A 60,948-nucleotide genomic window follows, 5' to 3' on the forward strand; every position below is an offset into this window, starting at 1 on the left:
CCTCCAGTGGTATCGCCAGCGCGACGAACAGCTTCAAGAAGAACACGTTTATCACTTTCAACTCGATTCTTCCTTCGCGCGAATCGATAATTTCTTATTGTCCACTGCTACTCTGACACTCACACCTGCGGTACTTTCTTCCGGGAACGTGAGGGACCGGATGGGTCGATGAAGTATCTCCGCCAACTCCGAATTTAGGAGTCTCGAGCCAGTCGGATGGAATATCACCAGCAGATTGAGCATCAAGAGGCTATAAAAGAAGATTTTGCTTCAGACTGGTAAACCGTGCACGTTGCTCGTAAAACAATTTTCACGATATATCAAAATGGCTGCGGGATACGACAGATAGAGATCGAAAGAAGTACGGAAAACTTTCTCGACCGATTTCTAACGTCCCTACGTTGTACCGCGACTATCGCGAATCGGACGAGACCTGATTAACATTACAAATGAACAGGCGCTGAGCGAAATTGAAGCTGCTTTCATCGGCCGGATGAAAATTCAACGGGCGAAGTCGGAAGACGGTGGAGATCGTTTAATTCTCTTTAAGGAGTTCTAATGCGCGAACTCGCCTGGATGGATCCGTTAACGAACGATAATCGGTTTAATTATTGAACGTACAGAAGTTCTTGCCGATGGGTCGACATTTTCGAGGACACTTAACCGTAGGCTCGCAGAGAAGACTCAAGTCTGACGTTCTGCAACTTCCTCTCGGTTCATTTTCTCCGCGCAAACCGGTTCCTTTGTTAACGATATTCGCGATTATTAACGATAATTACATGCGAACGCGCGAAGATGGAACTGCTGGACGAATGTAGGAGGGGAAACAGTAGTTTGATCTGTAACAGTCGATATTTCGAATAAACTGTCATTGAATCGTATAGACTCAAGAGCGTCGTTGTGTTTGAAGCTTCATTAGCATCAGTTTCCACTAAATTTCACGATGGAATTTCGTTCTTGTCGACTCATCGCCAGCGATATTTTCCACTGTTGTTCCGGTGTCAAGCTTTCCAAAGTCAGCCAAAAAGTTTTTACGCGTTGCCGGCCACGTTAGCGGACGGTAGCACGGTTTTCAAATGCGATTACAATTCTCCACGCGCGGCACCTCAGATATCGTGGCGGCCTGGGGTGGCGGTGATTAAAAAACTTCACCGATTTTAGCGTTGGCATGGCTGGTGAAAAAAAGCAAGAGAACGAGAGGGCTACGGCAGCTGGAAATGCTGCTGTGCTTTAACCATGCATACGTAAATGAGCCCACTTTTCTGGGACTATTTCCTGTTCTTAATTCTTCTTCTCGTTTACATCAATACACACGCATCGCACCGGCAACGAGCCGTTCTCCACCTAAGAGTATACGTCCGTTTAGCCATCAAGATGCGATAATAAACACGCGACAAATATTTTCTTTTTATTATTTATATTGAGATATGTATAATTTTGTGTCCTAGACTAGATTGGCCGCGTGGTAGTGACACACGTATGTGAATATGAGTGTATGGAAGTGTGTGCACAGCGTTTCGAAAAACAGATAAATGCAACTGTTCCGTTGGCAACGTGGTATAGAAGATGGTAAGACAAAGAGAGTGTTGAGACGCGTGCAAATGTATATCGATGAAGATCCTGCAAATCGTTTATTAAATAAATCTAAAACTATTTTAATATAAATTCTAAATGTAATCTTAGTGTTCCTTTACTATTATTTCGGCGATTAAGATCCACAATTCTCAACAATTTAATTTGTACTTTACAATTTGTCCAGCTGGACATTTGGTAAATTTTTCTAACTTAATTGCTAAATAACATGTGGATGGCTACCCCCAGCGGGATACCATCTTCGAGTTTGACTATTTTATTTCTTTAGCAAGGTCAGTGGGGTGTTTTCTGTTTAGTCTTCTTTTTATGAGAGTTTTTTCTGCTTCAGCAGCCAGCTGGTTTGGATGTGTTGTCGTTCTTTCCTTGTATGTTTCTGCGTGCCTGTCGATTTCTTCTTTGACCGTTGGTGTTTTTAAGTCTTTGCGTATATCCTCGCTTCTGACATATCATGGGGCGTTCGCTATTATTCTCAGTATCTTCGATTGTAGCGACGCTGGTTTATTTATGTGGCTCATTGCTGCTGTCCCCCATAGCGGTATTCCGTACGTCCAGATTGGTTTTATTATCGTTTTGCAGATTTTTAGTTTATTTTCTATGCTGAGTTTAGAGTTTCGGCTAGTTAGCCAGTACATATGTCTTCTTTTTATCCGTATTTTGTCTGTAATTGATATAGTATGTTGTTTCCATGTAAGTTGTGTGTCTAAGTGAGCGACAAACGTGAATGCGTCTCAAAGGAAAGGCTCTAGCGAGTTTAACCACAAACGAGGACGTCGAAACCGTGACCGATGAAGAAAATCAAATAACTTCCGACTTGATTACCTATAGGGTTAATCAAGTTCCTTCGTTTATTTATCTATTTACTTCGCCTTTATTCATCGCGGGATATGCATACGGTGATTTGAACGTACGAAATTAGAATATTTGCAAACTTACGAAAGTAGGCGCAAAAGCGATGCTTGGTGTATTGCCAACTAGTATATATAATAGTAAAAATTATAGTATAATAACACCGTTGCTCAAAAGAACGCGGACACTTGCTTACTTTCGGCAGAATATAATTTAATCAGGAAATTACGAAGAGAAATGTGCGCAGGGCGATTTTCCTCTTCATCGAGGCTATCGTAGAATATTAAGAATATTAATTATAAGATGAAAAGTACTTTTAAAAGTTAATATGGAATAAAATAGTTGGCGTTTATAAGCGTCGAACGTTATGTTTTATTTCAAGTTACAACATCATGTTAAATTACAGAACCGTAGAATTATTTGGCAACAAAGTGATTACCAACCGAATATATGGCTGAATTTTCGTTGAAAATGCACGGAACAATGCAACACATCAATATATACAACTACTCGTTTTGTACAATGTACTGTACGTTTATTCCGAAAGCACTTGCAGTCGCTAGGGTTCTGAAAGTTAGATTCGAAGAAATTCTACAAAGTTCATAATTATTAATTCAGTGTCGTACGTAGTATCCTCCGCCACGGTTCCAAGTTTGAATATCTCGCGATTGTTAGCGACGAAAAAACGTAGGCGCCTGAATATCTCTCCTGCCACCTTGCGACCCTTTTGTATTTCCTTCTCGTTGTTTTGCTCCAGAAACGTTTATTCCTCGTGCATCGACCGCTCGTGCATGACATATAGCGACACTTTTCCGTTTTCACAAACAGGTCAGAGACGATTGTTTCTCCTCAGGACGAAGTGCCTATTCACTGCAGATGCGTCTGTTACCTTTTTACGGGGACGGAGCGCCGCCGTGTCGATGTTCTCCTTTTTTCCACCACCGACTACCATCGTTCAGTAAACTGTTTCACCATTTCCGTTCTATCTACTATACGCCACAGTAGCCATCCAACGTTGCTGCAAACTTCCCTTTATAGATCCTGTCACGTGTTTCTTGAAATTAATAATAAGTTTACTACCGAGACAAATCGACGAGATTTCCTGCTCGTAATAGGCCACGATTAAAGTCGGATTTCTTCGAGTATGGTCCTTGAAACGAATGGCACGATTGCCGAAAAGATTTGCCATTTCCTTGGCGCCTTGAGACGCAGCTCGAGGAATACGAAATTTAGATTGGATCGTGGAAAAACGATGTCCTGGAAATCGGTAGAAACACGAGGCTCGGAGATCTCACCTTTACCCCTTCACTTTTTAAATCCCATGTCATTCCGTAGACCATTTTGTTAGCACCGCGAACATATGAATAATGGATCGCCATAGCAGTAAAAATAATCGGTTTCCGATCTGTAAGTATAATTATAAGTTGTAATTTCCGAATGGAATTTGCATCGGTTCCTGTGGGAAAATTGTTCGCTCTTCTTTTCAGCGTTCTTCTTCTCGCTCAGTTTTTATTCTAGCCATTTTTGATTTCATTTTATCGATATTTATCGAATTCCATAAAGCATTATTCGTTACGCTTTTCACATTTTTCTCGCCATCTCTTTCGTCGGTTTAGAGAGAAAACTTAGGTTTCAATTCCGATAGGAAATATCGAATATCTAAACGAGTGCGAAACTATTATTTGCTAATTCGATGCACAATAATCGAAGCTATTTTATAAATTTCATGGCAGCTCGTCGAGCGCCTCGCATCATTCAGCGAGTTTTAAAGATGCCAGATATCCAAACGAGCGATAAAATTCGATTTACATAATCCATGTAAAAAGCTTCCATGAATTAATATCCTCTTTTTCTCTTCTTCTGCCGGGAATAATTGAATTCGATGCTTCTTGCGTGTCGATGAATTTCAACGGCGATTTATTAGATCGTCGTATCGCCGGGACACTAAACGTGAGAAATTTCTACACCTCGAACGTATTAATATTATTTGTCATGTGTCTTGGATATGCATATTTGATATATCATTCGCGAAGAATTTTCGATAGAAAGCGCTTCGTTTCGCAGAAAAATGCAGCCGTTTCATGGAATATTCTGCGGAAGGGTTCGCAAAGGATGATTTCACGAAATTTCAATCCGTTTCTTTCGTTGCTCCATCGATTGTTCTTCTATCGGTTTCCAGATTTTTACCAGACGAGAACAGATAGCCGCAAATCGTACGATCACCGTGAAAATTTCATTTTATTCGTTCGATTTGGAGAAAATGAAGGAAGAAGAAAGAAATAGAGAAAAAGGAAGGCTTTAAAGTAGCGAATGTGACTGAGAAAAATTTTCGGCGAATCCAACGGGTCTGTGTTTCGCGTCCGGGCAGGTCGTTAGATTTTCGTCGGGCATTCGCCCGCTACGAAGTTCCGACGGTCTGTAATTTCCTCTGAGCGTCGACTATTCTAATTTTAATGATAGAGATGTAACGTGCCCTCGGCCGGCTCTCAGAGACCGCGGGAAATCTGTTCAAAGGCGCGTCGAAATTACGATTCGCACACACGTTTTAAACAGAGATTCACAATAAACCAACTGCGCGGCTCTGTCCTGACCGATCCTTTCTCATCTCGGATAATAAACGAATAGCTGGAAATTCGCCGTTGTTGAGCAGCTTCGATACGCGAAATTCTGAATGGTCGAATTAAAACTACTTCGCTTCTGGTAGTTATTCGAACGCTCAAGTGAATTCATTACCCTGCTTGGTACTTACTGAAGCTATATTTTCTCGGCGAATGAAAATAACGAAAGCCATGATAATCGCATTAGCATATGCGTATTTCGAAAAAGGATTTCGGTATATGAGAACTTGGAATCAATGATCCAATTTGATCGATGAATTCAAGGATGTTCTAGGTCTATAGGAAATATAGGTCGATGAAACGAGTAACAGAGGTCAATGAAAGAACGTTTTATCGTCTAATTAACATAGTTCCTACTAATTTTTAATTATAATTGAAAGATATGCCTCATCTGCCACTTGTCCACCTAAACTTTCCTCATCGTCTGGATGTCCAGTATTAATACTACAATCAGTGCTCGATATTTATTAAGAAATATCCTCTATTATCAATTACGAAATAAATAATATTTTTTAAAGGCTCTATGATGCAAGTCGCTTAGTTGCCAACCCAATGTTGCAGGGATAGAAATAACCGGATAGCTTTGGAACATTGTACAGACAGTTCCTTTCGTACAACTACGATGATTAACATCAAGCACTTAGACCTGTTACATATACTTAAGAGAAGAATCGTGGGCTATAATTGAGATAAGTCAGTATACAGCATGCGATAACTATTCGAGCAAATTTATCGTTTCAATTCTAGCGGTTTAAGTTCGTTCATGGATCGGCGGAACAAAGAATTTCGCACCTACATCGTTACCGAATTCAACGGAGAATAACTATTTCCTGAGACAGAGAAGAAGCGAGAAATCAGTGGATGAAGTGTGTCGCTATTTTTCCGGCTTCCTACCCAAATGCGAATAAATTGTCGCCGAAATAAACCAGCCTCGCAGACGTGAAAGCATTCATTGGCCTGTGGGAAGACGAATGAACCGCAGTTACCGGTCGACGAAATATGTTCAACCTCTTGAAAACGATTTCTCGATGTTTTCATCCATCGATGGAAACGAAATTCGATAATTCCATCTAGCAACGTGGTCCGATTCTCAAACAAGCAGTTTTCATCTTTCTTATAGCAAATGATTGCTGTCAGATATTCGCAGACGGTCTTCGTAACAAGTAGAACGAGCCATCGGACCATCTGATCCGCAAAATCCGATTCTTTCTTCCTAGCACGTATTTCCTCTTTGCCCTCGCAGCTCTCACGGCTATCAGCCGATATTTGCGAGCCGCTCGGAATCAACCGGCCTCCTATTCAAAGAGGAAATAAGCGTCGAGGAGAGAGAGAGAGAGAGAGAGAGTGAGAGGGAGGGAGGGAGAGTCTGTAAGAGAGAAAGAGGAGTCGATCTTTTCTTCTATTCTCTGTATAATCACTTTTCATAGTATAATCGTTTTTCTCCACTCATTAGCCAGCTAGTTTTCATGCACCGAGGCCACCGTTTATATTCGCGGCAATTCTCGGCGGCTGGTTGGAATCAATCCCCAGGGTGCTTTGCTTCGAGGAGGATATATTCTTTTCGCTGGCGTCTCTACGGCCCGTTGTTAAGAAGATTTATCGTCGCGCCGGAGAGTCCGGCGTGTGTGAGACCGCCCATAATACGAAAATAATGCAAATGTCGTGTGAACGTGACGATACAATTGAGGCAAGATGGCCGAAAGGAGATATTCGCGAGTTAATGCGAATCGAAGATAACCCTGGATTTCCGCGCATTTAAATCCACTTAAACCAGGCTTTCGTATCTTATCTTAACGATCTTCGGCAAGAAATAACGTTTGAATTCGTTTCGCTCGATCATTAATAACGCTCCATTGCAGTTTTCCGATGGACCAGTAGCTCGTACGGTTTTCTTATGGTTCGCGATGAATATCATTTAATCTGTCGTGTTTGGAAGGGTTTGCGCGTGCGTGCTGACTAACGTTTTCTTCGAACAACCACTTTTGAAGACGGAAAAGGAAAAATAGATTGCATTGTTAACGCGTTATATATCATTTAACTCGGTTTGATGGAAATAGTCGAGGTTTAACAATTTAAAATTCCAACTTGAAATTTACACAGAATAATAAAACTTGCTGTACTTGTATGTACCAAGAAATTAGTATACAGTATGATCAGTGATCTGAAACATATAATTAGTAGGAAAGATCATCTCACCGAATATTGTGACATATTAACCTAAGTCCAACAATGCGTCAATGTAACGTTTTATTTGGAATTTTTTTCAATCGATCTACACAAATGACTTATTTTTTTTTTACTTTACGGGTATAAGAAGGAATTTCAAGGATTTGTTTAATACCTTTTCAGCCATTTTTTCTTACACCGATATTATGATATACTGTATTATGAAATTTCAAAAATGTACCTAAGTATCTATATAGCATTATGACGAATTCTTTTGTAGATCCTAAATGAAAATCTTTTATGTTTTTTATCTGCATAATAGACTTCGAAGAAATACATTTACAAATATATTTTGAACTTGATAAGACAATATGTAAATTACGTTTTCCAATATGATCCTATTTACACAACTCTCATTATTTCGTTTTATTGTTTAATACGTCAATATAATAAAGAATTGACTGTTCGAAATCTTCGCTATTCTCTTCGAAGTATATAATCGCAATAAATATTTTCTAACTTCTATACATGTATATGTATTTTCAAATTGGTTTACTTTATCAATACAATCAGGAATATATTTACGATGCTCGTGTTTCATTACGATATTAATGAAATTTCGAAACGTTTTGTACATATGCTACATATTGGGTTGGCAGCTAAGTGATTGCGGATTATGTCATTAAGTGGTAATGACAAAATCCGAAATCACTTAGTTGCCAACCCAATACATTTATCGTAAATCCACTAGTCCTTTTTCAATCATCTTCTCAATGCAAATAATTAGACACACGTGCAGGTTCTTCCAAACTTCCGATCTGCACAGATAAAACGAACGATATCGCACGCTGTAATTCTTTTTCAGTCCATTAACGACGTTGCATCCGTGTCAATCGCAGTTACGCTCCGAAGATTCGGAATCCAGTGAACATGAGAGTCGTGAATCCATCGATGGAAATTGATAGTCGCATTAATTTTACTAGGAGCAATGTGCAACCGGCGCAGTTTCAGTTTCAAGCTGTCCATTCAGTTGACTGCGGTCGCTTACCACGATCGAGGCGGTTCATTATTTGCCTAACTCGCGATAACGAACTAATTGTACCTATTAACGAGCTCTCGCCACCTGGCTCTTCGATTATACACCTCTCAAAAGTTCCATGGACATTCACTACGATCTTCTCGAACGGTCACCATGCGGTGTTTCTTGCTCATTTCGCTTCTGTCTACGTGTTACCATTTTGGATCGAGTTTCGTACGAGATAAGAGATATTTGGTGTTCCCGCCGCCGACCAACGTAGCGCCGACCAAAGTGCAGGTAATATATCATTATATATATATATATATATAGTTGCATCGATATTGGAATCGTCACTGCAGTCAAACCTATACGTTTAATTGCGCTCGTGATTCTAATTGGATATCGATTGCTAATTGTTTAAGCGATACACATAGGGCGCGTGGAACAGTGAAAGTGTGGCCGGTGGAGGGAGAGAATATGGAGACAGAGTCTCGTACGTTTCTAAAGACACAACGGTATCCCTCTTGTGACAGCTCGATAGACGCTTCGTACAGGCAATCGCGATACAATTATCTGTAATTGCACGGTGCACATCACGATCAGTGGCGATTCAATCGCGGAATTGGATATTCGATCGACGATCGTAACTGCATGGGAATCGCAATGGCTGGAACACGTGAAACACGTGGCCTCAGAAATGGCAGAAAACATCGACGTTCTAGCTATGGACAGGATTTCGCAGAAATTAACGTCGAGAGAGAACGATCGTGCGCGAGTAATTTTGGCGAGCGCATCGTCAAAAATATTGCAACCGTTCGGACAAACTGGCGCAGGCTCGAAATTCGTGTAATATTTCTCCCATCTAATTTTGTTGCCTGGAATGTCACGAGCTAGCTAACTAGGAAAACGAGAACGGGCCTGCCAATTGAGATTCGATTGGCGGTTATTATAAACGATCGATGACACCTTCGTGTATTTGAAAATCGTTCCAGTTAATCCTCGGCCTCGGTTTACCTATGGAAGTCGACGTCAGCATGATTATCGGATATGTGATGAAATTTAATTACGTGCTGCCCTATAACGCCTCCTACTTGACGGATTCATACGTTCGCTATGACAGATCGATCAGCCCTGGTGTCGAGGTCGACGGCAATGACGCTCCAACGTCGGATCACCAAGGTACACGCACCTCACATCTTTCCGCTTCGATGCGCTTCCGGCATTTTTTCATCGGCCAAGCACCAGCTTCTTTCATCGTCTAATACTCTTTGCAATCTCGATTTCTCTCTTTCGAGTGTTAAACGCAGATAAGATGGTCGGAGATCTTAAGCTGATTTAGAATTGCTGCTTTTTATATAGGCGATATTTATAACAATCAATCAGAATTAACTAAATAGCCTTAAAAAAATGTCAAAGTCGATACGAAAGAACCACACTTATGTTAATAATTAATCTCACCCGTAGAGTAACACCACTGCTAACGATAAGATGAACACGCTTTTCTCTCAGTTTAGTCAGAAGCTTTGGCGCTCGCGTCTGAAACTTTAATTTGTTCTCCGTCCTTTAGATTCGTGCGTTTACTCCAATGCGATACCCTCTCTCATCGACTCCATTAATACTCCATTATTTCTTCTGTTGTTCCCGTGTTCAATGAATAATTTCTGCCGATAGGAGTGGCACGCGTCATCAACAGATGGGAAATTTACGAAATCCTGGAATCGGTTCTCGGCGATTCGCGATCGGGCAAGGCTTGCCTTTTAAGGGCGATCTGCGAGGCCTCAGCGGCGCCTTTCAACCGAGTTCACGGTCTCAGCTCTCAGCTCGTTCATCTTCTGCTCACGTGAGTATCGATTTCAAAGGGACGTTGGAACGGGGAACGTATCGTGGTTGATTGTGTTCTCGCAGTAGAACTGCCTTCTTGGATTATCTCATATCTCCCGCATTTCGTTGGACATTAATTTACACCAGAAATGATCTAGGTTGTGCCACTAGCATAGTGTTAAGACATAGATCTATGTGAAAATCGAGGTCTAACTTATTTGTGTAAGATACGATTGTAATTTATTATCAAGTTAGCGTATCGGCTAGACGTGAGTCGATTAAGTCTGGGAAACCGCAAAACTTAATTTTCCATATTCTTAACTATCAATCCCTGTTCAAAGATATTGATCATTTTCATCACTTTTTATCGCTACTTCTGTATCAAACGAAATACGGTAGGTCGTCGATTAACCGGCTTAATTGGAAGCCAGACAGCCTTGATAAATCGAGATCCAATTGATAATCGAGACCCCAGGGAAATAGCTAAAACTTTCGCAAGATATATTGCCTTTTATAATCGTACTTAAATATATATTTACTTAAAGTTTATTTATTTTGTTCGGTTTTCATTACGCCAACTTTTGACCAATATTATTTTTATACAAACGTATAAATGAAATAAATGTATAAAATAAACGTAACAGTTTCATATGGAAACGTTGCGAACGATCTAACAAAATTTCTGTGAAAAGCATTTAATCAAGTTTGGAAAACACGCGTTAATAATCATCACGCAATGGAATATTCGTTATTCGTAAAAGTTAAAAGTGGCATAACTTTAAAATCAAACGACGAAAGCTAATGGCCAACTTCGCTTTCGATGAAACTCGTGCCCATGAATTGCTTCCACTGTTTGTGAGAGCAACGTCACGGAGGGTGCGTTAGGGCTCCTCGAACTTCCCATTACTTGGCCACTATTAACCTGAATTTAAATGCCTCACGGCGATCGGTTAATTTTGTTCGCGTTTCAGGCCGTCGACCACCTCGGAGCCTTTCAGGACTGACTTTGATCGAGTGTATCACGCTGCTGAAATTATGGGCCGACAAGGAGTCAGCCCTTGCGATAATTTATTCGCGGAATGTACGGAGAGCCCTCTGGATTACTTTACAGAGGTTTACGAATGATCGTCTGCCTAACATCGCCTGCAATATGTTGACTTAATTGATAGAAGAATAAACTTGACACCGCTTCACCTAGCCTTTATTCTCTAAAATTGATCATCAACGAGATCGCGTCTCGTGCTGCAATTTTTTCTACACACAGCAAAGTACGCGAACTAAGCATCGATAAGAGGCAGAATATACGTTGGCTAAGCAGAAACAACGTCCCCGGAACCTCGTCAGATTATTTCAAATGACTTGAAATCTCTTTATTTATTGAAATATTCTGCCAAATTTCTAGTCTCTTTTTCGCTAATTGAGTTTTACTTGACTTTGCGCAATTTGGAACAATTTATTAATCCATATTACATATTTTACTTAATCCGAATTTGTACCTTCAAGCTTCTGACAAAGTCGAGGTTATTTTAACTATCATTTAATTTAAAAGATTGCAGCAATTACCGAGTTATGTAACGTTATTTCTAGTTTCTGAAATGTATTACTCTTATCATGATTCATAATTAAAATCCACGTCATAATTTTAATAAAAGGTACACGCACCACTACCAATCCCTTCGTTTCCCACTAAATATCTACTCGAAACCAGGTTAGTTCAACTGAAACGATTTGAAGAAACTAGACAACGTTAAGGTCTCCGCTATACTATGATCCTGCGAAGAGTCCTAGTTGATCCTTTCCACCTTTTTATGTAACGATAAGACGGTCTCTGATATTTCACCTGATTGACGCAATTGTCTATGACGTACAGGTCTCACGTTACTATCGACCCATCAGAGTTGAAAATATTTTATAAATTGCTGAAAAATTCGCTTTGTACTCGGTCAACCTACAACTACGCACCTGAATCTATCGTTGAAGAAGCAAACAGTGCGCTGGAAAAAGAATCGGACGAAAGTGGCGCGGGAGGGTTGCGGCTGAAACGAAACACTATATCGAAAGGCGGCGATAATTTATGTGGGTCGATGTCGTGCGATATTAGAAATATCAAGGGAAGAAAAGGACGCGCGAATGGCGGGGCTGTGTAGCGAAGGAAAAAGGATCAGGGAAAAGGAGGATGGAGAAGTGGCGAGGCTGAGGCCCGCGAAAGGGGTTGCGCGCACGGGGGTTCGCGGCGGAACGTGACGCAGTTATCCGACGTTATTGGCAGTTCTCTCGTTCAATAACAGGTACACGTAAAGAGAAAATACTCCGGTTGAAATTTATAGAGGGTGTAGAGCGAGCGGAGCAGGGGAAAAAATGGCCCGTGACGCCGGTGACCGAGAGAAACGGGGAGAGAGGAACAGGGTAGGCGCGTGGGAAAGGGAGAGGATGCTTTTTCCAGGGCAAAGCCATTCGTGGTAATTAACACGGGCCGATAATATACGATTTTACTTGCGCGTCGTTACAACGCCACCGAAGCCGAAACCTTTGAGCTTTTGCAGCGCCACTCTATGTTCCCTTCCCTCTTCCCTCTTTCTCTTTCTGCCTAGTGTTTTTATTTGTTTGTTTTCCTCTTTTCAGACAGCTGCGTTCCATTCGCCTAACAGACTAGCCGATTAATTGTCGATAATTCGCGATGCGTGGAATCGACCAGCTCGATGCATTGGACAGATTAACGAACGCATTGTTGCTCGTGACGCGTGTCCCTCGGATTTCGTTGAGAATTTTCCTACCGATCATTGGTCTGATTGTGCTTTGCGCACCTTCAGAGATTCGATTCTGTGTTTTGTTCCCGCTCAAAGGCAACAATTAGGAAGATTAATCAGCAGTCTTGTTCCGATGCTTATTGTTCCTGGGCTTTCCAATGAAATTAATTTCCCCGCTTTTCGAAACTGGTTGGAATACAAGCGGCAGGGAAACGCCGAAGATAATACAAGCTGGCTAGAACGGTTACAGCGGAACGCAATAAACCGTGTCAAGCAATCAAGCAAGCAACGTTGCGAAACAATAAATTCAACGGAGAAAGTTGGTCGGCCCAAGCTCGAAGCGAGAAAAAAGTTCGTATATTTGACAGGAGGAGGGCTGGAAAATTTCGGCAACTCCGGCCATATATCAACCCTAACAAAATTCCAAGTTGACGAGCCTTTTTTCCATATATTAACCGGCCAAACGAAATTGGTCATCGTGTTTTCTCATTTTCACAAGTTTCCTTCGCGTATGAAAGATGAAGTTCGCCGAGTTGTATCATTTACAAGTCGATAGTGCAAATTAATTAGCATCGCAATGGGCTGCAGCTTTTTGTGAACAGTTTGGTCCGGCAAACTGACACGAGAAGAGTGTCGTTTTATGAAAGTAGTTTAAAAACTAACAGTATACTAACGAACCATTGTTTTACCAGATACATCTGACGTTTTTTGGTGCCAATAAATGTTTATAAATTATAAACAATATCCATATAACTTGTATACAATTAATGTTAGCAATTAATGTTATCTCTATAATATTCCTCAAAATGCAACAGCAAGAGACCAATTAATCTATCACAGAACCCAATGGTCTAGGCCTAATTTAATAAGATCATAGAAAGGCACATCAGTTCAGCTATTAATTTAAGAAATAAAGAGATCTTAGAATTCCAGCAAATTACGTGAAATTCGAAATTCCCGGTAGTGCATCGAACGTGTTTAGTATCCGTAAAACATCGCTAAAAATGGTATTCAATGTTCATGAAATGCTTGCAGACTTTGCAACGGTGAGGATTCGGTTGGATCTATCGATTCTACCTTGAGAGAAATCACGAGCACGAGCTTTCGATTTCCGGATCGGACGTCTCGGCCGGTCGGATAAGGAACGACAAATGGACATCGTTTAACCCAGATAGATAAAAGGCAGGGTATGCGTGTCCGCGTTCGTTCGCAGTTACGTTTCACGAACGAAAGATTCGTGTACATAACGAGGGTGAGTTTTACGATCTAGTCCGGAGGGGTTGTAATTCAATTTAATGCCGGGATCGGAGACTGGTGGCCTTGGTTCGCCGAGATTTCGTCTGGGCGTCTTCAAATCACGGATATCGCGAGACCCTTCTCCGAAAGCCAGGTCTCTTTCTTCCTCTCCGCCGCTTCTCTTCCCATCGACCGAGAAAACCTAACTAGCATGGGACTTTAGCAAGGATTTTATTGCTTAGTAGCGATCCGGCGATCACTGATTCCAGCGTAGCCCGAGTTTCTTCTTCGTTGGAACAATTTCAAGGGAACTAGCGTTTCACCTGTGAAATCTTCTAAGATTCCTCGGAAACTATTAAGTGGAACCCTTCGTTAACTCTGCAGAGATCGCAATCTTACAAATTGTGTTCGAGATTGTGCTATGTCCGAGAGATGCATTAAATCGAAGATCTGCTGTGTCAATTTTCCAATACAAACGATACAAATACACGAAAGATTCAATTTCCTTAAAACTTTTTTAAATATTTCCACGGAATTGCGTTGATTCTCTATCTGGTTTGGACCAGCCCTCTAATAACAATTATTCTTGTTGAAGTAACTACTTCAAGAAAAACTCTACATCTTTATTTATGTATATCCGTGACCTGGAGACTGCTATTATAAATATTCTAAATAAGAAATATTCTAAATAAGGAGCGATGCATATTATTGTACCCTCGAGTATACATTATGTTTTGAGTTGCAAGGTATAGGAACAAAGGAACTAAGAAACAGATTTCTATTTATGTTCCCTGTAGCTTCTAGCCAAACCTATAAGCTTAACTTTTTTGGTAATGTCCTTTTGTTATAAATATATGAACGTGTTCCCTATCATTCCATTGTCTAGTAACACTAACAGAATAAGGATCTGAATCAGCATACACTTATACCTATACATTATAGTTATACTCATACCTTTAATTATTTCAATATACTTTTCTATTGCAAATTCATCCACTCGTTCTTCAATCAGTCAATCTCAACCTCAACAATTCTTATCGAAAATATTTATAAAAAAACTAACATATATCTGTCACATCAACCTCTTCGCCTCTAGAGGGAGAGTCTTAAATAAAATCGAACAAATCTACGGAAGCATAGTTGCGGGTGAATAAAACAGGATGAAACAAAGATCTACGGAAAACCAACGAGCACTACTCGACATCATGTTAACGAAGCATCCCGTTACCAAAGTTTTCTCGTTGGATTAACGTCTGATATGTGCGAATCGGTAAATCGGGTGAACGAACGAACCAGCAAGGCCAGAGCAAGGCAAGTGCTCCACCGTATCAATATTTGCGCTTGCTATTCGCCGAGATACAACGGGACCAGCCGCTACTGCTGGCTTTTGGTTTGTCGAGGTGGTAGCACGTGGCGAACGCTCATTCTGAGCGGTTTTGCGCTCTTCAACGGACAGCGATCGCATTTCGCCTCTTTACTGTCTGTTCGTCGGCGTTGAACGATCGCTTCAGGCCTGAAAAGTCGCATCGATGAGTGGCGCTGTCTTGCTGCTGCTCGCTGTCGCTTTCCTGTCGCCATGTCTGGTGCAGAGTCTCGACGACAAGGACGATTTCACGGGCAGGAACGGAACCAAGCTGTTCGCAAGTTGCTCGCGGCGACCGAGGACTCTTATTTTTCCTCGTATCTCTCAGCTCCTGGTACGTAGAGAATACCGCAGATTCCGCACGACGAGGCTAATGAGCCGTCTCCGCGGCCAATCGGGCATTCACTCGCGCGTCACTCAAGTGTTCGCGATCGGTTTCCGCTTTTTCTTCCGGCGATCCAGGGAAATTCGAGCGATTCCAATGAACCCTCTGGTTTCCCTCGTTATACGCGTGCTTCGCTTCCGATCGGGTGTAATCGCGGGGAAAAATCGCGCAGGAACATCGTAATAATGTGAAAGCGCGAGCGACTTCCACTTGTCAAGGGTTAACGTTTAAAATTTGATAAAATCGAATCTGTTGGAGATGGCTGTTAGACAGAATTTATGGTAGGGATGACGGTCGAAATATCATTGTGATTCGGAGTACGTACGAATATATAAGAAATTAGTATGAAGATTACAGGTGAAGGACACGATGAATCACGTTTTCCATTTTTTACGTACGTGATAATTCTATGTTACTAAAATTGATTCTTAGTTCGGTTTTGCAGGTGAACATGTATTTTCTCGGTACGATTTCATTTGTAAAAAAACTGCACGTCACGATATTATGAGAAAATATCAAAGATATTGGAATATTTCTTGCTTTTCTCGATAATTGTACCGTTGGTTTCTACCTTTGCCGACTCGTCAATTATTTTTAAAAGATCTTTGCACCTAGCAGATTGTTTCATTTTCGATTGTGACGTATTCAAGTACCTTTGTTTAATCAGAAGGTGACATTAAAATGAAAAAAATTAATAAAAATGTATTTAACATATTTTCCTCCCGTGCGCGTCATACAGTTCACTAAAAAGGACTTCCCTCGAGACAGCAGAGTTTTATAAAAATATTCGTTTTTTAAGACAAAAACGTTGACGCATGTAGAAGAAGTTTGCTTACGAGTAGATCGCGGATATTTATTCAAATTCATATTTTTATGAAGACAAAATAAAAAATGGTATTTCACATTTCATGTTTCTGACAAGAACGTCCTATCTCCCTGTACATCTTTTCAAATTTCAGTTTTTGAAATCATTATAATTAGATTTTCACCTTAATACGCTTCAATGGCAAATTACTTTGTTACACGACTTGAAAAGGTCGCGGGACGGTCGGAGTTGTTCATTTTAAACCGACCAAACCAGTGTCCGTTACTGTCCAACCCAACAGCGAAATGTCTCTGTTTCCACATGTTCCTTCCCATATAGATTAATTTGGTAGATGTTGTCACAAGGCCGTGCATTAGGCAAATAACTCGCCCCGTATCAAATGGGAGACGGGATCCAGTTGTCACAATAGAGCACCGGGTAAAGGTTCCAGCAGGTGGAAAGCCTGAAAACGACCAGTCATTAATAGAGTTCAGCTGAAAAGCTTGGTACACGAACGAAGAAGCTTTGTCGACACCTACTGTCCACGGATGCACTTTGATTATCATCCGTACGCTCAATTATTCCAAAAGAGAAACGCGAGAACGAGCATGGCTCTCATGTGAAACCGCTCGCCGTTTACGCCGCTTCTTGAATAATTCCTGGGCCACGCCACATGTCCGGGGCTCATCCAATTTTCCATCCAGCGTGTTTGGAAACGGTCGTCCTTCGGATTACAACCGCGCGGCTTGATAGGATGAACAGGATCGTGGCTGGGTATTGCACGGGGCCACAGTTGCTACGCTATGACCGCTGGATTTCCAACGAACAGGCTCTGGTCACTTCTGCGGTGCTTCGAATTAAGCCAACTTCAACTGAGTTTTCTCGAAAGTTTTCGAAACTGAAATTTGCTTGTCTAGGAAAGAATTATAAGGAATCGTGGGAATACTGAAAAAGTAGGGAATCCAGAAACATAGGGGTTGTACGATCGATAAGAATAGGAGACGAGAAATAGGAAACGGGGAGGAATTGGGTATAGGAAGCGAGAATAGAAAACGTTTGAAAATACAGGGTGGAATATATTCATCTACCCTATTAGGTAGAGGGAATAGAAAGTCGAAAAGAGTAGCGAATAAAGAATAGAGAAAATAGAAAACAGGGAATAGAGAATATCAAGGAATAGAAAAGAGAAACTTGAGTATAGGGGTCAGAGAATAGAAGATTGAAAGGGATAAGGAGTAAGGAACGGTCTGTTTCCGAATATCGCTTATTAACCTATTAACAGGGTAAGTTGACGTAACACGTATATTTGCAAGGAATAAAACTGACCTAAATGAAATTTATTTGCATTTCCTATTAATTTTCAATTTCGTAATTATGGAAAATTTTGGTGAAACAACGACCCAGTTAACAGGATAATGTAGGAAATTAGAAAGAGTCGGAGAATGAGGAATAACGAATGGAAAAGAAGAGCGAATAAAGAATAAACGATTGAAAGGAATAAATAGGAGATCGTGAATTTTCAAGCACCTGTTGTATGTGAAAATAATTTTTCGATTAATATCAATACGTGTCTTATCGCGAAAGTGGTCTCGAAACGGGTTGGCGCTGAAACAGTGGCCGAACGAGATTCAAAAATCCATTCTCTCTATTAAAATAACAAATTATTAGGGTGGTCGGTAAGTAATAATCGGTTGCAGAAGAGCGTCCGGTAAAGTGTATAACGTATTTCGATTCTCATCTTCCCATCCGATATCACGGTACACATTCCACCTGACCTTTCAGGGCTCATCCAATTTCTGCGCCAGGTGGATACCTCTATCCCATATCGGGCACACACGTCTGCTATCATGGTTGCGTGGCACAGCCATCTCGTACATGTGCATACATATTCATGCGGAGGCGGATAAAGGGAGGGCGGCATCATGGGCCGCGGCCGGTGTATGAATTTTCGATAAAACCGCGAATTTCCACGGAGAATCGTTTCGGGCCGCGCGTCTGGGGAAGACAGTTTAACGAGATTCGCAGGGGTTCGCGCGGGGAAGGGCTAGCGGCGTTTTTGCATCGAACCGGCCGGCCCGCTGCCAATCGAGATCGATACACTTCAAAGACCACCGATACGCCCCGCTTTGCTCCTGGCTACTCGTATTAATTGCGTTACATCCGCGAAGAAACCGGAGTTGCTTCGTTCATCCAAGAGTTTAGTACTCTTTGTTATACTCCACCCTCAGCTACCCTTTCGCAAACCGTCAAAATTCCACAATGAAGTATATATATGTCGGGTTAGCGTTATGATTAGGGTTGGGGTTAAGGGCGTGAAACGAATCTTCGTTATGGTTAGACTTTGTCGTTATGCAATAAAGAAGATATTGACTAGTGCAAATATGATTGTTACAGATATCGACAAGTAACCGTGGTAATTAGATACTCGAGACGCGAGTGACAATGATCCTAGGTTCGATAACGAATCCGCGGTTAACGGGATAATAGATGTATGTTCTCACAAGATCTAAATCCGACTCTTGGTTAACAAAACGTGAAATATTCACTGATCGTAAGGACGTCATTCTTTCTCGTCGATGAGGTCGCAAGAGAGAGTGAATTTCCGTCGCGATGATGCCACAGAGGAAAACTATGACGAGGTATGTCCAAGGGCACAAGATCATCGGATTCGTTGAGCGATGCCTTCGTTCGGAAGGTGAGGGAAATTGATGCTGCTGTTAATTGGTCAATTTCCATATCGGTGGTTAAAAAAGGATGCTAACCACCCTTGAGAGAGAGAGAGAGTTGCTAGCGAAAGCGTCGTACATGAGAAAAGAAGATTTCTCGTATCTTTCCGCAGTAGGTGACAGATTTAGGGGCTGCTAAAACTAAGACTATTTGTCAGTTTGAAGAACCTCAGCTAAACAAATTCTAAGATTTATAGCGGGTCCTTAGGCTAGCCGAAAATATGTATCGACATCTGGTCATCTTGTCCAAAGAATGCGGTCTTTGTGTAGCGAACCACGGGACAGAATCCGTTGGAGTATTTACTGTTGCGTGCCGCTGCTATATTTTTTCAAGGAGAGGTTACTCTATGCCTTTGTTTAGGTAAACGTTTATCCCTTGATCGCGGCTACGTTGGCGACTGATTGTCGCCTCGAGCCCAAGCTCATTGTTACAAATCTCGAATAAACACAATCGGATTGAATGACAATTGTTTAATTATGGCTATGGTAAAATCTGGATTACAGTATTACGGGATTTTCCCCAAGTTCCGAAGAGAGGCTCCGGTGTTCCTTTGAAACTTTGGGAAAAATCCGTAATTAAACAATTATCATTCAACCCGATTGTACCTGTTCGAGATTCGTGACAATGAGCTCGGGCTCGGGGCGACAACCAGTCCCCAACGTAGCCGCGGTCAAGGGATGAACGTTTGTCTAACAAAGACCCAGTTCTCCGGGTAAGATGGTCGCCAGATGTCGATGCGTCTTCGCAGTGCACGTTCAGCTAGCCTGAGGACCCGTTATAAATCTTAAGATTTAGTTAATTAAAGTCCTTCGAACAGACAAACAGTCTTTGTCCCAACTACGGGAAGATAGGGGAAACCTACCTTCTCGCGAACGCTCGCCTCCCGCTAGCAACTTTTCCCTAAGGCCGGCTAGCATCCCTTTTTTAACCATCGAGATGGGAAATTGACCAATTAACAGCAACATCAATTTCCCTCACCTTCTGAACGAAGGCATCGCTCCACGAATCCGATGATCTCGTGCCCTTAGACCCCGTCATAGTTTTCCTCGGTGGCATCATCGCGACGGAAATTCATTCTTTCGTGCGATCTCATCGACGAGAAGGAATAACGTCTTTACGATCAGTGAATATTTCACGTTAACCAGGAGTCGGACTTAGAGTTTGTGAGAACATACATCTGTTATCCCGTTGACCGCAGATTCGTTATCGAACCTAGGATCATTGCCATTAGCGTCTCGAGTATCTAATTACCACGGTTACTTGTCGATATCTGTAACAATCATATTTGCTCTAGTCAATATCGTCTCTATTGCATAACGACAATGTCTAATCACAACGAAGATTTGCTTCACGCCCTTAATCCCAACTCTAATCATAACGCCAACCCGACATATATGTACTCTGCTACTGTGTACTGTATATATATAACGTTTATTGTCCAAGAAAATATATATTACATATGTTCTCAGTAAACAAGGAATGTCTATTGGAAAGTGGTTTTGGCAAAATTGCCGTTACGCGACGGTGCAACGTATCCATACAATATTTTCTGTCGGATTTACATTTTTAACATTACAGTTTATAATTGAATTTAAGCCGCTCAAAAGCGGTGATCTTATACGATATTGTCTTTTCTTTCTTCTTCTGTCCTGAATACTTGGTCATAATACAGGACGGATCGGTAAAAAAGAAAGGTACACAGTAGCAGAGTCAGTCAATGTCTAATGGCCAACAAATTAGAAGTCCTAAGAGTTGCCAAGTCTAGAGATTATTCGCTATCATGAACTTTTACCGTTACTTCCTACTTTCCCAGAAATAAACAATTATCCTAAGCAAACCAAACATACCTGCAACCGCACCTCCTCAACGCGAAGTATAAACAGCGAAACACTAGTCGCCATCGTTAGATAGATTCAGACGATATATCGCAAATAGATTATATGGCATTTACGTTATTTGTCAAGGTAATATATATATATATATATATATATATATATAGATTATCAAATTCTCTTCGTTGTTTCGTGACATACACAGGACATACAAAGCTTCGCTCATCTAATTGACAGAAATGGTTGTTTGCAAACTGTGGTACACGCGTGTATTCGAGGGGCGCGTGTCGCTAAATTCGAGAAGTCGGAATTGCTATTAGCGGACTGTACATTTATAGCTATTTCTACGGAAGCAGACGAGAGATACGTGGAATAACAGTTGGACGTTCCGTTTCTAGCGCCGGACACTGCTGGGTTTTAACCCGATCTCGTCTGAGTTCATCCAATTTCCTCTTCAGGCTGCTTGCCTCATGAATAACCGCTATAAGAACGGGTTTTCTGATCAGATTGTCGGCATCTACGTGGTCACCTCGTATCGATAGGTTTCATGGGAACGTTCTCGAAAAAAGCTTCGAAGAATCTCACGAAACGCGCATCTCGTGACGCGAAAATACGGTCAGAGAACTTTACACTTCGTTCGTTCGCATCGTTTAACTCGTCGAGAAATGTTGCGCCACTTGTTTTAAAGTCTCTTTTAAAATTCTCGGATGACAGCTGATCTTTGGTCTGGGCTCACCCCTGCAACTGGACCGCGAGAGCGTGATCGTCGGTCTCTTTTCGAAGATTGTGTACGAGATGCCTTCCAACGCGTCAGACTTCACCATTCCAGGAGTCTACTACTCTCGAACGCAGAAGAGCAGGTGGAGCATTTACAAGGTGCTGGAAAAGGTCGCTGATCTATACGGGTTCGGCGGCAAAGCGTGTCTATTGAAGGCCATTTGTGAAGCCGCGTCTGCTCCTTTCGACGGGACTCATGGTTTACTGGGACAGCTGTTGCACGTGTTCTTCAAGTGAGTAATCTTCCGTCTCTTATTTTATGCTATCGAGTTACGACGAAGTGTCAAAATACGACAATCAGAGTCCAATTCTGACTTCAGCTTTGATATATTACTATCCGAAGAACTCGCACTCTTCGTCTCTCCTATTCTAACCCACATCCGCGTTTACGAATCCATCACATTTAAACGATACATTTGAACAACAAAACGATACAGATAGCCACCAATGGAATATTCTACCGGAAGATTACAAATAAAACTTCAACTCAATCAACGTGTCTCACGTTCTAAGCCACTCGAATTCAGTGACATATCATCGTTCTTTGTTAGATGTGATATCGGAAACACAACTAAACGAAGAGAATCATAAGTTAGAGGATCGCACGTTAGATCCAATTGCCTAAGTCACATCGAAGCTTACGAGACCAATCCAGATCTCTTAACGGAACACAATACGACAGACTAAAAGTCTCGATCGCGTCGTAAAGCAACAAACGTTGGGGCAACGCTATAAAATCTCCGACCCGGTGGCACTAAAATCGAAGTTACGATGACGTAGTAGTTAACCGGTGAATTAGCACAGTAACGTGGCGCGAGTAGCGAGGGATTAAGCGGTCGGTCCGCATAACGTGGCGCCAATTAACGCGAGGGAAGCTGCGAAATAACTTCGGGGCTTCTCCTGCGTATCCGGTCGCGTTATCGATCCCGGGTACCACCCTCTGCTACTCACCCTCTTTCTCTTTCCTCCCTCTTTCTCTCCCTTTTTTTTTCTTCTCTTTCTGGCCCCCCGAATTCTTTTCCAGGCCGTTTCTCCCGGGCCTGGATCTCTCGCCGCGACGATTGTAATTTTTCACGGGGAACTCGAACGCGAACACGTTGGAATTCCAGGCCTTCGAGTACCGACGAGCGGTACGACGAGTACGGGGATCGGGAGTACCGAGCGGCTGAACGTTTGGGCGAGCAGATGTCGACGGAAAACTGCCACGCCCTTTATCCCGAATGCCGCAGAAGTGTGCTCGACGTATTTTCCACGGTGATCACGTGAACTCTCTACACCGCTGGATCTCTGTAAAGAAGCCGCACGTGGACAGGGATGCGATGGAAATTGCGCTCGTTAACCAAGTTCCAATGAATCCTCGTTCGTACGATTTTGTTTCCTTTCTCGAGATCAGTTCCGAGGAAATTTGTAACCCTCCGTGGAAGGAATTAATGGCTGTTTATTATAGTAAATTGGAATTGTGAACTCGACTTAAGCTGTTGCATTCTCTTTTCAGCAGAAAGGGTTAATTCACTACGAAACGAGGCTAATAAAATATTTACTCTTGTACATAGTTTTTATCAGAGTATTGCAAATTACCCTCTCAGAAGCCGCATTAATCAGCTGTATTTTATGAAACTTTCAGTCATTTTGCGCAAGAATGTGCCAGCTAATAATGTCAAGTAAGTCGACAAACTAAAAAATGTAAATTATAGACGTTGATTTTATAATTTTAAGTTACGTGATATAATCAAATTCAAATATACATAACTTGTAAAATTTCACTGAAATAATATTAATCCATTTGTGCAAGAGTATCCTGAATACGCATGATTACTATTAATTTTTCAGAAATCAAACAACCAACTGCCACAGAATGGATAAGTCGGCGATTGTGCGGCTCTAAATGTGTGAGAAAAAAGAACTGTACACCGACGCTTGTAATTTATCAAGAAAATGTATTCTAGACAACTCAGGAAGAGCGAGTACATCGAAGAGAAGCAATTCATCGAGGCGAGTTGGATGCCTCGTGGGCCAGTTCAACGCTCGATTATCCCCAAACGATGTCTAAAACTCATCTCTTCGAGGCGGGCGCCGTTTCTCAAGGTGTCGAGGCCACCGTGAAAGCATTTCTTAACTGTGTGTCGGCTGTTCCGCGAGCATTCCAGCGTGCGGGCCGCTTCTCAGCCGCCCCCGAGTTTCATTTCCCTAAAAGTACCCGCAGCAATCGTCGAGTTTCGCCTTGGCATGGCAGTTGGTCGGAATTCGAAATTAAAGAATCTTCGTCGTTCCCGGCATCACGCTCCGCTTCAAATAAATCGGCCACCTCTGACTTCCGATTAGAATTCCTGGATAACGTCGAAAGTTCGAATCCCCGTCCCCGGAAAAATAAAAACGAACCTCGTTTTGTCGATACTCTTTCAACGCGTGCACTGGTTCGACTCGTTATAAATGTCGCGTTAATTTTAACTCGGAAACAGCTAAAAGGAAACATGTTTCATTCCACTAATTAGAAAGTATAGAAAATGTACGAAGAATAGGTGGGAAAGACACGATAGGTCGCATCTTTTATTTTTCTTATCTTACAAAACTCAGTTCTAAGATGTTTCTATTTGCTTTTGAGGCTAAATACGTGTTCCCCGCTATTTTTGTAATTTTTCAAATCTCTCGAAACTTTCTCAACGTATGTAACTCTGTTGGAGAAGGAACTTAGCGAAGTAGCAAGAGCGCGCTGTTTTCGAAATATTTGAAGATGGACTACTTAGTTTCGATATTTCCATCACATGAATATGCCCTTTAAATTCAAAGGCTATTTTCCGAAAGTATAACGAAATTAAGCGTGTTCCGCGAGCCCTTCCCTTAGTCATTCACGTAACACCACTGCATTTTCCTACAGTTCATACTTAAAATTTCACGCTTTGAAAATGGATTTCCCCGGACGACTTTTTTGCCAATCCCATTAGACCTCTTTGTAATGTAAAAAGTTGGATTACTTTCGGCTTTCGAAAGGATATGTCGCGTCCGAGTTGGAATTGAAAATTCCGAGCGATTTATGCGGTCGTTTACAGCCGTGAATTAAGGGGCAAATGGACAATCTAGGCGTGCGTGATGTTCCGCCTCAAGAGATCCTTATCGGCTCCTATCGACTCGTTGGTGGATGGAAAAGTCGATGGAAAGAAGAGAAGAATTCTGTCGGCAGTGGACGTCGGTGAACCGGTTGCAAAACGATAATAGACGGTGTTAAAGTACTTTAAAAAGCATAGTCCATTATCGTGCAGGTTCGAGCCAAGTACGCGTAACGCTTAAAAGCTGGAAGAAAAGTGTGTCGGAGAGAGACGAAGAGCGTAGGTTGAACAGAGTTGGTCGTCTACGTAGTATATATGTATGTATGTATGTATAATATGGCAGGGAGGAAATAAAAACAGGAAGATGACTGTATCCTTGGAAGAGAGGAGCGTTTGCCCTCGGGATACCGGAGTCGAACGCCTTCAACATTTTCCCGTGGATTTATTTTATCGATCCCTTTTCGTCGAATGGGTGTTGCTTCGGTATTAATTCGTTGATATTTATTTCGGGGGCTTGAGGATTTCACAGAGAAAGAAGAAAGAAATTGGTCGAGAAGGCTTCTAGACTTGCACGTAACTTTAGTAGAATCCCAAGCAATGTTTTTGCATTGGAATTCGCGTGTTCAAACGCTTGGATAACTGATGGCCACGTCGGCGATGAAATATATTGCGAAAAATAGAACAAGGATGATCTTGTAATCTAACGCTTGATATCGCTTCCTGTAAAGGCACGGAATGCTTTTTCCATGATATTTTTTGCGCCTCTTCGTTCGAAACTCGAAAACTTTCGATTAGCTCGCGCTCGAATCGCCCTTGAATCCACCATCTTTGCCCTGCTTTGCGCGAACAAGTTCCCACTCGATACCAAGTTACAACAACAGAAGAACCATCCAATATTTATTCAGTTCCAGTAGGTGTGAAGTTCAGGTCCTGCGTCTTTGTTACGGTCCCACGACACCGAGTCAATCAATTTGCTTTCTCGTTAATAGATAAATCCAATTGCGGTGGAGCAACCTGTTATTCAAAGGAAGTCACCTATTCATCGTTTGCAGAGCCATTTTATCACACGTTTGTAAGGATCCAGCGCATGATTAATCGAGGGGCTAATAACAAGAACAATTCTGCTCAATTTTTCATTTCTAGACAGCAACGTATTTTAGTAATCGGAACGGACATCTAGAACACAGGACAGAATTAATATTATGAAAATTGATCCATGTTCTAATTTATCGTTGAACAGTCTAGAAACATAACCTTATTCTAATTTCATAACTTGATAATTTAATTAACTAGGGTTCCTCCACCAGTTCTATATATGTAGCTATAGCTTACGATAAATATGTAATTGTATAAATATTTTGTTAAAAAGACCGAGATATATCAAATAGAAATTAAAGATGTCATTTTGTTCCTTCGTATTTCACGTAGTTGGAAAACGACAAATATGGACACGGTTGGTGTTTGTTACGGATCCTACAATTCTTTCCACGAGTTAGGTCGTTGAATTGATAGACGACAAGAAACAATTGAAAATTAGTTGAAATTTCGACAGGCGACTTTCTCCATTACTATTCCGATCTGGTTCGAAGCCACGATAGTGCGAACGATTCCGCGAAACGTGCTTCTTCTGTAGTATTTTCATTCCAGCTCTTCGGTACAATGGTGGAATGTAACGACGGAAGAGCGAAAGGGCAAAGAAGGAAAAAACGGTTAAGCCTTCGCGGAGGACGTTTCCGATTCTCCGTCAGGCAGGGAGATATCTCTCTGCTTCGTGCAAAGATACGCTCCCCTTCTTATTTTCTCGATTCCTTTTATTATTCCAGTCAAATCTAATTCATAGATCACGCGGAATGAGAAGGAACGTGTTTCTCGGTAGGTGATGGCACCTTTGCCCGGATAACCTGCGCTATTTTATCGGTCCAGCCATTATAAATTTTCGTCCCAGTGAAATCTGTTTTGCCAGACGTTCGTTCCTGCCCTTTCGTAGGCTGAATTTTATGTCTGGGGCCGTAGTAATTTATCTTGCGAACTTTCAGACTGTCTCGAGACATCGTTATTTAGGATCAAGGGAATATGCTATAGATCCTCACTTTCTTTTCTACTATGCTTATTTCTTCGCGATAAAGAATGTTTAACAAACACCACGCTATAGGTATTTTTCGATCGAACGAAATGGACTTTCAGGTAGCAAGCTATCGTAATTTGCAGGAGCATCAACGAATCTCGTTCGTAGAGCGCAGCATAATCGGATCATGTCGCAATGAGTTCTAGAATCCAAGAAGCTTCGAAAATGTCTGCTCGCTTGCCTCAAATTACCGTCCTGGAAGAATTCCAGTTTTCCATGCCGGTATTTGCATTTTTTGCAAGCAGAGAAAACCGCGGAACGAACGTCTCTTTTCTTATCTCTTTTTCTAGATCTTGTCCTTTATTTTCTTTCACAAAATTAAAATTAACAAAGAACGATCGCGGTGTGTAGTACATAGCTAGAAAACCAGCAATTCCTTCGCATCCCTGTGGAACAAATGTAATTGAAAGGGACGAGCAAACAAGCGCGCCACCATGAAATGAAGACAAATGCCGTCGTTTTTACCATTTTCCCTGACATCGACGTATTATTTCCGTCATAAGCTATCGCTTTTATTGCCCCCGGTCGTTACGGTTCTTTACGAGCCACGTGACCGTAAAATAAGGTGTCGAAGCCAGATCGAATTCGCAGTGCTGGGAAAAGAGGCTCGCAACATGCGTGCTTTTCAGAAAAACGCGACGATTGCCAGAGGTTTTACGCTATCGACTTTGCTGGAAATGAACCTTCCCTGAAAAAATCCTGGTCCTTCTCTTTCTTTTCCTTTGCTTTTCTATCTCTGTCTCTCGTCGCGCCGCCCGTCATTGTTTATTTCCGTCTCTGTGCCTTTCTTTTTTCCCTCTTCATTTTTGTTCCCACTCGCGGCCTGACACCAATTGCACGCGTCGTTTGAAACGGTCACGCTCGATTCCACGGAAATACGAAAGGCAAATTGAAATTTGCCCAGCAACCCTGCCGCGTTTAATTTCATCGGGGCTGCTCCTAGTTGATCGAAATATCGTTATTCTTTGTTAAACGAACGATGAAAGCGATTCGTTTCACCCTTTCTCCCACGTTACATCGCGTTCCTTGCACTTTCTTTCGCTGTTTTGCCTGCGAGGAAATTTTCTATCTGCGATAATAATGAAGAAGTCGAGGTGGTAAATGAAGTGCACTATTATCTACAAGTATCTGAACACCTGGAACGTCTTGCACAATGGAACTGATATTATTAGTTTTTATGTATTTGTCATTATTAGTATAATTAGCCAAATTTTAAAAGTTACAGGTTACGAATTGCCAGCTGTAAATATCGTTGGGTGACAGTAACTAGTTTGGTAAGAGACAAATGAGTTTTACGGGTAAATTTGACAAATTGCAGGCTGTTTGATTAGTTCACTTGTCAAGAAACGTCACGTTAGAGAAATAACAAGACAGAATATAGTCATTATTTATTTATTTAATTTTTAATCGTGAATTGCATTTAGAAGGATATCCCTAATAAAGTAGATTCCTAAAGGAAAGAATTCCTTAATTGTTAACAGGGAATTCGCTTAGAAGGTAAATGAACAAACATTGCGTGGCGATAGTCGAATAGGAAATCGAAGGAGCGAGGATAAAATAGAATACGAGCTTGAGGAACGAACATTGGTCTCTTGTCGTTGCTCTTGCGTCGGGAACGTGTGCTATGTTATACTTTTGACTTGCTTCCACGAAATACATTTTGTGCAAAGGACTGGCTGCGAATGTCCAAGGAACGGGAGCTTGCGTTTCTCCTTGTATTTCCCGTTTTCCCGTAGAGCTGGAAAACAAGCAGTAAAAATGTGGAAAGGGGAAAGACAACGGTGAACACTGAGCTACCGGCAACAACTTTATTCATTTTTATACTCATAGAGGAGCAATCAGAGTTATATAACGTTATAATATTAAAAACGGGTATAAATATTCTAATTTGATATGATATGCGGCAAAAGTGTTACGAAAACCTGTCGATATTCCTTCAGTTTATGATATTTCACGTCTTTTAAATGTTATATTTTTAGAAGAAGCGTGGAAATAGCAAACGATGAAAAAGATTGGATGCATAATTTGACAGGAAAGAATCTGGTTTGAGGCAAAGGGGTGGCAGAGGTTCGGATCCCGTATCCTGCGATGAGATTTTAATTCAACTTTGGTCGTTAATCGTGCCACGTTGGAAACGGAATTAATTAAAGCTGCTTAACGGCCAGGGCCGGGCAATTATTGGATTTACAACGCTATCGCTGGCAGGGGTTAAGCTGATATGCCGATGAATCGCGCGTCGGTTTTCCAAGCAGCCGGTTGAATACTCTGATGAAACGCGTTTGTGTTGGTTAGCCCTTTACGATTCGACGCGATCGTCGACGCTTGAAACGATTCAGAGAAATTTTGTTCGTTTCCTCCCACACGGTTAGTTGCATCGGCGAACGAACGTTGTTAGTCGAAGGGACGTGTTTAAACGAAAATACGATTTTCTCACGTAAAGAAAATTTCGAAGTATTCAAACGCCATTTTATTGGCGACTGATATTCCAGTCGAATTTTCATTTCGTCGTGAATCCTTATCGACGTGGTCGCCAATTTCGGCAAGCGTGATTTCGTGTTTTTGAAACAAGCATCGACGTCGTTCAATTTTTCAAGAACTGACCAATAATTCGCCCGTGGCGGCATTCGAAGCAATTTTTTTCCGAGCCATAATCACGCATCGTGAACGTTCGTCGAACGCAAATAGTGGCCCACCTGTCCTCCATAGCAAATTCCAGTGTTCATTATCACGTTGCCATAAACTCGTCGTCGCATGACCGAGCGTAGTCCCATTCGCCGTTAGTTCGTTCACCAGTGATTCAAAACTACTGATTTCAGTGCTTCTGCAAGTGTTTTCGAATTAACATGTTCCGTTTATTTCTGTTGCAAACTACGATAATATGTTTCTTTATCTGGAGAATCGAAAGTATCCTTCTCTTTCCTGCGAGGTCGTTGTTCCAGGTAACTTTACGTATTTTTGGCTGCGTGTGACAAGGATATGTGTTGCGTGTGTAATTGAAAATCCGGAGAGTTCTCAGTGAATCACTGAGTAATTGAAAATCGTTTGATTTGCACGATCACTCTATAGTTACCCATCGTTTACGACTAGCATATTCAACAAATGATTTATCTATCATCTATAATAGCTTTCCATATATATAGTTGAATATAAAACTCAGTAAAAGTCGTCTAGCTTTAGACAGCCGATACCAGCGATATCAGCGAATACTGAACTGAAAATAACAGATTGCGTTAGCTAGCAACTGTTATTTCCTTCAAATGAATTTCACTTGAAAATTGGAGATATAGTTCAAGTGAAGTGATATCACAGAATTACATTAGCAAAGTCCTTCAAATTGCAAATGATTTGACTAATGAAGACAAGTGTAGAAACTTGAAAGGATATACATATCAACGTAAGTGAAGTAACAGGTTCTGAGCGAATGGTCGATGGATCGGGAGTTGCTTATGTTGTACTTGCTGTCATCTGTCGTTGATATACTCGATAAACTACTAATAGATTTCTACATATGCATAGAAAATATGACTGAATACGAAGTCTAAAGAAAAGTTGATTAAGTGAATGGTACGTACTTGCGTTTAAGTCGCTTGGGTTCAAGTAACTCGACGAGTCTGAACGAGGTTTTATAGCGGTACGTTTCTCCAGGTAGACAATTTGCTTTTGTTTGACAATCCTACTTAGACAGTCCGCGAAATTTATTAAACGCCAGAATAATTTACTTAAATCCCAGGATAATGAGTACTCTCTCGCGAGTTTTCCTCTAATTAGATTTCGCCTTTGTTTGCATTGAAATCTTAACGTTTTCCGAGTAAGATAGATTCTTCGCTTGTCGATGAGAGGACTAACGTGGAAGGGAAGGTAACTCGTCCTTAATAAGAGGTTTTTACGAGAAGTTTGAATAACCAATCTCTGGAAAAAATAGCTCAAAGGCGTATTTGTAGTTTTACAGCTGAAACTGTACCGGGCTGCTTTTAAAAACGAAGGAATTGAAAGTCAGGCGGCAGACACCGAGACAAGTCTCGAAGTCAAAAATCGTTTTTTAATTGTACAAGACAGCCATTTCGTATTTGATAAAACGCTATTGTGAAATGTTCGACATAGTACTCTTTCCTTGATTTATATAATTCCATTTTTATTTTCTCGTATCCCTCTTTGATGATCATCTTGACAGGTTTACGATTAATTGATTATGGTATATTATTTCATTGATTATTTGACAGATGATTAGTTTTATGAAAATATTTCAGAGGACGAATTTATTAGTCCAGATAAAGGAAATTCTTCTTTTCATTTTTCTGACAAAAAATAGTATACGTATACAGCCTCGCTCCTAAGTATTGATATATCTACTGCATGCATATAAAACGTTATAATCGAGGGAATAAATGAAACATTTCCTCGTTCTTAGGAAAGTGGCCTTTCCGGATGCTTTATTTTCAGAGAACGTACTTCTTATAGAAAGCGTACTTGACTGTTGCATCGGCGAATTGACGAAGAATCGAGCAAGATTTATCTACTTCGAAATTGGAATCTGGCGCGTGTAGTTTTGTTACTTTGCCATAAATGTAGTTATTGTTGAAGTAACTACTTCAAGAAAAACTCTACATCTTTATTTATGTATATCCGTGACTTGGAGACTGCTATTATAAATATTCTAAATAAGAAATATTCTAAATAAGGAGCGATGCATATTATTGTACCCTTGAGTATACATTATGTTTTGAGTTGCAAGGTATGGGAACAAAGGAACTAAGAAACAGATTTCTATTTATGTTCCCTGTAGCTTCTAGCCAAACCTATAAGCTTAACTTTTTTGGTAATGTCCTTTTGCTATAAATATATGAACGTGCTCCCTATCATTCCATTGTCTAGTAATACTAAGAGAGTAAGGATCTGAATCAGCATATACTTATACCTATACATTATACTTATACTCATACCTTTAATTATTTCAATATACTTTTCTATTACAAATTCATCCACTCGTTTTTCAATCAGTTAACCTCAACCTCAACAGTTATGAATCCATTCTTCTTTTTTTTTTCAACCCTTTATGGCGAGTCTTTTGAATATCATAGACTGGATGAAATAAATATTTTGGAATTCCTTCGACTTACTTTTTTAACTTCTACGAAAGTCTTGCGAGAATCGATCGTACCTTCTACATCTAACGTTTTTTCCCCGTTCTATTTTCCAGTTCACGACCGGCGTCTCGGTTCCGGTTTCCATGAACAAGAGGGGTAGCGTGGTATTCTCGTCCGCATTCCAATTCAATTATAAACTTCCGTCGAACTTGTCAGAACTCGAGCCTACAATAATACCGGCCAGGCAGTCGAGGGATCTGAATCTGCAGGACACTTACGCGGCCATCGAAAATTTATTGAATCGGTAAGTATTCCACGATTTCCATATTCTGCGCTGCGGGGGAAAATCGAAGCCGCCACGAAGGGAGGCCGTGAAAGGGGTGAAATTCAGCGCGAGCCGATTCGAGTCGTTTAGAGTCATGGAACAATGACCAACCCGAACAACGAATTGGAAGAAGAATAAGCGGGCCGTATTACCGTTCAAAATTGCCTGATGAATCGGTAAACACGTTAGAATCGAACGAATAAATTTGTAATTAACTCAACACCGGAATTGGTGCAGATAGTTGCCGTGGACGATTAATGAAATTCCATTTTCTAGTCGACGATCATCGAACCGTGACGTCGCCACATTCGTGTTTGTCACCGATAACGCGTACAATGGGTAGGTGATTATGCGACAGAAACGGGAAACGAGGCTTCATCGTATGTGCTTGATACTCGCCAGTCAGTTTTATTACGCCAGTTATCATTTTGTTATACGTTCTTCGATGAAATCGATTGATATAGCGATAAAGATCAGTTGCTGCTCCATAGCGACGAAAAACAATTACAGGTACACGAACCTGTACCCTACTTTCAGTTTGTTTAAGTATACATTAATAATCGCACGAATTATTCCACGACAAATCAATCAGTTTTGTAGGTGAAATTCTAGGCGATGTAGGTGATCTAGGAAATGTAGGTGATGGTTTGGGAGAAAGTTATTAACTATGGCTGATGAAAAATTAGTAATCTACGTAATAAGGATTACTTGTGGTAGATGAAAAAGATTTTCATGAAGGGTATGAGCAAGTATCAGGGAACTAAGATCAAAAGACCGGAGAGAGGGTAAGGTGAAGATGGGAACTGGAACATAAATTAATTGGGACGTAAGGCAATTACTTTGTCGTGGCAGAGAAACCTGAAGCGCAGGTAACAAGCGAACTATCTTGCTTTGGAAAGACGGTGTGAAAGTTAAGAAAGTGTCGGGACTGATCGAAACTTGTCGAAGCTGACAAGGAGACGCGATGCCGCGTGAAATGGATCGTTAGCTGGCTCAATAGAGTGAATTGCTCGTCGTCCTTCTTTCACACACATTCATCCAGCATTGTGGTCAGTCTGACCAAAAAGTTCATCGTCGATTGTTTGGAAACTGGAGGTAGAAACAACGCCATTAATTACCATTTTCATCCTGTCTTTCCTTTTTTACAGCCTCTGGAAAATCGTGAAATTCGCAAACGTGAAACTCTTGGAGAATGAATGTTTAACGCGTAACGCGCGGCGAACGCTTAAACTAATCCGAAATTTACATCCTTCTCCGGCACGGTAACATAATTTCATTCGAGGCAGGCCGTCGAACGACGGCTAGGAAAAGGAGCAGGATAATGAATTTCTCGGCTAGAAACGGGGCGAAGAAGTACGGCACACGTTTAAGAATTCCCTTTTACCGTTTTATAAAACCAATATCATCTGGCGGCAGCACGGTTTGCCGAGGGGCTCGCCACCGTGCGACTTCCTAATAAAATTACTTCTACGCGGCGGTCAAATTACAAAAAAGGAAGAAAAGAGGCAAGAAGCGACAGAGAGAAAAAAAAACGTGGGGGAATACGCGAGAAATAGAGGGAGAAGAGGAAATAAATACGAGACAGAAGCACGGCGCACCAAAAAGGGGTAGAAATTAAAATGGAATGTATTCTGTGTTGAAGGCACGGCTGGCAGGACGGTAGGGAGTGTCTTTTAAGGACCATTTGCGAGCTCGCGGAGACACCATTTGACAGGACACGTCAAGACGTTCTCGAGGAGGTGATCCACTTAATTTTAACGTAAGTTCGTTGCGATGAATCGCGCTTTGACTCGTGGTACGGGAGAACACCGTCGGCTCTTGCTACTTTTCGAAACAAAATTCATTTCTTGAGGAGCTGCCGGTTAATGAATTCCGTTGGAAGTCCCTAATGGCTGTCCTGGCCGCTTTCCACGAAACGGGAACAACGGTGTCACGTAACGAAGCACGAATAGACTGAGATAATGCAGTAAATCCATGTTGCACCGGGTACGGGCATCGTTTAATAACTTTACAGTACGTTCTTTCGAGTCGACGTATTCAAATAACGCGGCTATATTCTCCTTTATTCATAAGCTAACAGAAAATCGAACGTTTTCGAGTAACTTCTGACTTATGCTCTCTGGACATATAATTAAAATCACAGAAAGTTTGTTACTTTTTAACCGCCCTCGGACGAGCCAACATGTACGCTGTCCACCGCGCTTTTTTCAAATATCGACGACTAATACTCACTACTTAAAAAGCAAAGAAGTCTAAAAATTATTTAAGTGGTCAATTATATTTCGCGGTAATGACTTTATTTAACGATTTCACATATTGTTTATACAAAACATCAAATTAAAAGTATACAAAAATATAGGTAAAATTGAAAATATTAAAGATGACTAAAGATAAATAACACGACTTGAACGTGAAATTAAAAATTCATAATGCATTTTAATATTTTTGTACAGTGTGATATCGTTCGATTATAACTTTATTTAGTCATAACTGATAGTGTAACTTTTTAAATCATTTTAACACCACTAAATTGACGTATTTTATTATATACTGTACTTTATAAAAGCAGAAAAAGTGGCGCAATTTTTTTGGGACGATTCCAAATAAACAATAACTGATAATAACAAAAAGAAAAGAAAATACGTTGCTAGAGTCAGAAAGGGAGATCTCCCTATTCGGTTGGCTAAGTAAATAAGTTGTTATAAGTAAAATTTGATAGTGTGCGAAGAAACCTTACAATAAGCAAAGGTGGCTTATACGGGATTATACACTGGCGAGAGATCTGTACTCGTCCAATCTGTAGATTAGAGACTCCCGTTCGAAAGCTACGGGTCACTTGTTAATTCCACAGCTGATCGCAATTTCATGGAAAAAAATCGAAGAATATCGTAACGATACCTTTAACGCGATCGACAAGTTGAAAATTTCAACGGTACGCATAAAGGCAGCATAAGAGAGATCGAATTAACGATAGATAGTTGAGCGAGTAGAACCATTGGTCGAGCGATCGGTTTGGGCGGATGGAGGACTGGTCAGGAATTTGCCATTCCGTACGCGGCCGGGCGTACTCGAAGGAAATTGCAACCGAACCAGTGAGCGGTGCTCTAATTGCGTCGAAATTAGGCGTGTGCATTAAGCTTCTAATGGAAGGTGTTTCGCGTAGGTTTTCCCTTTGTGCGGTGCCTCGAGTGTGTACACACGTCACTGGGAAATTCCTTCCGATGTAATCCTGCAGCCGTGGAACAATCGTCGGGTAACGCGCGTCGAATGTCAATAATACGACCGGCTGCTGCTATTTACCATTCAGACAGTTGCAGTTTCCTTCGATCGATCTTCTACACTTTTACTTTTCTCTTTCTCGAACGTAGTTTCTTCTAATTCTCGTGTAGACAACCAAAATACTCACGATAGTTGGGAATACTCAAATACTCCAAGTATCCTGTTTAGATATACCTACAGGTCTGGTCGGAAGTTTAGATAGATGTTCATTGTATCGTGTTAAAAACAGGCATTTAATCCTAAAACATAGACGATCGTAATATTAGGTTGTCCAAAAAGTTTCTTTCATTTTATAAGGAAATAATACACGCACAATGTTTCTTGTTTTATATTAGTTTATTGAATTATGCACGAATATAATAATAGAAATAGAACGAAATGGATCATACGTAATCCAATAAAATAATATAAAACAGAAATTGTTGTTCATCTATTATCACCTTATGAAACGAAAGAAACTTTTCGGACAACCTAATAATTTCTACAACTTAACGAGGCTTTCATTTGTCGCGAATTATATGTTCGATTGTCAATCGAAGAACACGGGGGAAAACGCGATAAAAAGAAGTTCTCCAACGTTTGAGTTAGGGGAATATTACGTAACATGTGTGTTTGGGGTTAAAAGAGAGATCGATCCGTGATTGGTTCTACCTCAACGCGTGCCTCGTGAGAAACGCGTTGAAAAGAATTTCTGGAACAGGCCGAGCGAAGACGTGGCAGGGACTGCTAATTCCAATCACCAGAGCGTCGACCAATTGTACAGGGAAGCGGAACAACAAGGAAGATCCGGAGGCGACTGCATCTTGGCCTATCCCGATTGCATCGAGTCACCTCTCGAAACGTTCACGGAGATCGCATTTCCTTAGGGTGAGTTTTTTTTGGACAGCACCTCGAGCCGCGTTGATTTCGTGGCTCAATTGCTCGTGTATCGTTTATCGTCTCGAACGTTTTCGACGTTTACCGGCTATTTGTTGAATTTTTTATACGCGAAAAAACGTCTTTGTGTGGCGAGAAAATCGATCGTTCGAAGAGTAATATTTCTATATCTTTCGGTCCGTTCGAGAAGGTATACGATGCAGTGACTTCGTCGTAAAAGAATTTATTATAGTGAAGTTTTGACGGCGAGAAGGATGGCGACGGAGAAACAGTGCTAAGTAAATTTCGTTGTCGGAGCAGCAACGTTGCTCTAAAAAGCTTTATGTTTCATCGCCATCCTCTTTCCGCCGTACAATTCATAATAAAGGCACTTCTTATAATTGTAGTGTTCCAGATCTGCGTTGCCTTTCTCACCGTTGCTTCGTGTAATTTCCAGAAATTATCAGGATTTTTTTCACAGCATCGATCAATCTGCTATACTTCACCGTCTACGTACAAGCTACTTGGACGCTTCTAAACTATCACAGATGTGTAAAATATACTTGTCAAAATGATCTCTTTAATCTAATTTTAGCCCCATTTTGTTTCCATACATGTACAAATAGTAGATATTGATAAAAATAATGCTTAACCCTTTGCATTCGAGAGGCGACTCTCAGTCACCACGGCCCTGTTTATGCCAGATTTCGACATCTCCAATTGATGCGAGTGCAATATTGGTTCGTAAATTGGTTCCTTAACTCTTTGTGTTCTATGTTAGCAAGTGCAAAGTGTTAGACTTTAAAATGGAGATAAAATATTTAATCCCATATCCTTGCGAAGCTATGTTCTGACAACGTCTCCAACGTTAGTTCGGATTCGACGATCGTGGCAAAAGTATTATAGTTTAGAAACCCTAAAAAAAAAAAAAAAAATGGTTTTCGGAACTGAAATTAGCTCAAATGATGATGATTGATTTTGAACTGTTGAAAAATGAAATCAATTATATTCAAGAATGCATCCTGCTGAATGCTTTATAAATTATCATACAAATGCATAAATTAATATTACAAAATCATATTTTCAAAGATGTAAATATAGATAAATTATCAGAATATAATGTTTTTGTAAGTTAATTTGTATATAAAATCGTTTTACGCTAGTTGTAAACACGCGTCACGTATACGGTACATCATTCGGTGCAGCTGCTACGGCCGAACGAAAAAGACCTCGAGTGCAAAAGGCTAATATTAATATTTAAAAAATTGATTGCCCGAAAATGCCCGAATCAAATGAGCCAGCGTGGCTATTGATTTTTAGGATTTTAGAGCGATCGAGTGTTCTTTAAGCACATTTCAAAAGTTTATGTAAATCTTATGCAGTGGCAGCTGTTAATTACAAATAAACTTGGAACTAGAGCGATGCAGCTATTATTTTCTGTCTCAGTTAAAATTTAATAGAACATCTGATTTTGTTATTGCGCGAAGTAAATAATTGACAGCATAGAAACGTTCTTCTGCTACAATGTAATAATTAAACACAACAAAAACGTAAATACTATGATACTGGAAATGGTAATGAAGATGGATGGAATCGATTTGTCTTGCAAAATAGAACGGCGTTGTTTGAGCTTCGAATTACAGTGATCGGTAATGCTGGTCGACTTTTACGATATTTCAGTCGGCGATCAAAGCCGAAACGCAGCGAAGTATCGTAGAACGACAAATGGGCAAAGTCCTAAGTAAATTTCGCTGTTGAGGCTCGCTGTAAAATGACCGGAAACGAGATATAAGACCGACGAAACGATTCTCCTTTCCACGCGAACCTCCATTTCTCTGTCCACCTCTATTTCTCCTTATTCGCGCGGCTGTTTGTCACCATTTTCTGTCGCGTCCTATTTTATTACGCTACCAGCGTCCCTTTACCGAACCATTCGTTGCTTGTGTTCCACGTTTGTGTTTCCACGATGTTCCTTCGAGTCTCGTGAAATTGTGTATCTTTAAAGCTCTCGAAACTCCGATAGTTCCCTTTCGAGAAATGTTCCACGGATATTTTAGCCGACTTTGGAACCAGGAAATTCCTCGATAACCAAGATTAACGTGTCAACTTTTTACCCTGCGATTCTGAGCAATCGCCGATATTAATAAAGATCAGCAAACAAGTGTTTTTTTTATTGCAACAATCCGTTCACCGCTGGAGCACGTCGTCGTTGAAAGATACTCCTTCTTCCGAAACTTCTTAAGATCCTGAGAAGCTAGAAATTTCAACGATAGCGGCCCTGGATGTGGCAACTTTCCCGACAGTTCTACAGTTCACGAGTAGTATATCCGGCAGCATGTTGCCGTCTGGAAAATACTCGTCGTCTGCACCTTTTGTTTATACATTTCAGTTCCTTTGTTATCCCGGAAGCGGAAGTTTCGGCCTCGCGATCTTCTCGCGCAAACTTCTCTTCTGCCATTTACTTATTTACAAGTTGCAATTCTACTCGTTTGAACCAGGACATTCACCCGTCTACATCTTCTTCTTTAGCTGTAATTTCAAGATCGTCGTATCGAACCGGTTGAAACTTGAACGACCCGAGGACCGCTGAAAAAATCGTGTTGTTTCCCTTCTTCATTAACACATTCGACGCGGCATACAAAATCGAACGGGGTTCTTAATGGCGGCAGTCGATTTTTCTACATTTTTTGCCTCATCGCGAAGAAAATAGAAAATATGACCCGATGACGCGTACGTTTACGTCTACCGCATTGAACGTGTTAACGAATCGAGGACCAATAACGAAACGGGAAGCTGGACGAGTTAAGAAGACGAAGAGGAAAGGAAGGGCCGAGACGGTCGTCTATCGAGGATGGAAAATTAGCTCTTACGACTGACTACAGTCGGCCGCGGAACCTTCCAGCGTAACTATGCCCCGAGTTGACAGATGACACGTTAATTTCGTGGAGGAGTTGGAACTTGGAGCAACCTGACGACTCGATAAGCTTCGAGGCCGCGAGTTTCGTACTAGTTGCATGGCTTTGTGTTTCGCCTGGAGCAACGAAATTGCTTTCGAGATTCGAATAGCTGGTTCTTTCGTCTTTCCAGGTGAGTAAAATGTATACTTCGAAGGATTCGACGTGGCGAAAGGTAAGCGCGATGTGAACGGATGGGAATATGCGCGAGATTGATCAAATCCGTAACTAATCTTCTGCTTTGTCAAAGCTTCTAGACGAGAAGCGAAAGAAATAACGATGATATTTATTTGGATGAACATGGACTGGAAGCTACCTTTGTTGCTGCTTGCGACAATGAGGCAAATTCAGTGCAACGACGACGAGCAGAGACAAGCGTTGTATCCTCCGCCTCTTGTTTATCCTTTTGGTGGCATTTTCAAGGTATTTATCCATACTTGGACGTGGCAGCGATAAAACTTAATAATCTCGTCTTCTTCGAGGCTGATGGGGTTACTCCGTAAAAGCACGGCTGCTCGTTCGACGGTTTAACTCGCGCTAATTTGAATAAAATCTATCGCGTTCAACGTCGTCCGACGAGAAACGAATTACACGCGAAACCATAACACACTTATCGAGAATAATTAATCGAGATGTATTGACAATTGAATTTCAAGTAAGAATCGCGTAATGATAATAGCCGAGCAATAATTCATGCGTTGCAGCCGTATCTGAAAACTGTGCAAAATAGAAACAGACAGATTTAACAAGCGATGCGAGTGAAAAACGCGACGCGTTGCACGACGGCCGTATCCTGCCTCGTGTTCCTTTTTACTTTCCTTCCTTCTGCTTGCAGATATATCGCCGGATGATCGTATATCTTGCGCATTCAAAACTGCTTTTCACTCGAGTTTAACGATGTCCCTCGCGTATTATGCTTTTAATCGAAGGCGTACACATGTATTTTTTCCTAAATTTAAACAAATTTAGGATATAGGATATGCGAAACTGTGCACGTGAGTTTCAGTAACGATACGTATTTTTCTATTAAAATTGAATATAACTCTGGGGGTTTTCTCAAGATCTGGTCTCCACCAAGAGTATAGCAATCAATCTTACGTTCGAGCTTCGATCAAAGGAACTAAAAGACACGGCATAGTAAAATATTACGATAAACCATTCTCTTTATTTCACGAATCGTGAAAGGTGAACAAGATCACGGGCAAGTTTGTCACTTTTTCGAGTCTCCCCGTGAAGATGCTGCGACTGTAGCGGAAAGAACACCGCGAGGAAAGAAACGATCGCTTGGAGCTTGCTGGGTCGATAGCTATTTTCCATGTCATGATTAACATCTGGGTTGTCGGATCGTCAGATACAAATTAATTGGTCGGTCGTTAGATAGGTTTCTTGAGGGTGTTGCCCGTGGATAGGATGGGAATCGTCAGTGGAAACGGAATACAAACTAAAGCGAATTTCGGGCCAAGTTTAACGCGAGTCTTAGCGTCCGTGACTTAAGTATGGACGTGCTACTCCTGCGGGAAGTAGCGGAGGAGGGTGGAGAACTTTAAACCGAGAGAAACGTCTCTCCCTGTCTCATTCTCAATTCCGCTGATAATTAACTGCGGCCTTATCTACCGTCTCTCCTTTCAAATTTTCTAATTAAATCGGAAAGCTCTTTCTGTAGTTTTCACTTCTTCTTGGCCGAGCAAATGTTCTGATGGACTGTTTGCCCTGGCTTCCTCGATTACTCGCACCCTTTCCGGCAATGGGACCGAGACTTAGTGGAAGTTGAACGGCGAGTCTGGGCTCTGACAAAATCGATACAGGACAGATCTTTCTGGTGCCTTTAGATTTCAGTTTTGGTTCAATCTTACCGTGTGCAGTTTGCATGTACATTATATTTTAGATTGAAACAGTATATTTGACTGGTCCAGGTCACTGCACACCGATCTGTTAGAATTTCTCGAAGGGAGGCGATTCGACGATGTCTGATTCGTTCGTAGACGTCACAGTTGCAGGGGCAAAAGTGTTTGATTAACAGATTTTTCAAGCAACAGAAACGACTATTGCAAATATTTGGACATTCGCCTTGAGGAGGCGGGAAACTGGTGTAAAATAAAATTCACCGTTTCTGGGTCAGTATGTATCTAAACACGCGGAGCTGCACTGCGTCAAAAGCGCAGCTTCAAAATGAGAAAGAAAAAGGGAAACAGTGGAAAGACCTGGAAAGAAGAGCGGCGACGTTGAATTACTTGCATGTCTTCGCTCAGCTGGCGAGCCTTGGACGACCGAAGCCCTGCTATCTTATCAGAAGGACGATTACGAAGTTTCAGCACGCGTCGAGTCGCTTTTGTACACGGCCCGTTGGGCAAGCTTGAAAAACCCAGCTGAATTTATTTAACATTCATTTCCATGAGTCGCGAGCTTTAGATCGTGTCACGCAACGTTTCAATGGGACGATAGAACTGAATGGCAGAGCCGTTGGCAAGGCATGATGTTTATGAACAAGGTGCGCGAGCTGATCTCCAGCAAACGATTCCGTTCGTCCACGCGAACTGAAATTCCAGTGAGAAATATATGCGCGAGGTAATACATGAAAGTATATACAAGGTGGTAGAGAAGAGAAAATGGGAAATGAGGAATGGAGAAACGAGACGAGGAATAGGGAAAGAAAAGAATGTAGAAAGGAGAAAGGAAGTCCACCAACGTCGTAATATCTTTCTTGGAAACGAATGAGGGTTAAGCAGTATTCCGAAAGTTGAAATACGAGCAGCTAGGTTCGCTAGGGTGAGCGAAATTTTCCACGAAAAAAGAAACCGCGAACATGCTGCAATTTTTCCCCGTCCCCGCTCCTTCCTTTTCTTCGACTTTATTTTATACCCACAGTTTGTATTTTCTATCAGCCTCTCGTTTTTATTTCTGTGCCAGTGCAAGCTTGTAAAAATCACATATACACCGACGCGAGTATATCTCGTTTTCGTCGCGAACGTTAAAATGGCCATTTTCCTTTTTCATTTCATTACGTTGCTAGATCTGCTTTTTTCTCAAACACAAGAAAAAGGAAAATAACCTTATCTACTTTCTCTCTGACTTTTCCCTCCCTCTCCCTCCGATTGCATAGTGTAAATTCTTTACATTTGCAAAAGTTTCTGCTCACGATTTACGATCCGAGATCTTTCACTACTGTGAAAGAACTTCTCTTGTCCTCTTGGCTCTCCTTCGAGCGATTATCTGCGCGACGCGTGTGTCTTTTATTCTATCAATCATCCGCATTATTGTCATCCATTGTCAAACTTCCAGTTGTATCACGTGAAAGCCCCGTGAGTTCACTTTCCGGGCTTTGTCGTAATCTCTTCGCTTTCGGTATTCGCAAACTTTTCCAGTTTGATCCTGTCTATAAAATAGACACTTGGCGTTTTACGACCGACTCACCTACTCTTCAAAAATTATACTTTCGTTATAATATATTCATCATAAAGTCGCTGCTGTAAGTTTGTCACGCATCCAACGCCTACACTTGTATTATATTTATCGCATTTCTGTCAAGCTAGTCGTGGGCATGGCGGTGCCGGTGCAGCTCTCAGGCCAGATTTTGGTTTACGGCCAAAACTTTCAGTTCCAATATATGTTACCAGACAACGCTACCTTCTTCACTAACTTCTTCCAGACCTCGTCACAAAGACGACGTCGAACAGCAAGCTGGAACGAAAGGGCTTACGTATACGACATTTTACAACAAGAATTAAACATGTGAGTATTTCTGTGAATTTACGTATAAGTAAGCCACCTGGTCTCTCAAACTTTTGTTCTAAAAAAGATACGAAGTTGCCACAGGGTGTTAAAAAAAGTGGACGACGTGTATACGTATAGAATAATTCTAGAGAATGAAGAAATTTCATGGCCAAGAATGTCGTTTGATTCTTATTTTTCAATTCGTAAACAATTAAATTTGTCTCGAGAAATAATACGTTATTAGCTGCGGCAGATCAATGAAGTTTTACGCCGGATAAATAAGTAATTTGTAATGTTTAGTGAAATTAATAAGTTGATTAATCGATGATTCGCAGCGGCGCGACTTTCTGATTACAAATAATTAATAATTCATCGGATTTGAAATGCAGCGTTGCGAATAATTAACGAATCGATACGCTTACAAATCATTTCATCGCCTTTGTATCGTATAGCAATTGATGTCTAATAGTTAATAGTTAATTCAACAGCAACACTTTTGATTGGAAATATTTGGTGAAACGCATGAATGTGCAATGCATGTTATTGTCGCGAATAGATTTAATAAATAAACAATTCCGACGCTCGAACAATTTAGACAGTGTGTATTCTATAAACGTGTAATGCGAAAATTTATTTGCACAAGCGCGCTATCGCGTTAAATGTTGCTGACAGAAACGTTTGGCGATACGTTTGTTGTTTAATGCTTCCTTCCACTTAATAGTTATGGACGATTATTTTCAGGCGACACATCGATGGGAAAGCTTGCTTAAAGAAGAATATTTGCGAAGCCGCTTCAACGTCGTTGAAAGACGAGGGATTGATTGGCGAATTAATGCATTTATTGTTAACGTAAGATTGTCTAGTAATTTTTCTATTAATTTTGAAACACACGGAACTGCTGAACTGAATTTTTAAAATTTGATGTATTAAATAGAAACATTTCGTTTCAGGCCAGATCACGAAGACGCTTCGATGATGGACGATGACTATTTAGAAGCAGCCATGGCTGGAAGAAGACAGGAGAATTGCTCGATGATTTACTCCACATGTCCTGCTGGCCAAGGAATTCTAGACAGAATATCTTCAATTTATTAACTAACAATAAGATTTGTATTATCTGTTATTTATCTATTGAATTAATTACTGTCAATTCTTACGAAAAATTATAAACAATTTTGCTTTGCATATCGCAGTAACGTGAGAAATAACCTGCTATAAAGTTACAATGCGTATACTAGGACACACTCACACTCAAACATGTATATAAAAACACAAAGGATAGCCAGCAATTCTAATATTGAGATCCTACAACGATTCCTGTCTAAATCATTAAAACTCATCTCTAATGCTTCGTAGTATATAATCGACGAAATAATTCAAGATTTGAAGATAGCATTTAAAAAAGTAATTTCAAAGTTGCACAATCGCTATATGTCACGCTTAAGGGTTCATTTGAATCTCTTAGTTATTCGTTGCCAACTGTTATAGATAGTGCAGAACATGTCTGTAGACGGAGAAAATATTTACTGCCAATTCGAATTACACAATAGAGAAGATAAAGATTCAATCAGATCAGTGTTTTCATACTTGTCAGTAAGGTACATTGCGTATTATTTTTGGACGTAGCCATTCGTTACACATTTTACTGCCTCCGCCTTTTTTCCGGGTCCAATTACACCCCTTGTGCACACGTTACGTCATTTGTCTCTTATTTGCAGTGGAACACATACATGTAGTACGTTACATCGACGTGGTGGTTCTCATTACGGACGAAATAAACGAATTGTCATGTGCATAACTTTTATCGCTAATTTCCTGTTAATTAAAAGACGCTGCGTGTGAAATAATTTCAACTGGGAGCGGAGGCCCGTTTATCAAACACGACACTCTTTGATCTGCCTCGATATACACTTTCCCATTCCGTTCTCCTTTTAATCTTTCATTTTCCTGTGTTCTCAATTCCCTGGATTTCCCTCGTATTAAAGGAAAGATTAATCAGTGCGAGCGAGGGAAAAGTGGAGAAAAAGGAACAGAGGGAAACACGAATCTGTATTTTATACAGCTGCGAGATTAGGTTCATAAATAGATTTGTAAGACGAGCAAGCGAGGTAGGCGAGCGCGCACCGGTGCAAAATAATTTATCATTAATCTTCAGTTTTACTGTTGTTTCGGATATACAATGATGTCCTGTCGAGCAGAGATTAACGTGATTTCGATGTTAGTTGTTTTAGGAGTCAAACGCAGCTACTTTAATCTACGATGGCTAATTTAATAGTTTCATTAGACTACCTGGTCTCTGATATTGTAACTAATTATATTTTTACTACTCTTCTTTTTTTTTCTTTTGTAGATCATGTACAGTTTGCTGCGTTTATATGTTTTAACGAATCCTTCGATAAATATCTGTATATGTCTGGTAGAACGAAAATACTGATTTTTCAATATTTTACATAAAAGATTATCATTTGGCAGAAATTCAACGAGACTGTGTTTGTCAAACTTAACGAACCGTTTTATACATACTTAAGTCTAGTATCGGGAAAATATCGATTTCTTTACCATTTTATATGAAAATTTTCTTTTCGTGGAAGTTTAACATACGCGAAAGCTTCGTGAAAACGAAATCTTGTTTTAGCAAAACTTTTCTGTTTGCAACAATCATTTCCATTTGATTTTGAATACATAGCTATTGCTCTACAGACCCTTCGATCTTCACGATGCGTCATTATAGCGGCTTTCGCGGATGTCATCTTATATTACGACGCGCCACTATGGTGGCTCACTCTGCCGACTCATTCGCTCACCGTTTGAACGAAACGATCTATTTCATTTGTCTTGCTTCACACTTTTCTTTTCCCCGTAACGTTTTATAACAATGTTAACAATATACAAACAGAATATATAGTCTTCGTTTTTGATACGCCAGTGTCATATATCAATTGTTGCTTTTCGTTAAAATAAATATACCATTATTAGATACTCTTTTTAACATGCTGATCCGTATTCTTATAATTTTTTAGAATCTTCAACCTCAAAATGTCGCTACAAAATAGAAAACGAAGAGCAATTTGAAAAACACTACCGCGCTATGAGCGAGAAAATTTCGACGTGGTTCTATGTGTCGTACCATGCTTTAAAATATATCACGCTCAATTGTATTATTAATTATTAAAGTAAATTATTCAAGTTAAAGTATATGCGTCATATGTTTAAGAAAAATTATAATTTAATTATCAAAAACTTCGTTCCAATGTGCTTGCGTAAAGAACAGCATTATCCGCCACACATTGCAGTGCTGCATCGTTTATGCGTAATTCGCATCAAACTCTGCCCCTCTGACAGGGAAACAGCCCCGTACAAAATTCAGCTGTAGCTAAGAGGTTCCAAGGATCAATAACAAAATCATAGACTGTCCAACTATATCGATTTATCTCGCCGTTCAAGCAGAGTGTTTTGTATAAAGCGAAGAGGATGTAAGTTCCATTAATGTTGCGAGCTGTCTAATAATTTAGCAGAGAAACACTAGTATGATTCATGTTTCGGACGTTACACTATGCAATTCAATGTCTTACTTGTTCTACACGATCGATCTGTGTCGTGCTACATTTCAATATCAAGATGAATAACTTAACTCTTTGCCCAAAACTAACTAAATATTCATGAATACTTTTACTGAAACAATGGCCTCCGAAATGAACAGCTTCATAAGATTCGCTGGCAAGAGAGGTGGAGCCAAGATATCTCCGCGAATAGAACGAAAAAGTGGAAAAGATGGTTGGTGGGGACCAAAGCACCGTTATCAATAACCCTGGGGAACGGTGTCTACCGAAGCGACTCAATTCCATCAGACGAAGATTTCTAGACAGGCGGAAATATTCCGTGCAGACTGCAACGGGAAGTACGCGGGGACATCTTGGCCCAGGGCCCGACATCCACTGATTATGCGACTGTTGTTCTGCATTCTCTGTTTCACCCTCATTACCGCGGGCGAGCTTGTGGTCGCGACCAGACCCACCAGATCTCTGTCATTTCGGAAAGGTAGCTCCTTTTTCGTGAGTATCGACATCTGCCAAGTATCCTAATTATTTTATCGTGTCGCGAATAGAAATTTTGTGATTTTTGAGTCTTTTCGTCGATTATAGTTGGAATGGAAAGAATTGTTATGTTACGACTAGATCGCGGATGTTTATGTATTTATAAGAAATTTAATATTATAATATCCAAAGTATTATGCTCGCTACGATAACTAGAATTAGTAGGTGAACAAAGTTCCATTTCGTTCGTTGTGTTCATAGAGCCGTGAATTTGTAGAAACATCCGCGGCCCAGTAATGAAGATTTGGTTTCGGTGGATTAAATATCTTCAATATTGTAGAAATGGTAGAGATAATTGCCACGAATATGCAAACCTCTGTAATCGTGTGAACGAACTTAGTTATTAGTAAATTAAAAGGTTTTTATACGGAAAAAGGACGTAAACCAATTTGCACTGCTTACAGTTATTACGCAAGAAATGACAAAGACTCGATACCATATAAGCTTAATAAAAGATCATAAGCGAAATGTATTAATTTGCAAATAATTTTTGCAGTTCAAGATTTAAACTGGCTCTACAAAATGGGTAACTTTTCTTAGAGTATAATTTACAACCACGCTATATCGTCAGTACTTACTATACCAAGTAAAGAAATAGTATTAGGTCGTCCGGAAAGTTTCTTTCGTTTTATAAGGAAATAATGGATGCACAACATTTTCCGTTTTATATTATTTTATCGAATTACGTATGATCCATTTTGTTTTATCAAGATAAAAATCACAATGTTTGACAGATTAAATTTTATGTTTGTATAAAGATGCGTTGTTGTAAAAGATGTGTCTTTCAAGGAAAGACACTTTCCGGACAACCTAATACATAAATTCATATGCCAATTCTGGTCGTCTTCACATAACCAACTACTCAAGTTACATCGTACTAATTCGAATCTGGATTGTAAATTACGGTTCGACGATTATTCTTCTACTCTATGATTGATGTACCAGTGATCCCTCGCGATTTCTCACCAAGTTCTTTCCAAAGTTTTCCACGATTCCCAATGATGGAAATTCTCGTTCGATCCATATGCGTATGGAAATTAGACTGTCAATTGTTCGTCGAAAGGTACTCTTTACACTGTCAGCCGTGTTTACAGGCCACGTCACGTAGTTTGCGGCTGTGGCAGAAATTTATGCGCCATATGTTCCAAGGATAGGGGACTACGACTAATGTAAGTCGATCGTTGCGCCGTATTTTCGCCTTAAAAGGCGTTCCTCGCTCCGAGACGAGCCCATCCCGAGCAACTCTGTAATGCACCGCATTAATGCACGATGAAGTTACTCCCGGTGTAATTCGTGGATCAAGCTGAAACGTATCGCGAGACCCGCCAGTCGAATACATTATCCTTGTCACGGTTGCTTCCTGGAAAATTTACTGGTTGTAAGTGGGCGACGCGGCTTCGTCAAGGTCCTGGCGCTTGGATCTTTACACCGGGTCCACCGCGGAACGAATCGTCTTGATCGCCACGATAGAAATTCCCGAGAAATTTGTTCTACCAATGCAATTTTCACGTGGTCCGATAAATAGCTTGATCTTTGCATTCCCATAACTGTTCTTTTAAGCATTTTTCTTCCTTGTTCACTGAATTCTACCCCAGCGAGCACGCTGCCTTGTTTCGTCGTTTAAAAAACGTGAAGGTATTAATCAAATTCTTTTATGATTCGTGCCTGCGTATTTGATGGTTGCAATTTATTTGAAAAAAATAGAGGTTGTTCCATTTAGAGGCGAACAAAAGGGTTTTCGTTAGGTTGATCGGAAAATTCTGTTTTTGTTCCCTTTTTTATCCCGAAAATATCAATTTCGAGTGCTCGGTAAGAAATTCTTTTTTCTAGCAATATGTTATTATCTTTTTGTAGCTTATATTTCGCCAGGTACGATATATATTTCGACTATTTTATTGACATCGTTAAATAATGTACAATAAAATACGCTGAAGGAACGTTTTTTAATCAACGTAATATTTGATTCTCTTCTATTTCGACAGAATATAATTTTGATTCGTGTAAATACAGTACGCATATATAAAAAAATATTTCAATGAACAGTTCTACTATAACAAAAAAAGATTTTCAAAGAACAAAGAGATGAAAAATACTGATGAATCTCGGTTCGTTAAGTCCTACAAATATACGAGCGGAGGATATTGGGCATATCAACGACGTGCGTGCGTGCGTGCGTGCGTGCGCGCGCGCGCGCGCGCGCGCGCGCGTGTGTGTGTGTGTGTGTGTGTGTGTGCAGAACAAAGTCGATTGTCGGTGATTGTTTACGATTTTCGGGATGCAGAGGAATGCACCAGGTGCAGTAGCCATTAGGCTGCATTTCAAGCCATTCCGCGTACACGCGTTAGAAGAATTATGCAACCGGCGATGATCCAGTGCACTTACGAACAAGTGCAAGCGTAGTATCGTCGATACTGCCGCTGCACGTGCACTATACACTTGGGCAACGTACGAGACAGCTGCTGAATTCCAGATCAGCGACCATAAATCGATACATCGGCTCTTCCATCCCTTTCCTCTCTTACTCGAAGTGCAGCGTTCAAAACGCAATAATAAAGTGTAAAAGTGCAGCATCACGTTGCCCTTTATCCGATAACGGGCAACCTGGATTCTTTCAAACGTTCTAAGTTGCTACTGGTTCATCGAGGGATTGATTATTTTTGAATAAAATTACCGCAGATACGTGTGAAAGAATAATCGATGAGAAAACGGGATTTGTGTAATGTTTGGATAGCCTAGACTCTTAATCTTTTCGCACATACGTATTTTAAATGGAATTTTTGCAATTTTTCACCGTCTACAATTATTCGATATTCAACATTTATTCCACACGCGTATTTGTTAAATCTACGATTTTCTCCAGACTTTTATTTTCACGACACAGCATCTTTATCATTAGTCGACGGTTTATTATCGTTTGGTTAATAGTCTTAAACACGTACTTAGTAGTTCTATTACATAAGAACATTATTTCAGCGCCAGCGTAGATTGTTTTTAATCTATTTTAGCCATTGATCATTATTGTAACAAGAATTTAATCATTTTCGAGAATAAACGGAGGGAAAACTTGTACGTTAACGGATTAAGCGAGGCGAATTTCATGCCTCGAGAAACGCATTTTCTCGAAAGTAGTAGCAAGACAAGGAGATTATGACACGCCAGAACACAGAAACAAAAAGGGAGGGAAGAGTCTTGAGATGACTTCAAGGGTATCCGTAAAAATTGAACGGAAGCGTACGTCATAGGATACATAGTCGCAATTTATCATCGTTTCTTTTTTTGACAGTGCTGAATACATTCATACGTTCGCCAGAGGGATTATGCAACGCAAAGAGATGCAATGCGTGTGTTATATTCTATTATTTCTTGGCTTATGAATTGGAAATAAGGATCAAGGTTTCGAGGATTCAGCTTGGTGTAACTCGAAGACATTAATCTTTTTCAAAAAAGAAAAATAAAAGAAGAGAGGAAAGGGAGAAAGAAAAAGGGAAAGAGAAAGAAAGAAATACAAAACTTATCTTCGTTTCTAATAGCACGGTTAAGAAAGAGAGAGAGAGAGAGAGAGTCAGAGAGTCGTGTTCCTCTGATAAACGACTTGCCAGATTCAGCCAACACTCTGGCGTGACGCTTACACCACTATCTGCACGATATACAGTTTAACGGGAAACATCGAAGCCAGTAACACCTGCCTTGTCACTTTGTCCCAGCTTGTTCCTTGCCTTTCAGATGAGGCGCAGCAAGCTGAAAATGCCGGACGTCGATCGAGTTTACCCTCTCTACATGCCATTGTCCATTCGAAATTGAAATTTTAAGCTGCAGCCAGACCATACGTGCACACACACACATCCTCTTTTTACCTTCTATATCTCCTTTTTTCGTTTTTTCTTTTTGACTTTGTCCACTCGATATTGGAAACGGGTAGGTTCTTCGCCATGATATTGGATTATTTTTGAAGTCACCCCTTTACCACCACCTATTCTTTCCAATATGAAATTTTAACCCATTCCAAGGCTGGGATTTTCGATCATGCGCCGCTAGTAACACACGTCCTCGCATCTAAACCACAAGGAAAACCTCGAATCGGTCACCAAGTCGTTCGATTCCTATCACGTATCATCGACCGTGGAGCGCAATCAGGGTCGAACAATCAAGTTGCGAAGGTTTCTCGTGACCATGACCGTTTCCATCAGCTCTTGTCTGCCAGCCATTAGCTTTCTTCCTGGGAATAGCAGCTACTATTAACCGGTCTTTGCTTTCAGTACAGGGTGAATTACAAGATCACGGTGTTGTCTTACTCGACCATATTCGCTCATGCGGCTGGTTTTAAGCTAGTATGGCAACTTCCAAGCGAATCCGCCGACACTAGAATCGGCAGGTCCATCTCCGACGTTCACCAGGCCGCGGAGCTCGTCTACGAGAGGTAATAAATAGTTTAATAGACCTTGAATAATGCAGAGGATGGTACCGATCCGTGGCTGCTGCCGTGCAAGTCGTATAGTCTAGCAAATTGACCTGTGCATTGCTACCTACCCGGAACGGCGAAGGTTTGGCCGAAAGGGATGGATTTCTGTCCGGTCGACGATTTCTGGCCTAGTTCACGGATCGGCCAATTTCGTAGCACGCTTGGCTTTTGCAACTACTCTCTTTTTGCTTCTTTTTTCTTTCTTCTTGTTCCTCGGCCAGTCTCATCCTCCGTTTCAGTCTTTCGATCCTCTTCATATCCAAGTTTCCTGGATTCTCCTGGACAAATTGCGAGATATCAGATCGTCAGGTATGGAATACTAATGTAGAATTGATGGATTCGAGTAGATGAACAAACAAGAACATATTGTAGCGGTGTTGCGTTGTGGACAGATTTTTACTGATCGAATATAAAATAAACTTGAACAAATAAATAGAACAAATAGAAATACTATTCAGAAGGACCGTAGTTGTTTCTGCTTCTATTTATTTGACTATGGAGATCCAGAGTTTACAATACCTACCGAACTTTATTCGATCGATTTTTCAATCACTCGGACGTCTACCGCTCAATTCTATCGTACCACTCATGCTAACGTATGCATACGAATGTTGCAGCCATGGATTTGATGGGAGATCGTGTCTCTTGAAGAATATCTGTCAAGCGATGGAATACGTAAGCCAGAGGGATGGCGTGATCGCAAAGATATTAAAATTGCTGATCGGGTAAGCAGATATTAATATTGCTGTACGTAAACGCCACTTAATCGTCACCAATTTCAGATCATATACGACGAATAGCTCGTCGATGGAGCCTCTTTATTGTGACATCCACGTCAGAAGTTGCCCCCTCGAGTTGATCGGAATTGACGGTTTTATGGAGCAATAAATCTACCTGTTTTCGAAAATCGTAGATAAAGCTGAACTTATGAAACTGTAGGAAAAACATTAAAAGTGACGTTTCTCCAATCGAATCCCTCTCTCCTTAAGTCTCGTTTCGATTAATCAAATAATCCGGATTTAAACAACCTTATTCTTGCCAGAATTTGTTATTCACTTAACTTGACGTATCCTCTCAAGCTTTCACATTCATTGTTATTATCAATAAAGATACTTCGGTTCAAAAAAATTTAAATGGACGAATTTGGAACAAGACGGAAAGCTGTTGCAAGATTTCTTTATTTTTCCGTTTGAAACTCGCGTTTTAAAATCTGTACTGTTAAACTCGAATATATACATATATGTATAAACATACTACCAGACATAAATATGTCAATATTGATATAAATAGGTTGCTTTTCATTCTTTTATTTTGTAGTTATTTGATGCTCTTTTTCCATCTCTAAAAGCAATAAAGTTATTCCACTCACCTGTTTTGGACCTGTCATTCTGTACTTTAGGTGTTACTAGCTAATTTCCTTTACCGTTATCGTCTTACTGCTGATTCGCCTAACTTGCCTGACTTCAACCAAGTTTAAAAGCGTCAATAGAAAATAATTTTCTTTCTCATTGCAAGTTGTATCACGCACCGATCCTTGTAATTTTCCTATCCGTTAAATGGAAGTCGGGAGTGTCATCCCTTCGCGTGCGATTTCTCGACGGATTTCCAGCTCGACGATGGTGAAAGGACGGTCGCATTCCTCGACAGAACGGTTATAATTGCATCCATGTCAGAGGCCGGCGACCGCGCGTTAACGAAAAGCATTAATTTAGAAAGCCGCGCGGTTTTCTTGCCAGGCAGCAGCAAGGGATGTTTAGGTGTGTTGTGCTCGCGAGCGCAACTCCCATATGCAATTAACAGACGCTCGTTCCACCGCTATGGCCCGCGAAATGAGGAAATAAGTGTCGCCCCGGTGAAAAAGAGCTCTGTCCCGTCTCTCTCTCTTTCTCTCTTTCTGCCACTCTCGTTGGCCATCCAGTTTTTTCAGAAGGGCAACATTCTGGCCAGCGAAGACAGTATGAATTAATATAAGCGCGCATTTAAAAGTACAATGAGCCAGCGGCCCATGCCTCTCCGCGTTTCGTTTACTCTTCCTGGCCTATATTTCAAGCTATCGTCGTCTGTTTTGGCTGAACGTGGTTTTGATTGTCATTGCAATTTCAGCTGAAATCTGCCTCTATACGGAGAGCCTGGCTTCTGCTTGGATTACCTATAGCAATAAGAAAAATAATATGACTTTGGTACATATTGAAAAATTGCTAAGATATAGTAATAAGAAGAAATGTAGTATTTTAACATAAAATAATCGAAATGGGCATAAACAGGTCCAAATCTATGAACTACTGTAAAGAACTAATGACATCTATAACCGGCATAATTTCCCAGAAAGTTAAAATCCTCTACTCATCGTTTGGACGAAACTTTGAACTAATTTGCGTTAGCCGAAATTCCTCAGAGTGATTATCGCCTTTGATACACCCAGAATCCACCATTTTCAGCAAACCATCATCCTCGGTATATATATCTTCTGTTCATTAAAGACCGTGATCCCGTAGAAACACGATTGAGGTCGTGATAACGAGCCATGGAGTGGATCGAACTGTGGTGTAAGCATTTCGTTTGCTGAACGAATTGTCGACGGATCGTCAGACGGTTCATTAGACTCGTGGATAGACACAGGAGACACCAGTTGTTCCCGTTAACCGGCGCTGGAAAGCATTCCACGTTTGTTCGAGAAACGACGACGATCGGTCAGTGCAGAACACATTGCAGCCGCGTTCAAATCGTACGATGATTCGCATTTCTCATTTGGTCCGGTGAAGTGCATCGCGGAGGGGAAACTCGCGTTTGAGTTCCGCTCGACACTTTCCCTTTCGACGCGGTGCTAAGCGTCCGAGAGAAGATCGCATGAGAGTGGAAAGTCGCGTTGCATCAAAAGGATGCCAGGCATCCGAGGTCTTTTGTTTGTCTTCTGGTGCCTCGATATCCTCGCGATCTGTGCCACGGACAACACGACCCACGCCGCGAGGACCCTGTCGAGGCGCAAAAGGTACTTGATTTTTCCGGAAGGCAGCAACGTGCAGGTACGCTACGATTTATATATTAGGTTGTCCGGAAAGTGTCTTTCTTTTACAGACACGTCTTTTACAACGATGCGTCTTTATACAAACATGAAACCTAATCTGTCGAACGTTGTGATCTTTATTTTGATAGAACAAAGTGGATCATACGTAATTCGATAAAATAATATAAAACGGAAAATGTTATGTATCCATTACTTCCTTATAAAACGAAAGAAACTTTTCGGACGACCTAATATTTAATTATAATTTAATATCATTAGAAAATATTAATCCTTGGAATTATAATATATTATTTTTAGTCATATAAATGAGACGATTCAGCGGGACTGTAATAGCGCAGCGCACGGCTCACATCTTAATGCTTATGACTTTTTATATTAATAAACAATTACGTTTGTAAACGTTTAAAAGCTAAAGATACAACATCAGAACTACAAGAAGATAGATTCTTATACAACCAAGGAAAATTCTGAAAACAAATTGTTCATTTGTGCACCGGTTAGGTCGAACAGCTGTCAATCCCTTAACATCGGCTTAACAGTTCATTGCGATATTAATTTAAAAAATTTCATTTTAAAAAATTGTCATTATCCTTATAAAATACCTTATCGATTGTAGTGTACGCTTGCCTATATTTAGCGTTGAGATTATCTGATAGAGGAACGCGTGGATATAATTTGTAATAGAAATATATATATTGAAGTAAGTATAAGTATAAATACAGGTATAGTGTATGCTGATACAGATCCTCGTTCTAGCAGTGTTACATTACAATAGAATATGATAGGGAGAATTTATAGCAAAGGACATTACCAAAAAATTAACCTTGGTGTGTAGCTGAAAGTTACAGGAAACAGCAATAAAAATCTACTTATAGCTTTTTTATTTCTAGACCTTGTAACCCAAAACAACATTCACATTCAAGGGCACAATAATATGGACCTCTCATTTTTTTTAATTTTTTTGCTTCACTAAATTCTATTTTCCTCGTAACGGCGGTGTCCAATTCTCGAGTATACAACAGAAAGAGATGTAGAGTTTTCCTAGAAGTAATTACTTCAACATTTACATATTTTTCATTCATACATGTTTTTAGATGCGAATAACAAGGACGAGCGTTAATTTTTGTAAAAGTGTTACGTATTATTCGTACAAATTTTCAGATTCGCGAGGCCGTGTTACTAGCTTTTGGCTTCTTTTTTCTGTTCTTTAGTTGGTGTTTTGCTTAACAGTAGGAACCTACGCGAAAGAGAACGATGTGGTGATGGGGTTAACTGCAGCTCTAGCCTGGGAGTTGCCGAGCGAAGTCGACGAGAAGGTTGCGCAGTTGCTTCATCGAAAGAGCAGAAGCGTCATGTTCCCGAAGATAGAGGCTTTACTACAATCGTAAGTAAGTCAATTTACCGCCAGTGTTTTCAACTTCCAGCCTTTCTTTCGGTTCAACTGACATCACTCTCGTTTGTTTCGTTTGGAGTAAGTTTTAATGGAGATTTGATCTCGCTTTTTCGTCCATCTTATATCATAAAATTCGTCATTAGATTCAGGGATTTTCTCGTTTATTACACTGGCTTCCATTGTTATCGATTTGTTCAACTTGCAATCGCAGAATTCTCTCGAATTAACCAGGAAATAGGGTATCATATAAATCGTGAAAGGAGAAAGGCGGTGAGTATAGAAACTCTGAAGGACTACCACCTTTTTTCACCTCTTCCCTCTGCTCTTTTTGTTTCTATTCGGCGAAAGCTCGCTTTCCATTCGTCCCCGAAGCGTGACGTAACATGCAAATGGAACCCTTTTTCGCCGGCCACCACATGCAAATGCGTGGCAGGCGCAAGAATTATCATGCAAAACGTGCGAGAATAACGAAACAGAAGGACACTTGGTTTGATTTCGTCCTCGTTATTGTATAACGCCTTTCTTTTTTTCGTGATTCGTATTTAAGATGTGATATGGATAACACGATAGACTTGCGGATATTAAATAAATGATATTGGTGATGGGCTGAGTTATCAAAAAAAAAAAAAAAAAAAATAGAAACTAAAAACTTTTCAACGAAAGAGTAAGTACGAGTGAGTGTAGAGTTTTCAGGAGAAGGATCATGATATGGTAGATTCGTTTAATTTTCCGGTTTCTTCTGTTTCCGTGCGCTCTTATATTCTCTTTTAATAAAGTTTCGTTTTTTGAACAGATACTGTTGAGCAGTTCCCGAACAAAGTATCACTTCATGGAAACGTTATCCTTCGTGTAGAAATTTAATTAACGTCATTGGGGCGGACAGACAACTTGATTGATATTCCTCGTCCTAGCTTTTCAAGAACTTTGTATCAGTTTTATCGCTCCATTACCGGAAATATTGATTTCACACGTTCTTTGTAAAAATGTGAGGTTTTTAAATAAAAGCTTATCCACAGCACTGGCCTGGATGGAAGAGCTTGCGTGCTGAAAGCTCTATGCGAGGCTGCCCAGAGGAACCCTTCGGATCTTGGGAAAGGGAGCCTGGTTCAGGAGCTATTGCACGCCATCTTCACGTGAGTATCTTATTTAATTCATCTCTGTCAACTTGATGTTTTATGGTTCTGGATAATGTCTCTCTATATATATACATTGTTTCATTAAGCACTTGAAATCTTCACTTCAAGAATGCTTTTGTACGACATTTCTATAAAAAGTAGATCGATAATGGCTATCGAAACTGCAGTTCATATTCATAATTGTATTAATAGGAAATGCAACGTATGAATGTGAAACGAAGCAGCGATAACGTATAGTAATTACATCGTTAATATTCATTGAAGTATTTACGTTAATATTAAGCGAAATATTGAATCGCGAAAAAGGCGGATGTCCTGTGTGTACGTCCTTCTATTGCACGTAATAACTACGAGTATATTTAATGACAAGGTAGATCGATCTGACTAATTCGAACAGTTACTAAATCGTAGCGACTATGAGACTGAAACGTCTGGCTGGTCGGCATATAATCAATTAAAGGGATTAATCAAGCGAAACGATTGAGTTACGAATGATGCCGGATCCATGAAATCGGTTAACCACCGTTTGACGAACCGATTTAGCTACTCCGAATAGATCACCATCATCACCGTGTTCCATTTCCAAATCATCTCCTATCGTTACTATCTGCTGGTCTCCTTATAAAATATCAGCCGAAAATATTACTCTTAAATTTCATTCACTCAAATTACCGATTGCTCATGAGATATTCGAACGGTCTATAAGTTGTCAAGTTTTTGTGTTATTACATTTAGATACCACCAACTTTGTATCATATATTAATATGAAATATATGATAAATACGAATAATAATTTTGCCAACGGTCACGACATATTTTTACTTCTTACAAAAAAAGGTTACTGACAAATAGTCAAAGCTTCACACACCTAGCTTTCCACTTTTCCACAGATAAGACAAAAATCCAACACCTAAACGTATTTACAAGATAAGAGAATTATCTGTCTCGGGCAACTTTCATCGAAAGAAGAAGATCGTGGACGTCTGAAATCGAAGCTGGTGTTCGTTCGACGAGGCAATCTCGTCTCGTCAGTTCCATTCGGCTACCTTAAAATCCTATTTTCCTTTCTTACAGGTTGCCTAGGGACGGCGGGCGTTTCGAACGATCGGAAGATCAAGCTTACGAGCAGGCGCACCAGAGCGGACAGGATTGCGGCCATCTTTATCCGACTTGCCGTCACTCCATTTACGAGCTCGAGTTCTGAGGCCAAAGTAACCAGGAATTGAACGCATTCGTATGCGTGTGCAAACGTTGACCGCGTTTCACGGGCGGACTTTTCCTGGCTGCTCGCCCGTTCCACGCTGATTTTTCAACCTGAACCACACCACCACATAATCTTCCGTTCTCGACGCAACTTAGTCCGCATGATTGTGCAACCAACTTGCGTGGATCTTTGTATCTTGCCTGCAATTTCGTGTCCAGTGCGAAGGACAGTCTTCTCGGACAAACAGGATGTTCTCGGATATGATTGGTGCTTGGGTGAATTTTTGAATGTAGAACGTAGGATCGCGAGACGCGTCATGTTGTCGAGAAACTGATATACGTGTCTTGTATTTAACTTAGATTACTCTTAGCTAGTTTTGTTAATAGAAGAAATGAATAAAGAGACAGCTGCACCTTCTTAAACAACCTGTAAATTCATAGTCAAGTAATATTTGTGGTAATAGTTTTGCACTTTTGAATATGAAACCTTCACATTCAGAAATGCGATTTAAACGTTGTTGCTGTCCCTTTGTTATAAATGATTCGATAGTTGGAGAGAGGCATACTTACTGTCATATGACGAACATTGTTATTCTGAATTTTCTTCTGTTAAAGTCACTTCTTCGAGTTTTGAAAGTCATCGACATCTTTTAGATGGGGTAGATATTTCTTAATACATCTACCAGTGCATTATTCTATTCTTTATGAGAAAGTATTAAAGTAAAGTCACAGTATCTTGTGTTTATATCTTCTTTTATCTTGCAATAATTAACGGCTAATTTCAGAGAAAGTGAAAAGAAATATTCTGTTCTAACGCGAGAGACAGATTATTAAAGTTTTGCGGAAATAATTTGTAACACACAGTTCTAGTACAACTAAGGTACGGGCTCAGTCCAAAGTGGTATTTGGGACAAATACTGTGCTTTACTAATCGCGGTATTTAAAAAGAGGAGCTTGGAATTAACGAGCAAAGCTGCATGTTTATACCCATAATTCCATCGTTTCTCTTACTTTTAATCGAATTAAAATGCTTCAAACGGTCCATTTTTATTTTCCCCAATATTCTATGCGGCTCATTCGACGATTTTGCGGCCGAGTTTCAAAGATTTCAGGGTCGATCTTTCGTCGGCTGTATATTTCATCTGTATATCGCGGCGAACGTCACCGTTGTCGACGACACGTAATTCGTTTTGCATTAACAAAATGGTGAACCGAGTGACCGCGGATTTATAGTTCATTTCGGTAGAGTGGTGCCGCCGGGAGCCCGTCATTCTCAACCCTTTTGTAAACGGGCCGGACGGAAAAATAAAAGGAAGGAAAAGAAAAATGGAACAGAACGAAAAAAAAGACGAAACCTGCGTTATTTAAATGTCCAATATTTAACCAGCAAATATAACGACTAAACGCGTTCGTGACGTTTTTTTCTTTTTTTTGTGGTGTTAATCCAAGTACACCGCGTGTAGAACACTTGTTTCAACGAAAAAATCAAAATTTCCACTCGATTCCCTCGAGTAAAATAACTTTATCGCTGTAGTCCACTTTTTCACTGTTACTTTAATCCGATTTGTGTAGACTTTCATATGGATTTTGTTTTAAAGACTAAGGAGGGGAATAAGGTTTCGACGATAATAGAGAGACGGAGAGAGATAATTAAACGCATTCATAGCAATTTATAAACGCATTAACCTTCCAATTATGCAATTTCCAATGTTTACGCAATTCGCACGAGCTTTAATGGCGAATCTGAGGTAGCAAATTATTTTTAGTATTAATTGAAACGTTGTAATATCGCGTAAAAAGCATGATTCGTGTATCGCTAGGTTGATGTAGGTACAGCTGAGTCAGTTGTACAATGCATTCGTTGGAACCATCGAGATAGAATTCGAATGGGATCTTGTTTTCGCCGTTCCTTTTCCAATTCAATAAAAAGGAAGGCTCGGATAAAATTATATTCACTTTTAAAAAGTAAAAGATGCATCCTGAATTATATGAAAATGCTCCATCAATAAAGTTTGAAGCCATAATATATATTCTGCTCTTGCTTTTTATCAGAGGATCCTCTATGTTCTCTCACAAAAACCTCTCAAGAAAATTGGACCAAGAACGTCATTCTATGAACCTGTTGTAGAAACTCATTTTTAAAAATTAAAGATTGTTCGCGAGGAAATTAAACTTTGATGATTTGTAACAAAGGAATGAAAATGAGATTCGTCGCTTCGTTAATAGAAAGATCGTTTTTCAAGTTATTCTTAAAATACAAATTCGCAAAGTATAGCACAGTGGACGTACGTAGTGATGTGTGTACTAAATAGTAAAACGCACAATAC

General features: G+C 40.5%; 7 protein-coding genes across 7 annotated transcripts in view; 6 read left to right on the forward strand and 1 right to left on the reverse strand.

Moving 5' to 3' along the window:
- LOC122571267 overlaps positions 1–474 on the reverse strand; it is a 4,868-nt gene extending 4,394 nt beyond the window's left edge. Inside the window, exons 1-2 of the mRNA XM_043734836.1 lie at positions 124–474; positions 1–31 (exon numbers count right to left, since the gene is read on the reverse strand). The exon at positions 1–31 is cut by the window's left edge and continues 163 nt beyond it. Of these exons, the coding sequence (XP_043590771.1) occupies positions 1–31; positions 124–243 (151 nt within the window). The 5' untranslated portion in view covers positions 244–474. The remainder of the gene's footprint in view (positions 32–123) is intronic.
- A 7,941-nt stretch (positions 475–8,415) lies between these two features.
- LOC122571268 lies at positions 8,416–11,546 on the forward strand. The gene is made up of 4 exons (XM_043734837.1): positions 8,416–8,538; positions 9,234–9,420; positions 9,913–10,081; positions 11,034–11,546. Exons 1-4 carry the CDS (start codon positions 8,416–8,418, stop codon positions 11,185–11,187), a joined length of 633 nt encoding a protein of 210 aa, XP_043590772.1. The 3' UTR covers positions 11,188–11,546.
- A 4,028-nt stretch (positions 11,547–15,574) lies between these two features.
- On the forward strand, positions 15,575–23,200 carry LOC122571266. The gene is made up of 3 exons (XM_043734835.1): positions 15,575–15,742; positions 21,872–22,167; positions 23,044–23,200. The coding sequence occupies exons 1-3, from the start codon at positions 15,575–15,577 to the stop codon at positions 23,198–23,200; spliced, it is 621 nt and encodes a 206-aa protein (XP_043590770.1).
- A 6,746-nt stretch (positions 23,201–29,946) lies between these two features.
- On the forward strand, positions 29,947–36,657 carry LOC122570861. Its single transcript, XM_043733749.1, has 4 exons — positions 29,947–30,052; positions 32,404–32,491; positions 34,155–34,271; positions 36,492–36,657. The coding sequence occupies exons 1-4, from the start codon at positions 29,947–29,949 to the stop codon at positions 36,655–36,657; spliced, it is 477 nt and encodes a 158-aa protein (XP_043589684.1).
- A 3,003-nt stretch (positions 36,658–39,660) lies between these two features.
- On the forward strand, positions 39,661–44,406 carry LOC122570638. Its single transcript, XM_043733211.1, has 5 exons — positions 39,661–39,733; positions 39,851–40,023; positions 43,127–43,329; positions 44,053–44,160; positions 44,262–44,406. Exons 1-5 carry the CDS (start codon positions 39,661–39,663, stop codon positions 44,404–44,406), a joined length of 702 nt encoding a protein of 233 aa, XP_043589146.1.
- A 2,816-nt stretch (positions 44,407–47,222) lies between these two features.
- On the forward strand, positions 47,223–53,198 carry LOC122570500. Its single transcript, XM_043732882.1, has 4 exons — positions 47,223–47,363; positions 51,662–51,822; positions 52,482–52,589; positions 52,647–53,198. Exons 1-4 carry the CDS (start codon positions 47,253–47,255, stop codon positions 52,750–52,752), a joined length of 486 nt encoding a protein of 161 aa, XP_043588817.1. The 5' UTR covers positions 47,223–47,252; the 3' UTR covers positions 52,753–53,198.
- Positions 53,199–54,588: 1,390 nt separating this feature from the next.
- LOC122571226 lies at positions 54,589–60,647 on the forward strand. The gene is made up of 4 exons (XM_043734698.1): positions 54,589–54,887; positions 56,101–56,273; positions 57,299–57,415; positions 58,493–60,647. Exons 1-4 carry the CDS (start codon positions 54,744–54,746, stop codon positions 58,620–58,622), a joined length of 564 nt encoding a protein of 187 aa, XP_043590633.1. The 5' UTR covers positions 54,589–54,743; the 3' UTR covers positions 58,623–60,647.
- The last annotated feature ends 301 nt before the right edge of the window (positions 60,648–60,948 follow it).

The sequence above is a fragment of the Bombus pyrosoma genome, linkage group LG9 (genome assembly GCF_014825855.1).
Source record: "Bombus pyrosoma isolate SC7728 linkage group LG9, ASM1482585v1, whole genome shotgun sequence".
NCBI classification, from domain to species: Eukaryota; Metazoa; Arthropoda; class Insecta; order Hymenoptera; family Apidae; genus Bombus; species Bombus pyrosoma.

Coding starts and splice junctions, on each gene's coding strand:
- LOC122571266 (XM_043734835.1), top strand. CDS start 15,575: ATGAGTGGCGCTGTCTTGCTGCTGCTCGCTGTCGCTTTCCTGTCGCCA. Junction 15,743..21,871: donor CTCGTATCTCTCAGCTCCTG/GTACGTAGAGAA, acceptor CTCGGATGACAG/CTGATCTTTGGTCTGGGCTC. Junction 22,168..23,043: donor CTGTTGCACGTGTTCTTCAA/GTGAGTAATCTT, acceptor TTGGAATTCCAG/GCCTTCGAGTACCGACGAGC.
- LOC122571226 (XM_043734698.1), top strand. CDS start 54,744: ATGCCAGGCATCCGAGGTCTTTTGTTTGTCTTCTGGTGCCTCGATATC. Junction 56,274..57,298: donor ATAGAGGCTTTACTACAATC/GTAAGTAAGTCA, acceptor GCTTATCCACAG/CACTGGCCTGGATGGAAGAG. Junction 57,416..58,492: donor CTATTGCACGCCATCTTCAC/GTGAGTATCTTA, acceptor CCTTTCTTACAG/GTTGCCTAGGGACGGCGGGC.
- LOC122571268 (XM_043734837.1), top strand. CDS start 8,416: ATGCGGTGTTTCTTGCTCATTTCGCTTCTGTCTACGTGTTACCATTTT. Junction 9,421..9,912: donor TCCAACGTCGGATCACCAAG/GTACACGCACCT, acceptor TTCTGCCGATAG/GAGTGGCACGCGTCATCAAC. Junction 10,082..11,033: donor CTCGTTCATCTTCTGCTCAC/GTGAGTATCGAT, acceptor TTCGCGTTTCAG/GCCGTCGACCACCTCGGAGC.
- LOC122570638 (XM_043733211.1), top strand. CDS start 39,661: ATGGCTTTGTGTTTCGCCTGGAGCAACGAAATTGCTTTCGAGATTCGA. Junction 43,330..44,052: donor TTACAACAAGAATTAAACAT/GTGAGTATTTCT, acceptor GATTATTTTCAG/GCGACACATCGATGGGAAAG. Junction 44,161..44,261: donor TTAATGCATTTATTGTTAAC/GTAAGATTGTCT, acceptor ATTTCGTTTCAG/GCCAGATCACGAAGACGCTT.
- LOC122570500 (XM_043732882.1), top strand. CDS start 47,253: ATGCGACTGTTGTTCTGCATTCTCTGTTTCACCCTCATTACCGCGGGC. Junction 47,364..51,661: donor GGAAAGGTAGCTCCTTTTTC/GTGAGTATCGAC, acceptor CTTTGCTTTCAG/TACAGGGTGAATTACAAGAT. Junction 51,823..52,481: donor GCGGAGCTCGTCTACGAGAG/GTAATAAATAGT, acceptor CGAATGTTGCAG/CCATGGATTTGATGGGAGAT.
- LOC122570861 (XM_043733749.1), top strand. CDS start 29,947: ATGTTCCGTTTATTTCTGTTGCAAACTACGATAATATGTTTCTTTATC. Junction 32,492..34,154: donor ATCGAAAATTTATTGAATCG/GTAAGTATTCCA, acceptor TCTGTGTTGAAG/GCACGGCTGGCAGGACGGTA. Junction 34,272..36,491: donor GTGATCCACTTAATTTTAAC/GTAAGTTCGTTG, acceptor TTTCTGGAACAG/GCCGAGCGAAGACGTGGCAG.